Source organism: Canis lupus, chromosome 9 (assembly GCF_003254725.2).
Source record: "Canis lupus dingo isolate Sandy chromosome 9, ASM325472v2, whole genome shotgun sequence".
Taxonomy (NCBI): domain Eukaryota; kingdom Metazoa; phylum Chordata; class Mammalia; order Carnivora; family Canidae; genus Canis; species Canis lupus.
In genome coordinates, this window is record NC_064251.1 from 40,000,938 (window position 1) to 40,072,244 (window position 71,307).

A 71,307-nucleotide genomic window follows, 5' to 3' on the forward strand; every position below is an offset into this window, starting at 1 on the left:
TTTGGCCTGCTCCTGCTGGTCCTCCTCCCACGGGACCTCCTCCCACTGAGGCTGTGATACTGCTTGCTCTCTGGTTGTAGCCGTCCATGGTCTGGCCCAGAAGTCTGTGATCCAGAGCCAATGGGGCCAAGCCACATCCCCAGGCATCTTCATGTGTGTCTGCAATGCTAAGTCCCAGGTGAACAGGCAGGAAGAAGTGGACAGGCACTTAGCAAGTCAAGAAACACCTTCCTGTCCTATGAGCTGAGGCGTAGTCCATGGTTACCCTGGAGAGTGGTCACACACTGGCTGATAGCTTGTCTCTCCCTGGGAGTCTGGGGTTGGGTTGGAGTCTCAGAGCTGCCTGCTTTGGGGCCGTGGGCAAAGGTGCCTGGGGGGTAATAGGCAGTCCTATTAGCATTGCCTCTCCCCAGCCTCCCTCCTCCTCTGCCCCATATTCACTCTGCTTCCATTATTGGCGGGTGAAGTGGAAAATAACCTGGCTCTTAGGGGAATGCACATCTCTGCTCCTTTCTCTGGCTGCTAATGGAACCAGCAGCTGTCCCCAGCCATGTGTGGCTGCCCTGACCCTCTGAGACTAGGGGGTGGAGACCAGCCTGGGGAAAGTACTTTGCTCAGTTCTGTTTCGGGGGGTGGGGGGGGGCACAGAGCTAACATCATGCAGGGACTGCTGAGAAACAGCAATAACAGCAATTGATTTGGAGGTGGAGCCTTGAACAGAATAATCGCAGCCTTCATTTACTGAGCACCTCCTGTGAGTCAGGCAAAATGCAAATTGTTTCAGTTGCATTATCTCATTTAATCCTCTCACTGAGCCTGGGAGATAGTAGGGCTTGCTATCATCTTCCATTGTGGGGACCAAGGCTCAGAGAGGTTAAGTAACTTGCTTATTATAGTCATGCAGCTAGAAAGGGCCAGAGCCGAGATCTGGACCAGACGTCCCTGACCTCAAAGTTCTTTCCTCAGGCTGCAGGAGAGCTCTGAGAAGGGCCCTTATTCCCATCCCCCACCCCTCACCCCCTGCCACTGGGGAGGTGGGGAGGCTTCCTGGGACTACCTGAGACATCAAATCTGGAGCCACAATTGGAATCTTGGTTGAGGGACCTTGTGGGTCCCTCAGGAACACAGGATTGTGTATCACACCTTTTGAATGGTCTTTAAGGTCACCTTTGCCTTTTGTTTATGGTGGTTCTATACAAATCGTGTGTTTGTATCTTACCTTGTCTGGGTTGCCCACCTGTGTTGTGCTGAAGAAATCCACCTCTGGATGGACCCAGGGATCAGCCCATGCAGAATGGGCGAGGTGAGATAAGGCTGGATATGTCCTTGGAGGTGGACAGTGGAAGTTCCAGGGCCAGCCAGAGCATGACAGAGCAAGAGGGTGAGGCACGGGGAGCAGCCTAAGGCTGCGCTGTCCTGCAGGGAGTCCCGGGCCAGCTCCACACCACGGGGGGCATGGCAGGGGCTCAGAGTGGCTGCCTGAGGGGGCTTCATGGGCAGGCATGACGCCCTGCACATAGGAGGTGCTCAATAAATTCTTGGGTGAAGAATGAATGGGCTCCCTTCGGAATACTTCCTATTCTAACTTGGGAACACCCCTTGCATAAAAAGGAAACAAATGAATGTCTTTTGAGCATCTGCGCTAGGTTAGCCTTGCTGACACAGGCGATCTCAGCTCGTCTGGGCTTTCAAAACAGAATGTTCAAGCCTCCCCTTGGGTTCCAGAACAGCCCCACTGCCTGCAGAAGGGCGGGTCCCCATCTTTCGCCAGTTCTGCTTGGGAGCCAGGTGGACTCCGTTCTCCCTCTCCAGCTTTAGCTCCGCTCATTCCAATCTTCCACTTTTGTGACAGTGCCGTGGTGGTGCTGCTCTTGAAGCCACATCCATTCCCTGAAAGGGTCGAGCGACAGCAGCAAGGCACAGACCTGCACCTCCAGGGCGTGCCCTGTGGCCCCTGCGCATGCACTTCGTAGGCTCCATGGATTGCAGGGAGACCGGGGGCTCTGGGGCCCAGGACTTGTGCTCGGGTGATCTTAGACAAGCTGGAGCTGGGTTTCTGATGTCGAAAGGCAACAGGGGGTCGGGGGAGGGCTCGGTGCCTCTCCCGTCTGGCTCTGCATCTCAGGTTCTGCTCTGTGCTTCCTCTCCCCACTACCAGGCAGTTCATCACATGGGATTTGTGACCTCTGGCTCTCCCATGCTCTGGCTCTCTGACATTGGGCAAGTTATTAACCTCTTTGAGCCTCAATTTCCTCATCCATAAATGAATACCCATCCCATGGGCTGTTGTGGGGATTAAATGAGATAATGTATGTAACCAGGGAAAGTGCTCAGAAGAGGCCCAGCTGATGTTTCTTTGTCCTCCTCCCCCTGGTTCCCACAACCATCATCATCATGTGGAGGCAGGACAGGGATCCCTGCTGCCACCTCTCTCAGCTCCCAGACAGAGACAGAGCCATCCCCAGCACAGAGGGGACGAGCTACGAGAGCTTCTGTTCCCTTGGAAAAGCCCTGCTGCGTCCTGCTCTGCTTCACTCTTTCCAAATGTTGGAGTGTTTCTCCCACTTTTTTTTAAAAAAATATTTTATTTATTTATGCATGAGAGACATAGAGAGAGGAGGAGGCAGAGACACAGGCAGAGGGAGAAGCAGGCTCCACACAGGGAGCCCGACGTGGGACTCCATCCCAGGTCTCCAGGATCATGCCCTGGGTAGGAAGGTGGCACTAAACCACTGAGCCACACAGGCTGCCCTCTCCCACTTTTTTTTTTTTAAAGATTTTATTTATTTATTCATGAGAGACACAGAGAGAAAGAGAGGCAGAGACACAGGCAGAGGGAGAAGCAGGTCCCCGTGCAAGGAGCCCGACGTGGGACTCGATCCGGGTCTCCAGGATCATCCCCTGGGATGAAGGCGGCGCTAAACTGCTGAGCCACACGGGCTGCCCTGTTTCTCCCACTTTAAATTCCATTGTCATTTGGTTTGATCTCTGCCAACCCCATCTCCTGGAGCAGGGGCAGAACGACTGTCTGTCTCTGAGTTCTAGGAAGGGGAAGGAGAATGGCCAAGGAGAAAGCAGTATAGATGGGCCTGGAATATCAATCATATCCCGCTCAGGAAATGGTCCTGGGGCAGGGGCTGGTACAGGGAAAGAGGGGCCGAGAGAAGTCAGCCGGCCATGCCACAGCCCTGAGGCCCAGGACCTGGAAGCCTGGGAGATTGCTTTGCTTCCCTGTTCTGAGAGGTGGATGGGTGGACCCAGGCGATCTCTGAGGTCTGTTCCAGCAGTAGCATTCTCAGGTTCTGTGGCCTGCTGGTAGAAATCGCCTGCCTCCTTCAATGGCCTTTTATCCTACCTCACCTCAACCTTGCCACCACCAAGGGACCCAGGCTTATAATTCAGAATTCCCTGCAAACTCTGTTACCAACTGGTATTCACCACTCAGACACCTCAGGGCACCCCTTGGCAGCCTGCAGATGTTTAGGGGGGACAGCTGGGTGCAGGCCTGAAAATCAGGAGTGGCCAAGTTGCACAATGCAAAAAACTTTCAACAGAGTCCTGGGTTCTGGTCCCAGCTCTGATGTGAGTTTCCTGAATGAGCCAGGAGGAGTCACTGCCCCTCTCTGGGCCTCAGTTTCCCCATCTGTGAAATGGGAGAGTCAGGCTTGTTGATTCCTGAATGACTTTCAACTCTATTTATCTAGGTCTCTGAACTTCTCAGATGCCTTAGGCTAGGGCCATGGTGGGGACTTCTAGGTTCCCAACTGCCTCTGGACCCCCTTCCTCTTCCTGGACCTTGAGACCCTTCTTTGCAGAGTAGGGCCATTACCCTTTGTCTTCTCGCCCCACCCCCTCCCATATTATGAATGTCTAGCTGTGGAAGTTGCTGTATTTGCCCCAGGGGAGTGGATGTGGACATGAAGGTGGACACAGGCCTCCCCTCAGAGGCACACATTCTGGTGAAGGACCAGAATGCACATGGACCATGTAACCACAGCACAGTTTGGGAGGAGGGCTATATGCCGGAGGTTAGAGGCCACGGAGGAAGTGAAAGGTCTGGAGGGAGGCCACTGCGAATCTTCACAGAAGAGGCCCCAGAAGTGAGTCTTCAAGGATGAGTAGGAAAACCCCGTTAATGAGGGAGAGAGTGTAAGGACATGGCGTGATGAGGAGCATGTGCAAAGCAGGGAGGCCTTCAGGACCCGAGGCATGTCTAGGGAAGGAGGCTCTATTAGGGTGTAAACTATGTCCCGTGTGGGGAAGTGTGGACGCCAAGCTACGGATGAGCCAGAAGGGAGGGTCTGGCCCTGATAGGGAGGACTTGGGACTTTATTTGTTGGTGACGAGCCATGTGTCTGAATAATCGTGGTGATAATAATGGCTATAGCACACACAGCACTCATTCTATTTCAGAGGCTGTTCTAAGCATGCAGTACTGTTCCATTTTATCCTCCCTCAAGCCCTAGGAGATATATGCTAGTAGCATCCCTATTTCCCAGATAAGGAAACTGAGGCACAGAGCAGTTATTGCTGAGGGTTACATAGCTGAAAGTGACTGGGATTCAATTCCAGTCTAGCTCCAGAGCCTGTACTCCAAGCTACCAAGGGGGTGGGTGTGGGGGTGGGGGTGGGATGCATCCCCAGAGGGTGCCAGCTGCCCAGCGCCCAGCGGTTCCTCATCAGGCTGGGCGCCCCTCCCGGGCCTGACCACTGATCACCGCTCACCCACTTCATTGGGCAGATAGGTGAGGGATGGCAGCCAGGAGCCTGGGTTTGAGGGGAGCATCTGTGCCCAGTTCTGAACATCTGCCTCCATTTTGATCTGATTACTCTCATCTTCTCTCTGCTGGCAGGAGACAGCACCTGCTTTCCACGGTCTTAATTAAGCTGCATTTTTGTTTTTATTTACTTAGCACCCGGATGGGAAGAAGTGTCTCCGGTGCACAAATGAGGAGTGGCAGGTGAAGAGATGGGCTGGTGCTTGCAAAGCTTCACTTTCTGAGCCAAGGAGAGCCTTGGCTACTGGCCTGTACACTGCAAACCCCCTAAAATCTCAAGGAATCCCCACTGACTGCCCTTACCGGGCAGGTCCACATGCCCTGATGCCCTGGGCAAGCCTCTCCTGGATTTTCAGCTGGAGTTCAAATCCTCCCTTCACTCTTTGGTTGTTCTGAGACCTTGGCTGAGATAGTTGCTCTTATGGAGCTTCAGTCTTTTCATTTGTCAAATGTGGTTACTAATGCTTGCCTTTCAGAATGAATGTGATATAGGGATGCCTGGGTGGCTCAGTTGGTTAAGCATCTGCCTTTGGCTCAGGTCGTGACCCCAAGGTCCTGGGATGGAGCCCCTTGTGGAGCTCTGGGTCTGGCTCCATGCTCAGCAGTCACTTCTCCCTCTGCCCTTTCCCCTGATCATGCTCTCTCTCTTTCTCTCTCTCTCTCAAATAAATAAATACAATCTTAAAAAAAGTGAATGTGATATAAATGATATTCCATTAAGCCGCTAGCCTGGGGCCAGCACAAAGTAGGGGCTTAAGCACTTTCTCCATGTTTTCTGTTATGCCCCCCAAGTCCCTATGAGGTCTATACTATTGGCATCCCCATTTTCCAGTTGAGGAAGCTGAGGCATGGAGGGTGACGTTACTTGCCTAAGGTCAGGTGGTAAAGGCTTCCCGTGTACCCATCTCTCCTTCTATCTGGGCCATCCTTCCACACTTGTCCTGCCTTTAGCCAAACTGAACTCCTCACTGCTCCCATTTCCCGCTCTGGTGCCTTTGTGCTTTAGTGCTTCCCCCACTCAGAAACTATTTCCTGATTTGTTAACACAACAGAATTTCTCTCTCTGCTCTGAACTTGTGTCTTCCTTGGATTTTATTTTATTTTTAAGATTTTATTTATTCATGAGAGACACAGAGAGAGAGAGAGAGAGGGGCAGAGACACAGGCAGAGGGAGAAGCAGGTTCCTTGCGGGAAGCTCAATGCGGGACTCAATCCCAGGACCGCAGGATCACGCCCTGAGCCAAAGGCAGACGCTCAACCACTGAGCCACCCAGGTGTCCCTCTTCCTTGGATTCCAAATCCGAGGGTCCTGGCTCAAACCCCAGCTCTGTTCCCCAACTGCATGCAGAGTGGGACCACAGGTGAGTCTGGTTCAGATCCTGCACCCACCTTTGGCTATGAGGCCTCGGGTGGTTGATTGAAGTGCGTCTCTGTTTCCTCTCTGTTATTATGAGTAGGAATACTCGCCAAGTGCCCAGCACCATTAGAAACAGTCCCTGGATTCTGGAGGCAGCCTGCCTGGGCTCAAATCCCAGCTCTGCTGCTGAGGATCCATATGACCTTAGCAGAGTTACTCAACCTTTCCGTGCCTCAGTGTCTTCATCTGTGACATGTTTTGAGGGTGAAATGAGATAATACATGTAGAACATTAAGAAAAATGCCTGGAATTTCGAGCGCAGTAAGCACTGGGTGCTCCAATATCTCAGGATTGCTCGGGGAGTAATTGAGACTGTGAAAGTGCTTTGTAAATTTCCAAGCCCTGGACCAACACAAGGGATCGATTTTTCTCCTTCTGCCTTGGACTTGTGCCATTTGTGCTGGTCTCATCCCTCCCAAGGGACAAGGATCAAGCCCCATGGTATGTGTCCCTCCAGAGGCTTTGTGCTAAGCCCTGTGCTAAGCCCTGTGCTCAGAATCAGGTGCCTGCTTGGGCAGACAGCCCTACCTCAGTTTCCCTGAAAGCCCCAGCTTTGGCCTCCCTGGAGCTGAGGTGAGCAGTTAGCCTTCTGGGTGGACCCCAGCCTACTATCTGGGGCTCCCTGTCAGTACTGCTGAGAATGCCTGCCGTGCACCATCCTCCTGGAGGGCTGGGGAAGGTCCACTGCACAGTCAAGGCCGCCTGGAGAGGGACAGGAGGAAATCTCTCAAGCCTGCCCCCTCTGCTCTGACTTGCCAGGAATCCAGCCCTTTGAGGGGCCCAGAGACCACTGGCTTGGCCCCTCCAGCCAGGGTCTCCCCTCAGGGCCCCCTAGGCAGGGGCAGGTGCTTTGCGGAGGCAGTGGAAGGACAGGTGGGTGCGTGCGGGACAGAGCTCCCCACCCCCAACTTCTGCAGTTGGCTTTACTGTTCCAACAGGTCAGTGAGCTGCGGAGCTAATTCGGAGAATTGCCAAGGCAGCAGCAGCAGCTGTGCACTCAGCCAGCCCAACAGTCCGCCATCGGGGGGCTAACCTGGAGAGCTAGCACCGGTCCACTCCTCGTGGAGGCTGAGGGCAGGGCGGAGCCTGGAGAGCAGCCCCTGTGCCCACCTGCTCCCAGGAGGCAGGCATACTCACACAGCACTTGCTGCTGCTGGGGACACTCACATCTCGAGGTTCAAATCCTAGCTGTCATTCAGCAGCATGGGGACCGGGACAGGTGCCTTCATCTCTCTGAGCCTCTACTTCCTTATCTGGAAAATGGCCACAGTAACAGTGCCTACTCTATAAGGCTCTTAGAAGGATTTTTAACAGATTAGCATGGAAAGCACCAGGCAGTGTGTGGGGCACAGTGAGTACTCCCTATGCCTGTAACTCTGAGAGATTGTAGATAAGATGCCCCTGTCCAAAGTGGCCCAGGTGGGCGATTCACATTCTGTGGGACTTAACATTTCCATCTGGGTATATGACATGGAGATATGTTGTAGGACTATTCTCACTCTGTTTTCACAATTTTTCCCCCACTACTGTGGTGTGCCAGGCTGGGGGCCAGTGCTGACACCAGGTTAAGATAACTTGAACAAGACACAGTCCATCCCTCCTTCCATCCCTCCCTCAAGGAGCTCACCCTTTACGTCTTGTTGGTTGGGAAGTGGAACCACGGGATTAGCTGAGAAGCCAAGGGAGTGGGACATGGAAGGTCAGAGAGAGGGAGAAACTAGCTCTGATGGGGCCCAGGGCATCCTTGAGGGGGTGATATATGCAGAGCACAAGGTAGGGCGAGGACATGCCCAGAATGGGTAGGGTGATCCTGGAATGGAGAGAGTGTGAATCTGCAGTTTTCCTGGGACTAACCCATGGGGGGCCTTGACCCAGGCTGTTACTCCGCCAGGAGCAGGAAAAGACCATCTCATGTGCTCACTTCACACCCGGAGGTAGGGTGCAGGCTCAACGTGTACTGCACTGTGAGGAGACTATGAGCCCGGTTTGCCAAACTGTATGGCTACTGTGGGGCTGCTGGGTGAGGGGGGCTTCCTCATGCTCAGAGAGGATTCTCCATGACATAAAAGGCTGTGCAGAAATGGCCTTTACAGAACAAATTTTCTTGGTATCTTCTTTTCCTTCTCTTCCTCCTCCCCCTCCCCCTCCTCCTCCTTCTAAAGGAAATATGCTTGGTAAGAAACATGTGGCGGACCCCTGCATTGAGCTCCTGGTCATAGTTTCTTTTTTGGTTTACATTTTTTAAAAAGATTGTAGTTAATACACAACATAAAATTTACCATCTTAGCCACTTTGAAATGTATAGTTTAGTAGCTCTAAGTACATTTGCACTGCCGGGAAACCAATCTCCAGAACCATGTCATCTTCTAAAGCTGAAACTCTATATCCATTAAAAAAAAAAAAAAAAAAAACTTTCTGGGGGCACCTGGGTGATTGGTGATTGAGCCTTTGGCTCAGGTCATGATCCCGGGGTCCTGAGATTGAGTTCCACATCAGGCTCCCCTGCCTCTCTCTCTGCCTGTGTCTCTGCCTCTCTCTGTGTGGGTCTCTCATGAATGCATAAGTATCTTTTAAAAAACAAAACAAAACAAAACAAAACAAAAAACCCTTTCTGTGTCTCCCTTGCCCCCACTCCCTGGAAACTACCATTCTACTTTGTCTTTATGAATTTGACTACCCAGGTCCTTCCTATAAGTGGAATCATACAGCATTTGTCCTTGTGGGTCTGGCTTATTTATTTAGCATCATGTCTTCATGTCATCCACGTTGTAGCATGGAGCAGAATGTCCTTCCTTTTAGGGTTGAATAATACTCTACCATCGTATGGACATACCACATTTTGTTTACTCATTCGTCTGTCAGTGGGCATTTGGGTTGCTTCGACCTCTCGGCTGTTGTCAATGCTGCCGCTGTAACATGAGAATGCAAATACCTATGCGAGTTTCTGCTTCGTCATTCTTTCGTGTCCCTACCCAGAAGTGGAATCACTGGATCAGACGGTAATTCTATTTTTAATCTTTTAATGAACCGCCATACTATTTCTGGCCATAGACTCTTAGACACAAGAGGAAGCTCAGAAACCACACACGCCTGCTTATGGACAGGGAAATGGGACCCTTCTTTCTGCTGGTGTCATGTGAATTGGTAGCCTAGTCAAGATTAGAACACGGGGTTCTCGGTGAGTGCCTCTAGTACCTTCAAAGGCAGCTCTGGGAATGCCTCACAGAGGCACAGTAATTCTGTAGACAGGGGCACAAGAGCCCAGAGACGCAGGGGCTCTTGAAGCCACATGGCCAGCTGGGTAGGTGAGTGGGCATTCTCCTGGCCGCATGTGTTCTAGCTCCCCGAGGCTCCGGGAACCTTCCCCATCCTAAGCTTTCAGGTCTGGAGGCAGAGCCCTTTCCTCCGGTCTCCAAAGCCCCAGCAGGATGGAACTGGATGGTGTGGAAAGAGCACGACACGGAGAGCCTAGGCCTTGCTGTGTGATCTCAGGTGAGTCATTCTCTTTCTGAGACCTCAGGGCCTCAATTTACCCTCCTGTATGGTTGAGAAGAGGCAGCAGAACTCCTGGGACCCTTGTGGCTTTGCTCATCCCCTTCTGAGGCAGCCTCAGTTCCTGGGGTGTGTGTTTACCCGCTCCCTCTGGTGGAGGCAGGACCAGGGTTCCCCTAGCTCCGAGGTCTTCTGCTTTACAGGTGGGTAGATGACGGCCCTGGGGACCAGGAGCACTGCAAGAAGAGTGGATGGGAATTCAGGCATCCAGGCCGCCCAGACAGGAGCACCCCACACCTTTCCTCTGTGTCCTTGCCATGACTGGAAAGGCATGGGGCACCCTAGTCCCTGCTGAGCCTGCGCCATTTGCCCCTAGGAGTCAGCGTTGCTGAGGACCCAAGGGGACAGCCACCCCCAAGGCCTTCATCCTTCAGCTCCGGGGAAGGCCCTGGGCCCTGAGGGTCAGCCCGTCACCCTGAGCTCATTAGGGAGGCATAAGGTTCAATATGAGAGTGACACCAAGAGATGGCTGGGTCTCTAATAAACGTCCCCTCCCACCCCAGCTGGCCGGCACTGTGCAAACATTAGGTGGTAGCCAATATCACTTATGTATTACTGAGCACTTAGGCAGCTGTTCTGGGTTTCTGCCCAGAGGGCCCTCCTCCCTTTTCCCATCCAGCCGGCCCCTGTCTCCTTACCCAGGCCACCTCCTCTCTGCTCTCGCCAGTTTTGTCCTGAGCTGCCCCTGCCACCTGAGGGTTGATCACAAAGTGCAAGCCCATCACAGCCACACGGAGGCGTCATTACCCCAACATTCCAGCTCAGGAGACTGCCTCTCAGACAGTGTAAGAGACTCCCTCAAGGGCACGCAGGTGGTAAGTGGTCCAGAGCCAGGGCTGGACCCCAGGCAAGTTTGGGGAATGATCTGAGTCCTGGGGCAGCCTCCCACCTGCTTGGAGCTGTGCTGGGGAGGAAAGGGGGCATTTGGTTCTAGCAAAGTCAGTGACTAAATGAGTGATTATGCTTTAGAAGCCAGCCATGCTCATGGGCGATGGAGCCCGCAGGCCTGGTCTGGGATTCCAGGACGGACTCTCTCTGATGGCTGTGTGGCCCTGGACCAAGCGCCCAGCTTATTTGAGTGGCTGCTGCTCCATCCTTACCTGGGGAGTCAGAATCATGGGAAACATCCTGCTTGGTGAGGCTGTGAGCCCTGTGCTGTGAAGGAGAGGTTCTGTTCCCACTGGTGGTTACTGTTTTACCCTTATGGGTAGAGCACAGTACTCTCAGGAGAAGAGAGAACTGGAACCTTCTGAAGGAAGACCTGACTCCCACCCTGCCAATTCCAGGAAAGCTTAGCCTCTACCACCGCTAACCCCAGCTGGAGGGGACAGTCGGTCAGCCCTTCCCATCTACTGACCTACTGTCATTGAGGTCAGAGCCCCAGGAATCTGAGGGACCTACTGGTCTCGCCGCTAAGGCCCAGAGAGGGAAAGGGGCAGGTGGAAAATCACACAGCAATCAGTGGAGGAATGTGGTCCCTCCCAGTTCCAAGCCTCTTGCCTGTGCTGCTGGCCCGGGGCTCAGCAGAGGATCTGTAGACATCTTCTTCTTCTTCTTCTTCTTCTTTTTTTTTTTTTTTTTTTTTAAGATTTTATTTATTTATTTGAGAGAATGAGAGAGAGCACGAGAGAGAGAGAGCTCGAACGCACCAGCAGTGGGGAGGGGCAGAGGAAGAAGCAGACTCCCCCTTGAGCAGGGAGCCCTACAAGGGCCTCCATTCCAGGACCCTGAGGTCATGACCTGAGTCGAAGGCAGCCGCTTAGCAAGACTGAGCCACCCGGGCGCCCCAGATCTGCAGACATCTGGACGTCCTCCCTGGGTGAACATTTACAGCAGGGGTCACCAGCAGAGTTCCTGCATGCCCTGTGATGTGGGGTGGAAAGACAGCAGGGAGGGATGGAAAAGACTCCAGAAGGCCCAGAGAGCTGGCCTTGCCAACCTGAGGGATGGAAGAAGCCCTGCCATCCACCGTGTGCACAGCAGTGGGCTTGGGGCCGGGCCAGGAATGGGGGATTCAGACTGTGGTGCAGTGATTATCCTGGCCAGCTCCTGGTTCCCATTTTCCAGTTGAGAAAACTGAGGTGCGACAAGGTTCAGTGGTCTCCCCAAGGCTGCATGGCTTTGGTTCTGCAGGGACGCCAGCTTGACCAGCCTCCAGAGGCCCTGCCCTTCTCCCTGGGCCTTACCTTCCCCACCGGCTTTCGGGCTTCCGGGCAGGCCCAGCCTGGGACTCAGGTTCTGCTCGGTCTGGCTCCTGCCCCTCTCCTGGGTGGGGCGGGGCTGTACTTATCTCTCTCGCTTACCCCTTGCCCTCTGGCTCTGGTCCGAGCTCCCTGTACCGGCCCCTGGGGCTGCCCCCTGGTGAGTGATGACGTCAGACTTAGCACATTGTCATGCCATGGCCACCCCCAGGCTGCATCAGCAGCTGCCTGGCTGAATAATTCATCGAACCTTGTTTACTCTTCCTGGCTGTTAGTGGCTCTCAAAACCCCACCACAGCCTCCTCCCAGGTCCAGCTGCCCTGGCCTCCACCTCCCTCTCCAATTTGGCCACCGGAAAGCTGTTCTGGGCCTGGACCGTGTGCATTGGCCATGAATTATTCAGGCCTCATTTGGCTGGAGCCAGGGCGGATATTGGGGCCGGAGGAGAGTCTGGGCCATGCAGTTCGTCCCATTTGGGGCCACGTGGAAGGTGCACGAGGAAGACAGAGAGATCTCTGTTCCCATCTCTATCTGAGCTGAAACCCACGTTCTGTTGGATCCAGAGTCATCTGCCAGTTGTGAGCCCCAGGGAGCCGTGTGCCTCCGTGAGAGGCTCCCAAGCCCGAAGCACAGAGACACACACTTAGCTTACTATCAGGCTTCCGGCCTGAGGGTGGACTGCCAGGCCTATGTTCCAGCGAGGGGATGACACATTCTGTCCGAGGGGCCAGGGACATGGCTCAGGAGTCTGACAACCTGCGTGTAAATGCTGATCCCTCTGCCTCGCAGCTGAATAACCTTGGGCAAGTTCCTTAACCTCTCTGTGCTCATTTGTTCCATCGGTCAGGTGAGGATAAGAGTGCCTGCCACCCACAGATCGTCGTGCAGAGTGGACTAGATCATGCCTCCAACATGGCATGGAGTGTCTCACATGATCTACTTACACACCACACTGTGTTTTCACGGCTTGGTTACTTGTTTGCCTCTCCCATCATCCGAGAGCTTTCTGGAAAGAGATACGGGGTCATATTTTTCTCAGCAAGAGAAAATAGTTCTTTTCTCCAAGAACGAGTCCTGAGGTGGCTCCTAGTAGATGCTTGGTAAATGCTTCCTGAATGAATGAATAAATGAATGAGTGAGAAATTGCTCTCCAGAGAGGCAATGGGCTGATTTATGGAGCAGTGAGTAAGCTCCTTATTGCCAGGAGTGTTCCATTGGGCCACGATTCACCAGGCATTTCATCGAGAGGATTGATGCCCTGGTTAGAAAGGTGCTTCTACAAGCTCCTCCTCCCTCATTAAGCTGCAGTGGTTCCAGGATTTAATGAACACACATGGGTTGTAGGAGTTGGTGGTGGTAGGGGGTGATGAGGACAGTGATGGTGATAAAAGGGATAAATCCTATATGTCAGGTGGGGTGAGGTAGACAGAAGAAACAGCTGACCCACTGGTCCAGCCTATCATATACTGTGTTCCTCACAGGCAAGGAATGATGGCTTCTCTGGATTTTAGGCGCTGAGTAAGTACTCGGTTGAATTTTACTACATGGGTGAGTGTCCCCAGTCCTTAGACCATCAGGCCGACTCAGGACTTACCCTTTCCCAATGCAGCATACAAACTCCTTAGTCTGACCCGATCCAGCTTCTGTGGCACTGTTACTTAGTTCTTTGCCTCGGTTTCCCCAGCCATAAAAGTGGGTCCCCTGAGTCGCTGATCTAAACTGGCTCATCCTGGTCCGCCTGGGCCTGCCTGGCTGGACCCTTAGCCATCGGGCTTCTGGCAGCCACAGGCATGGGGGTAGCACACCCACGAGGTGGAGTACTGATAAACTATTTTGATATTTCTGTTGCTTTCAGAAAGGCAGCTTCCAGGATTCAAGACCAGGTGGTGCTGGTCTTTTTTTGGAGGTGCTAATTAATAATTTAACTTCATATAATGATAATTTTATCTTGTTGCAGTTTGTGGATTTATGATTATCTCATCCATCCGCTGTCTGGTGCTCAGCATGGAGCGTCTCTCCCGCTGTTTACGGGAGCATGCTTCTGGGAGAAGTTCCCCACAGGGAGGGGCGCCGTGGGAGGCATCTGCATGGAAGGTCTCCCAAACCCATTTCTTCGGCCCGGCTCCTGGAGTCTGTGCGGTTGGGCAGCTTTCTGCAGTCTCTCAAGGGCTGCTTTGCCCAGGAACGGAGGATGGAGCCAGTGACCTTTCAGCTCCACTCATCTTGGTTTCTGTGGAAATGGGTACCAAGAGGGAGCCCAGAACCAGCCTATCGCAGCGGGAAGGGCTCTGAGAGAGTGTCACAGCTGGCACCACCCTGCCCTCCTCTGTTAGGGGGACTGAGGCTAGAGACAGGAGGTACTGGCCTGGGGTAATGAAGCAGCCAGTCACAGGGCCTAGAACCCCCGTCTCCCGTGCCCAGAGAAGTCATGCGCCCTTGAGCCTCTCCCTCTTCCGCGAGCTGACCCATCCTTCCTGCCCCTCCCCTGAACAGAGAGACTGGCACTTGGTTGGGGGTGGTCCAGGTGCATTTTGCATGGAGGCAAGGAGTGAGCCCTCAGGCCCCCTCCCCCCATGAGGGTTGGGGACCAGAGCACCCTGACTGCTTTTCTTGTTGGCAGGGGACAGATGGGGATAAATCCCCAAAAGAAGGATTTGCAAGCATGGTTGGGGACCCCCCCCCCCCAACCTGCCCCGGAACATAAACAAAACCCTTTCTTGGCCTCAGGTTCTCCTCAGCAGGTGGCATCCTACTTGTCCAGAAGTGAGTGTGGCTTAGGTTCACCTCACCTGGAAGAGACAGTGGAGCTAGGACCAGGGCTAGGAAGCAGTGAGGCTGGAGCAGGAGGCAGGGGCTGAGCTCTGGAGGACCACTGCTGATGTCATCTGCAGCCTCTGAAGGGTCTGAAGCCAGGAATGACCTGACTGCTTAGGTGAGATGCTTGGCCTCTAGGGGCTTCCGTTCATTCTCTTGTGATATAAGGGAGAGTGCTCTGGTTGGATGGCAGAGGCATGTCTGCCCAGACAGGGCGGGCTCAGCTGGGTTTCCTCTGATGCCAGACAGGGCTATGGAGTGGGATGTAACTGTTGGCCTCTTCCCCTCTGTCCACTTGGGGTCTCAGTTTCTCCTCCACCCAAAGCTGGGCTGGGCCCCAGGCCCCAGGTTGGCCTCAGCCTGCACTAATGAGATGCTAATGCTCAAGACCAGATTGGCTGTGGCATCAAAGTGTGTGGGGACCCTCCTGACAGCTTGAGAAGCCTCCAGCCACTCTGGGCAGCTTGAGCTCTAGGCCGGGATGTTTTTCCAGCAACTGTACCTGTCACTTCTCATTATAGCTGGTGCCCACTGTACCTGCCATGGGGCCGTGGGGCATAACTGGCCCTGTTCTTCCCCAGAGTCCCAGGGAGGCTGAGGCCAGAACTGATGGGATTCCTGGGGCCTCCGGAAGCTTCCTTGGTGCCAGGATCAGGTCTCGGCCATTCCAGATCCCCTTGGCTGTGGCTCAAGTGCGAGATCTCACAAAGATCTCACATGCTCAGAACGACATGAGGACTTTTCTCTGTTTTGACTTCTCTGACCCGGGCCTGTGACAGTTTGCATTCAGACAAATCTCAACAATGACACAAGCCTTCTCCCCTGGATGCTTAGAATTCAAGAACTTTAGAAGGTCAGAACTGAGCAGTCCTTAATGATTAGCAAGTGCAGGGGATTTTATTTTTAGCATTTGTTTTTGGTTTGCCTTAAAAATTGTCCAAATAATGCATCTACAAATCAAAAAAAAATTTTTTAAATATCAAAAGGCTTATAATAAAAAAGCACAGTCTTTCCCCACCCTTCCTACTTCTACTCTTGCTTTTCACAGGGACAGCATATTTTTAGCTCTTTCAGCATTCTGTTTGCTGTGTGCCTTCGTATTTTTAAGTAATGTGAGTACAATGCTGTTTCTTGCTTTATCAGTTGTAGATACCATCTATTGATTTCCCACTATGGTAGGCAAGGATTTCGCTCTGAGACCCACCCCACTTCTGTCCCTTTCTCTTTATATAGATATACTGTACATTTTAGTCAAGTCTAGAACACTATGATGATGATGTAAATGTGGCTCACTTGAGATGCAAGCAATGGATTATGATTTTCTTTCTCATACTTTTGTTCTGTTGTGGCAAAGAAAGTTGGTGCCCTTAGGATGACCTGTCTGCGCCATCCATTTCTCTGTTTCTGTTTCAGTTAGGTAGGGGTCATGGGCTAGAGTTCTCCCTTTGAGCCAAGGCAGTGAAGAGGCTGTCTGCCTCTTCCAGCTCTGGCTTCCCTTGTGAGGAGACCCTGCAGGCTCTGGGTTCCATGGGGTCCTCCAAAGGGAGGACTGGCTGGCTCGTATGGGATCACATGTGAGTGAGAAATAAACTCTTATTGTCTACCATTGACATCTAGTATTAACCACCTGGAAAAATATACCCAGAGGTAACAAGCACCTCATATTTTCAATTATGTTGATTTTTAAATTTTTTTTTTCCAAATGGCGCATCAGATCTGCCATAGCATTATTATCAGCATTTGTTCACAAACATTGCCTTATATCAACTCCTCTTTCAATCCCTCCTGTTTCCCTGGGTTCTTCCCTCCTGGAGCCCTGAATTCCTTGGACCAGTCTGACCTATTACTCTGTAGACTTGCCGCAAAGTTGTTATCCTGCGAATTTCCTCTGCCAGTCTCCTCCGCTGAATCTCCTGTCTTCCTGGATTCTGTAGTTCAGATTCACCTCCCAAATTGGCCAGAGTACATCATCTGGTAGCTTACTAAGTAAAAAAGTGTGCCAAGTGAATTTTTTGAATCCTTCCATATCTAAAAAAAAAATATTTATTTTCAACTTCTTTTTTTTTTTTAATTTTTATTTATTTATGATAGTTACACACACAGAGAGAGAGAGAGGCAGAGACACAGGCAGAGGGAGAAGCAGGCTCCATGCACCGGGAGCCCGATGTGGGATTCGATCCCAGGTATCCAGGATCGCGCCCTGGGCCAAAGGCATGCGCCAAACCGCTGCACCACCCAGGGATCCCTATTTTCAACTTCTATATTAATTGTGTGTCTAGGTATAGAATTCTTTATGGAAAACAATTTCTCCCAAGAATTTAAAAGGTACTGCTTTACTGTTACCTAGTATGCAGTGTTGCTCTTGAGAAGCCTCACAGCCATCCTGACTCATGGTCCTTTCTATGAAACCTGTCCCCTCCTCCCCCAAAGGTCTTAGGATCATCTCTTTGTCTATAGGTTCTGACATTTTACAACAGGATGCCTTGGGGTGGATCTATGTATTGTTCTGGGTACTTGGTAGGGACTTTGATCTGGAGGTTTTTAAGTGCTGGGAAATATACTCGAATTATTTCTTTGATAATTCCTTTCCTTCCTTTTTCTCTGTTAGCTGGGTGCCAGCTCCTGGGTGGCAACCTGTTTGAGTTAACCTTGGCTGCAATAATGTTACATAACAAACCAACCCCAAACTTGATGGCTTAAAACAAAAGAAAACAAAAGTACTTACTCTCACGGATCTATAGTGGAGCATCACGGATTTAGACTGAACTTGGTTGAGTGGCAGTGTTGCCTGGGCTCCCCATACACCTGGAAGTAGGTTACTGGGGGCTGATCTAAGATGGGGTTGGTTGGTGGAGGTTAGCTCTGCTCTACATGTGTCTCACTCTCACTGTGGGGCAGTGGGCTAGTCCAGACATGTCCTTGGCCTGGTGATGGTAAAGAAGCAAGAGCCCAATTCCATAAGAGCTTTCAAGCCTTTGGTCACACCTGTGGCCACTAATGGCCCAAAGCGAATCAGATGACAGCACCCCAAATCAAGAGATCCCTTTAGTGGAGTGAATTGCCAAATCACGTGACAAAAAGTTTGGATATTGGAATGAGCAAAGAATCAGGGCAATCAATGCAATCTGCCACACTTCTTTAAATTGTATATATATTTTTTTCAGTGCATCTATGCATCTATGCCACACTGACCTACTTTCTACATTTGGTGGACACTGTCTTATAGCACATGTTGTGTGTTTTATGTCACATTTTACATTTTCTTTCTTTCTTTTTAAATATTGTATTTATTTATTCACGAGAGATGCAGACAGAGAGGCAGAGACATAGGCAGAGGGAGATGCAGGCTCCCTGCAGGGAGCCGGATGAAGAACTTGATCCCAGGACCCCAGATCACGTGATCACATCCTGAGCTGAAGGCAGATGTCCAACCACTGAACCACCCAGGAGTCCCTTCCTCCCTTTCTTTCTTTCTTTCTTTCTTTCTTTCTTTCTTTCTTTCTTTCTTTCTTTCTTTCTTTCTTTCTTTCATTAAAGATTTGTTTTATTTATTTGAGAGAGAAAGAAAGAGAGCACAAGCAAGGGGAGTAGCAGAGGGAGAGGGAGCAGTAGACTCTCTGCCAAGCGGGGCTCCATCCTAGGACCCTGAGATCATGACTTGAGCCAAAGGCAGATGCTTAACTGATTGAGCCATATGGCACCCCACACACATTTTTTATTTTCTAGAGCTCTTTCCTGTTCTCAAATTTTTCCTTTTTCGTAGTATTCTATTCCTATTTTATGAATGCAATATACATTCTATCTTAATTAGAATATTCTAATTAATATTCTAAATGTAAGGTTTTTACATTCAGAAAACAGTTTATAATTCTTTACATCATTTCTTTTCCCCCCTGGGTCATACACCTGCCTTTGTTCTGCTTGATTTCTATCTTAGTGATAAGAGCTCACAGCATGGTGTTCTAAAACATAGACTTGGGGGTGACCCCTTAGGCCCATAGCTCAAGTCCATGGCTTATTAACTAGATGACTATTCTTGGGCTTGGCTTCTTTTTTCCTTAGAGTCCTTATCTGTAAAATGAGAACAGAAATAGTAGCTTACCTCAAGAATTATTGGGAGCATTAGAAAAGTCACCACATTTGAAGCACCTGGAAACATCCATTCCTAGCACCCGGCAGGAAACCTTAGTTACCAGTTGTCCATGGTAGGATCTCTTCTCAAATACATGTGTGATACTGAGAAGCTGATTGGCAGTTTAGCGTTGAATTTTGTGGAAAGGTGGACTTCAGTGTGGAGTCCTGGGGTGGGGGGGAGGGGCGTAGGTTGGTCTCCTGCTCTTAAAGTTGGACATCATGTTGGCATTTTAAACTATTCTTTTGTATTCATAACACTCTTTTCCCCCAATAAAGTGGGTAGCAGTGAGAAGTTCTATGACTTATGGAGCCTTCTCAATGATTTCTGTTTAGATTTCCATGTAATCCCCCCATTTCCAGTTCCAATGGTCACTCTCACCTCTGTGTGGCTGCTACCTGAGCCCCTGGGGTTTGCTATTATTTTAAGAGGCCTGAGGAAAGAAATATGACACAGCTGTCTTTAACTAGAAGTCAAGGCTACATTTTCACACTGTTTGAGCTGCAGAAACTGTCGTTTGATGAATATTTCCATGGCAGCCCATATGTAAAACAGGGAAAAGTAGAAATGCCCTGTGGGGAGTGGGGTGAGGTCTGGAGACCCCCACTTACTCTTTCCACGCCAGCATCCCTTGGAGACATTGGATCTCCAGCACCCTCTTTGAAAACCCTGAGACACAACCATCCCTGCCCTCCTTTGATGGATGACCCATACCAGGCAAGGAGAGCAAAATGTCTGGAACTTGGCATCTGACCCCCAGTTCAATGCTCTCCCTTCCATACTTTGTTACATCTGAACAGAGAGTATGTGGTTGGTTTTCATTTCACCGCTGCAAAAAAGTTAAGGATATAATTTCAACTTCCTCCCCACAAACTCCTGCAGGGTCTAGCATCTCTGACTCTATCTCGACATTCTGTTTTCATCCCTGCCACCACTGGGGATAATGACAAGGGGCCAGGAACTGCTACCTGCCAAGGACAATAGTTCTACCTTTGATTTGTCCTAAAAGTTTCTCTTCCCATAATGCAGCCTCCATCAGACTCTGTGATCTGAGTTCCCACTTGTCCCCTTCGGGTGTCCCCGTTCCCGTCAGCAGTGTCTCTGCACCCCTAGCCCATGCTTCTGCTCATCTGAAGAGCCTCCCAGGTCATGGATTCTAATGGCCAGACACAGCTGAGAACACCTGTTTCTCTGTCTTGGGCAAAATTCTACCTTCTTTCAAATGTCAACACAAATGCCGCCTTTTTGGAGAAGTCTTGCCCTGAGAAAGTTACTGACTGATATCTTGAGATTTATTTATTCTTCTATAAAATGGGTGCTTGGAGCATGCCTTCCTGAGTTTGGGGGAAGATCAAATATGCTCACATAGGACTAGCACAGTGCTGATCAAGCACACACACACACACACACACACACACACACACACACACACACGGGCTCAGTTTAGCCATTTAGCTCTTATTATTGTGTGTGCATCTATTGTAAAAATGTCCCATGCTGTCTTTTGGTGTGGGTCTACTTTTCCACCAGATGGGTGGGTCTCAGCAATAACTGTGCCTTAGAATCACCTGGGGGGGCGCTTTTTAAAAATTGGGTTCCCTGGACCCCATTTCAGATCAATTGACTCTGAATCTCAGGAGATGGAGCCCAGGCGCCAGCATTTTAAAAGCCTCCCAGGCCTGGATACTATCAGATAACCAGGACTGAGAATGCTGAGTTGGTCCAGGAGCTGCTTGAGAGCAAAGAGCAGTCTCTGCCCATTTTAAAATTTGTGACATTGCGATTTATACTAAGAAATATATATTTGGTCTTTGTCCCATTTCTGACACAGAGATTTCCTAAAACTCTCAGAATTTCCTAAGTGATTAGAGTGAAAAGGTGTCCTTTTTATGTTAATGAGGCAACTTTTGGGAAAGCCTCTAACTCATTTTAAGGAGTGGGCTGGTTACCAGGAGAGCCAACCTTGTGATTAGAAGGTTGGAGCTTTGAGTCCCTCCCTAACTTTCGGAGAGAGGGGAGGAGAGGTGCTGGAGATTGAACACTATTGCCAATGGCCAATGATTTAACCAACCATGCTCATGTATTGGAATTTCCATAAAAACCAAAAACGTGGACTCTGAGAGCTTCCAGGTTGGTGAACATGTGGTGATCCAGGGAGAATGTTATGCTCTGAGAGCATGGAAGTTCTCCCTTTCTGTGGACCTGGTCCTGTGCATCTCTTCCATCTGGCTGTTCCAGGGTTGTATTCTGTCAAAATAAACCAGTAATCCAGCAAGCAAAATGTTTCTCTGAGATCTATGAGCTGCTCCAATGAATTAATCAAACCCAAGGAGGGGGATCCTTGGAACCTCCAATCTGTAGCTGGTCAGTTCAAAGCACAGGTGACACCTGTGGGGCAGGGGTGGGGAAGTGGAGGAGATAGTTTTGTAGGGTTAAGCCCTTCACGGGAGGGGGGGTAGGCGCTGATGCGATCTCCAGGTAAATAGTGTTAGAATTGAGTTGAGTTTAAGATACCTAGCTGGTGTTGGAAAATTGCATGATGGTTTGGGGGCAACCCCCATACATTGGTCCTGGGTGTCGAGTCGTAGTATCATACACAGCGCCTTGCATCCAGGATTCCCTAACTCTTGAATGGATGAATGAATGTTAGATGTGTTAGGAATAGAAGTCAAAGCTGGAATGAGAGGGACTTTGTGGATGAGGGTTTTGCCTTGAGGTGAATTGGGATCAGACCAGACCTGGCTGGCTGATGGGGTTCCAGCAGAGGGCACTGGGATGTCTGCTCATGCCTGAAGGGGAGGCTTTGCTCCCAGGTCTGGGGATCACTCACCTCACAAAGTGCTTTCATTAGACCTCATCCCAATCCCACAAGTAGGTGCTATTCCTTCTTAATCTTCCTATGATCCCATTGGACGGAGGAGGAAACTGTGGCCCAGAGACATGGTGACTTGACCCCACTCCCACACTTTACCACTGTCTCCCAGTCAGAGAGCTGCAGATCAGTCCAGGGACCTGTGTCTCCTGACACCTGGCCCTATGCTTGGAGTGAGGTCAGAGCCACCCCATCTTGTCTTCTGAGAATGAGTCATGCAGCAGGGAGGCTGAGGAGTGGAGAGTCCCCTCTGAGAAGGTGGCTCCAGGACCGGGATTCCTCTTGGGGACAGACATGTGGGAGGGGGCCTGGGGAAGCTTGGGCTGTAGTAGAACTCCTCTGTGTGTGGTGTGTGTGTGTGGTGTGTGTGCCTGCTGCAGCGCTATGCATCATGTGTGCTGCCATATGGGATGCTTGTTTGTCGTTGCCGTAGTGGGTGTGTGCCGTGACTTCAGAGCACCAAGAGCTGCTCAGAGCCAGCTCCTGGCCATTGGGAGACGGACTCCCAAGCTGGGAGTTCAGGGGCTCCAGCGGCTGCTCCTCCCCAGGGAAGGCCACAGACGGGAAAGCCCTCTCGCCAAGCCAAGCCGGAGCTCCAGTGCCCTCGGGGGGGGGACCCCTTTGTCTAGGACACCACACCTTTCTTCTCCCTGGCCCCACTACCCTCACCAGAGTGGCTTCTTTCCAGAGAAGAAGTGGGCAATGTGCAAAGGCGGCTGCCAGTGGCTTTCCTTGCCTTGCCCCCACTCGCTGCCTCGCCCCTGCTGAGCCTCCTCATCTGCCAGGCTGGCTTCTGCGGGAAATTTCCCTGGGCACCTCTACTTCTGACTGCGTGTTAATTGCTTAGTCTCCAGCCTCCCCATCTAGCTCAGAACAGGGGAGAGGGTCACCTTGCCACATAACTTTACCCCTGTTTGAACAGGAGGTGGGAGGAGCCAAACGGGGTAGCAGGCTGGGGTGCTGTGTCTACCACAAAGAGGACAGTGGGTGTGAGGGGTTCCATACCCCAGTCTGGCCCTCTGCCCCCTCTTCCTTCTTCCACTCCTGGATTTACATGCACAGAGGACTCCTCTCAGGACCTGAAGGTCTTTGAAGAGACACTCCCCCCTAGTTGCCCAGACACCTGTAGGGGATGGGTCAAGCCTGTCTCAGGTGGGGGGAGAGGTCTTTTCCAGGGGATGGTGTGGAGTGAAGGGGTGGTAGCCCAGAGGGGAGCCTGCTTGGAGCTAAGGGAATGGTTTACATGGGCCAAGGCCTCTTCCTCGTTTTGCTTCTCATTAGTGACATCGAGGGTGTCTTTTCCCTTGAAAATGACTATCTCAAAAAAAAAAAAAAAAAAAAAAAAAAAAAAGAAAATGACTATCTCTCTCCCCAAACTCATAGATTTGTCCCACTCCGCATAGCCCCTGCTGCTCAGGCCTTGGATTGACAGGGAGAAAATGGCTTCTTCCCGCATCCTTGGCTGTTCTCTTATTGTGTTGAGGGTAAACTAAGGCACAAGGCAGGAAGTCTTTCTTTCCAGGGCAAATGATCTTAATTCCAGTTCTGACCCTGTGACCATCCTGCTGGGTGACCCTGGGCACATCAATCCTCCCCTCTGTGTTTTGGTTTCTTTACCAATAAAAGAGTCAAAGACGTTGCCAACATCCCATGCTCTATGACAGTCCCTACCCTAGTGGAGCCAACAACTATATAAGAAACAGTAAGGGATTTACTGTTTTACTTTACAAATAGCATAAGGATTTAAAATCCCAGATCCTGGGATGCCTGGGTGGCTCAGTGGTTGAGCACCTGCCTTCGACTCAGGGCATGATCCCAGGGTCCTGGGATCGAGTCCTTCATCCGGCTCCCTGCATGGAGCCTGCTTCTCCCTCTGTCTGTCTCTGCCCCTCTCTGTGTGTCTCTCACGAATAAATAAATTTAAAAAATCTTTAAAAAAATCCCAGATCCAAGGTAGAAAGTTACCAGCGAAGGAAAGGAGAGTTAGCATGGTCTATGGCGGCACTGGGTGGTTGCTGCATTCACTTTTGTTGCCTCAAGGTTGGGGCTTCCCATATGAAGTCAAAGGTCAGTGTAAGTGCATGTTGTCTGGTTCCTGCCTCTGCCTTTACCCATAGCCCTCAAAGATTAGAAACCTCTGTAAATGGAGCCATTCCTGGGGGAGAACCAAGGGCTCCCTCTTAAGTCTTAAAAGTACATGAATATTGTCTTAGTAATGTGCTGTACAAATGGGAATGTTTCATTTTGATTATATTTTTACAGACATTTTCCTGGTGACTTTGTGCTATCCTTGTTGTGAGCTCCTAATCCAATCAGTACAAAGACCATAATAAAGAAAGAAAGTGACTGGGCAGGGAGTGGGTTGTGATTGGGTAGGAGAAGATTGAGAATACTGGACTCCTTGATTTAGACAAAATGGATTTGTCTTTCAATCATTTGGAGGATAATCAATCCCTCCATCACCAGATCCAACTTTGTGTACTTTGGCTTGAACTGGGAAAATCAAAGTCATGGAGTATTAAAACTTGAATTAGTACCAAATATAACAATGTCAGAAGAAGGGAGATGAGGGGACAAATTGCACTTGTGCTTGCTATCTGCAGTATGAACCTAAAGTCCTTTGCTTGGCTTTAAAGGCCATCACCTTGTCTTTTCCTCTACCTTCCCCTTCCCTCTGACACCCACCTGCACCCCACACTCTAGTTCTAGGCTGTGTGTCTTACACTTCCAAACACAGTTCATACCTCAGTGCCTTTGCATTTGTTGTGGTCCTCTCCCCGGAATGCCCTCCCAGTCACTTACTTGGAAAATTCCTCCTCCTTGTGATCATGCCTCAGGTGTCTCCTAGTCTGTCAGCACCTGTCTAGGCCTCTCCCTTATTCCCTGTGGGGTTTCTTTTTCGTCACTACTGTCTTTTGTACAAATTTGCCTCATGGTCCTTATCATACAAAATGACAGTTGTCTCTGTGCAGATCTCTCCTACTAGGCTATAGAATCTTTGAGGGAAGTGATGGTGTCTTATTCCTTTCTCTGTACTGAGCATGAGGCCTAGCTACAGCAGGGCCTTAGTATACATTTAGATAATAAATTGAGTGAATGAATGTGTGAATGAATGAATGAATGAATGAATGAATGAATGAATTGGAGAGCATCTGAAGGGGCACCTAGCATAATCTCCTCCTCAAAACTAGAAATCCTTCAATAATAAGACTCAACAAACTGCGCTCTGTGGACTGAAACTTACCAGATGCCTTTTTGTGTGAATAAAGTTTTATTGGAATACAATTCTGTCCATTTGTAGACGTATTCCTCATGGCCATTTTTGCACTACAGCAGCAGAGTTGAGTAGTTGGGATCGTATCTTCCTCAAAGATCTGGAACTTTACAGAAAAGTTTGCCTACCCCCAGTCTATAGCATTGGCTCTTAATCTTTTTTTGGACTAGAGATACCTTTGGGAATCTGATAAAAAGCTTTGAATCCATGCACATATACAGAACATTTTGCATTCGGTTTCATGAGGACTGGTGCCCCCTTGAATCCCAGCCATCAATCCCTTCGGGATTCATGGACACAAGGTTAAAATTCTGTTGCTAGTGAGGCTGGAGCTAAGAAGGTGATGGAAAACATGGTACAAGGTACCTTTTAGGAGTAAAAGTCAAATCCCTCAAAAATCAAAACAAAACAATTGCACTGCCCTAGAGCATCCCTGACATATAGTTGGCCATCTAGTGTATAGTATCTTCAGTCCCATGAAACTCACAACTGTGCATTATATTGTGCTATTGCAAGAACACAGTTTGTGATGAAAGCTCATCTTCACACTCAGCTGAGCTCTTGTAACCAGAACCCACTGGTCCTCCTGGGTCTTGAGATCATGGTCCAATGGGCTAAAGCTCATTTTCTCAGCCGATGAGGAAAGGAAAGAGGAACCAGAAGGCAGAGGAGAGCCTTCCTTCCGTGATCTTCCCAAGGAGAGGCATTGCAAGGAGGGGCAGGGAAGAGGAGCCAGAACTATTACAATTGATCAAATGCAGTCTTGCTTCCTTAAAAACAAGGGGTAGCGGGGAGAATGTGTATGTCTGGGAGTTAATGAAGTCGTGAGCAATAGGAGTTAGGCCTCTGGGAAGCAAATTGAGGGCCAAATGAGCTCATTTTTTAGCAGAATTATTAAATTAGTAGTTGAAAGAAACACATTAGACATTATGAATCTTGCTTTTAGCAGAGCCCCTGATAGAGGGTTGCACAGATGCTTGCTGAATTCATTCCACCCAGGATTGGAAGGGGGCTGGCATCACTGGGCTCCCCAGTGGGAGGGCTTGGATGGGGGTGATGTTTAATGAGCTTCTGGGTGAGGCACTATCTTGGGGGCTTTAGGTCTACTACTCCATTCAATCCCCATAGCACTCAGCAAGGAAGGAGTGACTTTCCTCATTTCAGAAGGAAGAGGAGCTCAGAGGGGTGTGGCTCTCTGCCTCAGCTCATATAGAATCAGCAGCTGAACATGTGGTTGAGTCCTGGTCTACCTTAGTCCAAACCCAGAGCTTTTGTCCCTGGGGGTAAGAGACACCTCCCTGCCAGGAGTTCTTGGGTGCCTTGGGAATGGAGCAAAGAACCATGGAAATAAGTCAGGTGGGAGGGTTCAGACAAGAGCCAGCAGGGAGGGCTGAGAGCCTCAGGTAGTGCTGAGTCATAGGTAGGGGGGAAGACTGGCCCTGGTAGCAGGGCTAATTTCATCCACTGGATTTAGAAAGGTATGGCAAATGGATAGGCATTCAGGGAAGGGCAAGGGCATGGAATCCATGTTGTGGAGAATGGTTGAGTGAACAAACAGGGCTGTGCCATTTGCTTGTGATATTCAGGCCAGTCTTGGAAGACGTTGGAGATTGCTGTGGCCTCTGAGGGTTGAGCTGGGTCAGTGATGTATCATAGGAGTCAAGGAGAACTTGTAAAGAATGAGCTCCCCAACCTTGGAGACATTCCAGGGGCTGGCATAGCATGGGAGGAGGGCATGACTCCGGGTAAGACAAGAGATCGGCTAAAGTCTCTCTAAACGCTACAATTCTCTATCTGCTGAAGTCAAGCATGAGGAAGGATATTCCTTTTTTTCTTTAATTTCATTTATTTATTCATGAGAGATACAGAGAGAGAGAGAGAGGCAGAGACACAGGCAGAGGGAGAAGCAGGCTCCATGCAGGGAGCCCGATGTGGGACTCGATCCCAGGACTCCAGGACCACAACCTGGGCCGAAGCCGGTGCTAAACCGCTGAGCCACCCAGGCTGCCTGAGGAAGGATATTCCAAGATCAAAGTTCCCCAGAGATTCCTGAAAGATTTGAGGAGTGTAGTAGGACAATCTGTATTTGTCTCTGAGATCTGCTAGTGACCAACCCTGTGCTTGCACACAGAAGGGAAGGACTTAGTGACCCCACAGGCTCTCTTTAGTCTGGGGATTGCTCCCAGGCAGTGGGGTGACTGATAGGCCTTCCCAAATCCTTCCAGCATGAGGGGGAGGAGGCCTTTCACTTCCAGGGAACCTTCTCTAACAGAGAGAGCCAGACCCATCAAAAATAAGAGAGAAGAAGGAAGCCAAGGCAGGAAGAGATGAGAGGGTGCAGTAGTCTAACTCACCTGCCCTACATACCCTTCCAGAGGTCCTAGTGTGTACCAGAATCTCAGACAGACAGGAAATGAGCTGTGGGGAGCCTACTGTGCAGTGGGCAAGGCGAGGCACGTCCCCAGTCTCTCTCATGCAAACTGGACACAGCCAAATGCCCCAAAAGAGGACAGAAAAGGAGATGGGTTTGCTCAGAGCCAGTAACCTCCTCTATCTGGGACATCTCTGAAGGTGATAGTGAAGTAGTGATCTTGGTAACACGGAGGAGGATTGGATTGGTCTGGAGGAGAAACACTGCAGGGATGGTGAGAGGATGGGAGGATGGAGGAATGGGAGAGACAGCCAGATAGATGGAAGAACCCAATTTTCCAGGGCTTTGAATGCCAGGTCTGAGTTCTTAATGAATGCTGGAGGCAACGAGGTGCCATTGAAACTTCCATGTAGGAGAGGGTCAGGATCAGAATCATGTGGCTCCTGGGTGAAGGCCGAGACTGGAGGCCAGGAGGTCAGGGAGGCAGTTAGTGCAGAATCCAGAGATATGGGCAGCCTCAGGTTGGTTGCTAAGAGGAGCTAGTGAAGAGCAAATGTTCTCAGCATGTGTGCCTGTGTAAGCACATCTCCAGGTGAATGTTTACTTCTCTGAGTGTACACATTTGGGAGCCAACATGCTTCTGTGTGTCTGTTTACCAGCATGGCTCAGGGTGTGTGATTTTATCTTGCTGTGGGGGAATATGCATACCTGTCCTAGGGATCATGACACTTTGATTCTGCCTATGAATATGTGTGTGTGCACATGTGTGGGTTGGTGCATGGACCCATGCACATGCACACCATGCTCAGGCCCCCACCCACTTTTTTTTTTTTTTAAGTTTTTATTCATCCATTCATGAAAGACACACACACACGCACACACACACGCACACACACACACACACAGAGGCAGAGACACAGGCAGAGGGAGAAGCAGGCTCCATACAGGGAACCCAATGTGGGACTAGATCCCTGGTCTCCAGGATCACACCCAGGGCCGAAGGCAGGCGCCAAACCCCAACCACAGGTGCCCCCCCATCCACCTTAATTCCATCTTTTGCCACCATCGTTCTAGAGACATGGACACTCCACATAGTGTACCATGGGATGGGCTGCGTCCATCACCTTTGGGCTTCTCCATCCCCAGCTGTAGCCATTACCATCACCCACTCCTGCCCTTGCGCTCTTAGGTCACCTGGTAATTGCTTTGACCTGCAGGACTAGTGCAAGTCCTTCCTGTTTCCATAGCAGAGGGCTAGGAGGATGCTGTGCATGAGGCCTCTGTTACTAGTTGCAGGACAGAAGAGGACCCCACTCTATAATGCCAAGGCTGGCCCTACACCATTCCAGACAAGATCCCTCAAATGCTCTGACCTGGGGCAAAGCTTCATTGATCCTGCTGTCCTTGAGACCTGAGCCAAGAGGCGTGCCCCGATCTGCTCTGCAGGTAGCCTGCAGAGGGCGTGAGAGGCTTCACTCAGGCTGCAGAGTCCCAATCACCCCTGTTCTTGACCTATGCGGTAACCTTGGGTTGGACCTCTTTTTAGCCTCAGTTTTCCCGGAGAGAATGGGCCCAGGCTGTCTAACCTGGAGCCCCATCTTGGGTTTGGGGTGAAGGTAACTGGGTTGTTATCTGCTATGCTGAAGTGCGTGGGACTTTTGGGGCTGGTCTTGGTTGGTGAATTCCTTTATCCTAAAAGAGGCATGCTGATTAATGTTTAACGCCTGGCTGTCTTCCTGCAAGAAAAAAGTCCTGATCTGCAAAGCCTGCCAATTTCTCCGGTGTAAAGACTCCTGTGACTGATTTCAGTTCACTAGCATGAAGCTACCAAACATGGAGAGAGAGGTGCGCACAATTGGTTCTTGTGAGCTAGTAGGAGTGGCTCCAGCACATCCCTGCTTATATCCTAAACAACCAACAGCAGCCCAGTCAGAAGAGGAATTTTTTTTTTTTTAAGGATTTTATTTATTTACTCATGAGAGACAGAAAGAGAAAGGCAGAGACATAGGCAGAGGGAGAAGCCGGCTCCCTGCGGGGAGCCCAGTTCAGGACTCAATCTTGGGACCCCGGGATCATGACCTGAGCCAAAGGCAGATGATCAACCACTGACCCACCCAGGCATCCCCAGAGGAGGAATCTAAATCAAAGTCAGACAAGAAGCAAAAGGTCCAGCTTGAGTGCCAAGCACTGGGGCTGAGCGACAGATGAGGCTATAAAGTGAAAAAAGAGCCAGGAAGTTAGGCACTTGGAGGATGAGAAACAGGTTGGGAAGCGTGACGTGTAAGTGGGGCCAGGTCAGGCGGTTCAGGACGGAACTGCGTTATGCTGGGTGATGCATGGACAGCCCAACACGGCCGGAATACATTATCGCCTCCTGCTGTTCCCAGCCTGGGAGGGGGAGGAGGGTGTACGTGATGATGAGGGAGCTGGGCAAATAGACAGGTGTTCCCTGAGCACCAGGGATGACGTCTGAGCAGGCTGAGCCAGAGAAGGGCAAATCCAATTCTGTAATTGTTAGGGCATCAATTCTGGTGACGGTCCCATGAGGGTGATGCCAAGGGCCCGGGGAGGGGGGATGCCCTGGCTGACATCATCTGCTATTTCTGGGCCGATTCACAGCCTCCTCCAGTGGGAACTTCCTTCAGGACATAAATCACCCGCATCTTCTCATGGCTGCCTCATCCTCCTGAGAAAACAGGGAATCCATGCACATAGGCGTCCCCTGGAGATGGCACAGAGCTTGGAGGGAATACTGTGATCCTGAGGTCACATGGATCTAACCTCTGCCCCTTCTTAGCAGAAGGGCTTTCGTCAAGTCGTTTCACTTCCCTGACATTCCAGCGCCTCAAATGAATAATAATACCTGTGAGGGACAGAAGTGCCACTACTGTGAAACGGTCTATGTGAAGGGTCTGGATCATTGCAGCTACTCAGTGAACATCAAATCTCATCTCCTTTGTTTCCCCTTTTTTAGAGAATATACTCCCAGTGGCCAATCTGTAGAAACTTCCAGAAGGCGATTGATGTAGATTCTTTTCTGGTCCCTTGTCTTGCTCTGTGGTGAGTGACTCATGGGTGGTGGGAGGCTGCCTTTGGGAGGGTGGAGAGGGTAGTGGGATGACGAGGACTGAGGCATCCACCTGGGTGGGGAGTCTGGCTCTGCTGGGGTTCGAGGGAAGCATGTTTTCTCCCCACAGTGTTCAGACTTCTCCTTAGTAACTTCTCTGTCAAGCAAGCCTCAGGGGCCAGGAGAGCAACCTGGGACCTCAGTAGCACAAGGCTCATTTCTCAAGCAGAAGTACCTACCTGCTTGTCTTACCTGTCCAGGTGTCTGCTTGACTCCTGCTCAGTGCCTCGTTCTCTGTCCTTCTGGCCTGGTTGTCTGCTCGCTGGTCCTCAGGAAAGATCGTTAGACTTGTTCCTGCCTGCTGCACTCAACGTCTGCAGAAGGCCGCCTGACTTCCTGTCCGTCCATCATCTGCCTGTAGCCTGCCTTCCCATCGCTCTGATTGCAGCTGACTCTCTTGCACCTGGGCTCTACGTTATGAGGTCTGAGTGACAAGAGAGGTGATAAATGAGAGTGAGCAAGTGACAGACGGGAGCACACATATGGGGGATGGAACATGTGCATGCACAGAGGAGTGACAGTTGGGTTGTCCTCTTTGAGACAGGGTCACTGAAGGTCTCCCCAGCCCCAGAGGGGTGCCCAGAACACCATCCATCTCACCTCAAAGCACCGTCTGTCTGCCTCCCTGACCGCAGACAGAGGTGTCCCCTGCGGAGGCTTCAGGAGGAGGGAGGAGGGGAGGGACAGTACCCATGGCAACCAATGGAGAGGCACATTTCAGCTCAAGAAGAGTGCTTGCAACAATGGAGCTGTCCAACAAACAAAATGGGCTGTTAGTGAGGTAGTGATCTCCCTGTTATTGGAGTCATTCAATCATGGACTGGCCACCCTCCTGTCAGGGCTGCTACGGTGGGGATTCCCGAGTAAGGAATGGATTAGGACTGGGGGGTGGAGACAGGCCGACACTTAAGATGCTGACTGGTAGCCCCCATCCCTGTAAAGCACTTTCCACAGTGCCTGGTGCTCAGGAGGCAATCGCGACCAGGACCGCTGCTTGAAGGAGCTCGGGTGAAGTGACCTCGGCCCAGTCCTGCAGCCTTTGAGCTCGAGAAAGATGAAAGGCCAATTAGTGGCAACAGGTTATGAATAAACAGGAGCTGGGAACTCTGGATAATAAAGAGCTTCCCAGAATAGGAATGTCTCCATCTCCCTCACACTGATTTGCATGGCTCCTGTAGGCTTCCCTCCCCTCTCCTAACTCAATTTCAATTTCAATTTCAATGTCAATAACTTCCTTGGCACGACAAGCAGTCAGGGGCTGCCAAAGTGAATTGGAACATTGAGTTTCAGAGTCTCGGACCAGCTCGTCCAGCCAGTGTGGCCGTCCCTTCCTAGGCCTTCCAGGCCCTTCCTGTGTACATGCCTCATCCTCTGTGCCCTTTGGGGAGACTTTTTTTTTTTACCCTCCCCAGCTGTCTGTAAGGTTCTTTGGAAAAAGATGCACTCCCTTGTTTGATCAGGATATTCAAATGGCGGTAGCCCATGGGACGTCATGTGTCCACGCAATGTGCCGGGGACAGAAGGCTTAGCCCCTCTCTCCTGAGACCCCAGCCAAGGGGGGAAGCAGATGAGAAGCAACAGTTCCCATAATGTGGCAGGTGTGTTGATGGAAGGGAGCAGGGGGCTCTGGGACACAGAATAGGGGCCTTGGAGCCAGGGTGGAGCCGAGGAAGGTAAGGGAGTGGGGCAACTTTCTGGAAGAGGCAGAAAGAGAGGGACTTCTGAAGGACCCTTGGATGGCAGGCCACCGGGTTCTTTCCCTCATGGGTCAGCGATGGCTGGAATGTCACCATTATCGCAGCCCCCTGTACATAAACCATAACAACTATTGGCCCCACATGGTGTTGGCAGTGGTCAGCTCCTCCGGAACGGGAGGGTGTGGCCCAGAGGAGCAAGAAGAGAGTAAAAGGGAACCAGGTAGGTAATGCACGAGGGCGGTGGGATCTGAAGTGCTGGAGGGGCTATGGCGGTGCATGGTGGCCGAGGCCCCCGGCGTGTCAGTCGGTGGGCTGCAGCAGTGGTGTGGCGCATCAGGGAGCACGCACTTGGACTTGGTGCCTTTATAGAGGGTGAGGACCCAGAGGCAGTGGAACGAGGTACTGGTTGGCCAGGAGGCAACAGGGGCACCCTCTGGAGTCTTGGGCTCAGAGCTGGACAGAGGGGCTGAGGCAGGAACAGTCCTGGAGTGTGAAGATGACAGGTGGTGGGGCAGGCGATGCTGGCTCTGCCAGCTTGACATCCCTGCCCAGCGCCAACTGGGGGTTAGATGACTGACCATGGGGAGCCACAGACAGGGGCTGGAGCTGGTTTGCCAGGAGGCCACCATGAGTAGGACCTTGACCCCTCTCTTCCTCCTCTCCTCTCCCCAACTGGACTGCGGAGAATTCTGATGAAACACAGCTCCCCGCCACACCACTACCAAGAGTAGGGCCTGCTAAGGCAAAGCGCCTCTGCCGTCGAGACGACGTGGGCGCTGCCCCCAGCTATCTTTCCATAGCCTTCGGCCAGCAGAGAAGAGCCCCCAGGATAGTCAGCCCTGAATAAGACCGACTAATGCTCACAGGCCAAGGGGGTCTGCTTGCGAGTCTGGTGGGTTTCCCATGGGATTGTGCTGACCCAGGAGAAGCAAACTCCTCGCCAGAAGTGCCTCCAAACTCTGGGTTCCTGGGGACCCCTCTACCACTGCGTTGTGAACATTTGCAGAGGCTGCAACCATCCTGCAACCATCCTTGGGGCCCCTCTTGGGCCTTCTCCCTTGTCCATCTTCAGGGATTTGGGAGAGGCAGTCGGGGAGGGGAGCTGGAAAGGCGGTGGGCCACGATGGAATGAGGTCACTGAGGATGCAGTTCCAGTTCTGCTGCTGGGGACCTCTAGGCAAATCCTTCCATTTTCAGGACCTCAATCAACTCCTCAGGAAGGTGAGGGGAAGGGACCAGGTCAGGGGGTTTACAAAGAAGGTTTCTCAAAAGACTCTTGTAAGCTGTGCCCAGGGAAGAAGTTTGGGAAAATGGACTCTCCATCCTCCAACTTAATTAAAGCCTCCAAAAACTGTTCTGTTTTCCAGTTGAATGTAGGTGGTTTCCCAGCCCTTGGCTCCCCTTGTCCTCAGCCCATAAAATTCCCCAGTGCCTTCTCCCAAGAAGACAGTGGGCAGGGAGTGCTTCCGAATGGGGCTGGTAGAGCTCTGGAACTTTGTTTGGTCAGGTGTTTCCTGTACATCCTCGGCAGCCCGGGGCTTCTCAAACCGCCCATTTTCATCCCAAGGAAGGAAGAGCCCCTGCAACAGAGTTTGGAAAATAGTAGACTACATGTTCGTCTGCAAGATTCTCTCCACCTTTGCAAGTCTAGGTGTCTAAAGAACACAGAACTTCTTTTCTCTAATGTAGGGAGGAGGGAGAGAAAGTGGCATTCTGAAGCTCTTCCTTTTCTTTCTTTCTTTCTTTTTTTTTAAAAAATATTTTATTTATTCATGAGAGATACACACACACACGGGGGGCGGGGGGGGGGTAGAGAGAGGCAGAGACGCAGGCAGAGGGAGAAGCAGGCTCCATGCAGGGAGCCTGATGTGGGACCCGATCCCAGGTCTCCAGGATCACACCCTGGGCCAAAGGCAGCGCTAGACCACTGAGCCACTCATGCACTCCTTGAAGCTTTTCCTATGTGTCCCATGCCGTGTCACCTTTTTGATCGCAAAGCTGCACTGTGGTGTAGGTATGAATTCCCCCACTGGCTGATGAGGACAGTGAGGTATGGACCAGCTCAAGGGATCTGTGGAGACTTCCCTCTGGCCCACTTCATGCAGGTGAGGAAGGTGAGGTAGCTCTGCTTCAAGGTGTGACACGGAGGTCAAAGCTCCCTTTCCAGTAGTCTCAGACTATCTGCCTCTACTAATTCCCCTGACCGGGGCACTCCCTGCCCACCCTTCCCTTGAGAAAGACATTGGAGAACATTATGGGGTGAGGACCAGGGGAGCCAAGGGCTGGGGAAACCATCTACATATAACTGGAAAAACTAACCCCTGAGAGTTCGGATTCACATAGGGCTGACCTTGTGCAGAAGTATGGAGCTGGCTGTGTGGGTCTGTTGGTCGAGTGCGAAGGAGCTAGCCAGATTAGGGTTCAAATCCTGCCACAAGGAAACTCTCTTAATTAACCCAACTTAAATGATGTCTAGATAAACTGCCCTTTCTATTCCCTCTGTAAATCCTGCCAGTAGCAGCCTGCACACTGGAAACTACCTGGCAGGTAGACGATTCCTTTCTCATCTGCCCATGTTATGTGTGTTCCCAAACCTGTTTATGTCAGTTGTGCAGATAATTTAACCAAGCATGAATAAGCCAATTAAATATGAGTGCAGAAAAGAGTTACATTTCTGTGGTAATTAATTGACGGTTTGGGGCAGGTTGCTAAAAAGTTGCTGTTGAATTTGGTGTGGGCAGGACTCTAAAAGATCTGAAGAAAAAGAAACCTCATACAAGGAGGTTTGTGTACATTGATTGCCTTGCAAGGAATGAAAACCAGAAATCTCTTAGGGGACATTCATGTGGTCTCCATTACGTGTGATCTCGAGAAGCCAATTCACCTTTCTGAACTTCATTTTTCTTGGCTTTAAAATAAGTATAATAGTTCCTGCCTTGAAGAGTGTTATGAGGAGCAAAGGAGCCACATGAGGTCCCTTTCCTATCTTTTGTTCGCTTCTGGATGATCCCCTGGACTTCTTCCTGTCATGACTGCTTTTCCCCCATCGAGTGTTTCCGGGGACTTCATCTAAGTTTGCAGTTGAGCTAAATGGATTCTGATTAGAGTTTAAGGCATGGACCTTCTCGAAGAGTGACATCGTTAATGAGGGAAAGCCCTTTCGAAGAATGTGTGGGGTGATGCCCAGCGTGGTGACAGTCTGAGCTGGAGACCCTCCATGGTGCTCCGCTGGTCACAGTTCCCGTGAGCCAGGGAAGGGTGTGTTTATTCTTGTTGAGGTGTCACCTGGCCGCCCTTATACTCTCGCTGTGAAGCGCCGGTTTCTCCAACTGATCCACCTGGACCAACTCAGCTTCTTCCTGGAGCAGGAGAGTCAGGAGATAAGGAAGGAAGTTGAGGCTGGACAGGGGAGTTTGAGCACTGCTCAGCTCAGATCTCTTGGGCTCTGCCTCTTGCCCAGGACTTCCAAGGTAGGAGAGGCGTGGCTCCCCCACACCTGCACCCCTGAGGGGCTCCTGCGGGTCTTCCCAGGGATGGAGGTTCTGCCGGTGGCCAGGTTTGGCTGCTCGTTGGCGGCGCAGGAGTCTCCTAGCACCTGTCATTTGACATCTCATGCTTCCAAATCCTGGCTCACAGAATCCACGGAGCCCTCCAAAGGGATCAGCATGTGCATTCATCCCCATTCTGAGGACCTGACCCTGCCTCCACTGGTGCCCCTGCTGGCCACCCAGCGCTCAGCCCACTGACCTCAAGGCTCTGCCAATTGGTTCATCCCCCAACTCAGCCAAATTGGCCTGAGCTGGAGCCCCGAGGCCAAGAGATGGCTGCTCTTCTGCTGCCAGGAAGCCAGTACCATATGTGCCCTTAGATGCCTAGGGCCCAGCAGAGGTGCCCACGGAAGGTCTCTGTGTGTAGGGACAGGGCAGGGGTGCGGTAGAGGGAACAGGGGAGGCGGGAGACTGCGAAATCTCTTTTCTTTTGTATTGGCTTCTGCGTCATGGAAGAGTTAAGCAGACCTGGAGTCATCACTGATGAGTGTGAAATCTTGGCATGTTCTCTTAGCCGTCATGAGCCTGTTTCTCCATCTGTAAAGGGAGTGATGGTTGCATCATCTGTTTGTTGAGAATAATGTCAATAAGGTAATGTCTGTAAGGCATTTTTTCCCCATATGTGGCCTGTTCTTGTCAAAGAAGTAAGGGAAACATTGAAAAAGAGCAAGAGCTCTGCTATAAGCTACTGGTCTGAGAATGGGCAGTGCTGGACCACAGGAGTGACACTTGATTGTCCTTCCTGATAGGGCAGCAAGCTCCCTGTGTGTCTTGGGCCACCAGGTCTAAGATTAGCCTTCTTGGCTCCTGGCTGGCTGATCCTGACAGATTTTTTTGGAGTTAGAGTAGAGAATCCATTTTCCCTTTGATAAGACTGAGGCCTAGAGAGCAAACAACTCATCCAAGGCCACATAGCAGACCAGGAGCAAGGTGGAACAGATTCTCAGAGTCCTGAGTCCTAGGCACAGGGCCAGGTGTCATGTGGAACGTGCGGTGGTGAGCCTAGGATAGCCTGGCAGTGGTGCTGCTGGGCCATCCCGCCCTTTTCTCCCAGGCTGCACCATGAGTGGCTGCCCAGGGCCCTGGCTGCCATGGGCTTGGATAGGACTACCCTCTTCATACTGACACCCGGAGCAGCTCCTTGGGGGTTTCTCAGGGAATTAACCCTTCAAACACCATTACAGAAGGGAAGAGAAGCAGAGAGATTGGGCAGACAGAGGCAAGACCCAGAGCAACCTAGAGACATAGGGATTGATTCGTTCACTCATTTAGTTACCTGGGCCTAATATTCAGCCAGGAGGCAGCAGTATCCTGTTAAAATGCTGATATCCCCCCATCTCAGGGGCTAAGTAGTGACTTCCCAGAGTTCTGTGAGCATCACTGACAGCTGAGGATGGTCCTTCAGGATCTCCTGGATCCCGCCCCTTCCCCTCCTGCCATCATCCAAAAACTAAAAGGTTAATGCTTGGCCCACCAGGACCTCAGGCCCCTGCTCCAGTGCTGGTTGTTCAGTATTTTGATTATCACCCCTCTCATAGTTGCAGGCAAACACTTTGATCGAAATTCTTGGGTGGAATAGGAAGTATTCATCTGTGAAATGCTATCGTTCATTCATTCACTCACTCATTCATTCCGCAAAGGTTTATTGAGCACCCAGCATCTGCCAGGGAAAGGGTATGGATTCGGGACGCTGAACTGGGTAACATAAGGTCTCTGCTCACAGTCTCACAGGAGATGGGAGGCGGGGAGGAGAATGCACCAAGCGACTGAGGGAGGGAACATGGCAAGGGGACCATGCCGTGGGCTGACACCCCTGTTTGGAGAAACATGGAAGGAGACTGCGAGGCCCATGGATGGGACCTCTGAGTCCAGCTTGGAGCTGTCAAGGTTCTTCAGTTCTGTCCAGTTATCCACTAATGACTCACAAAGAAGAGATTAGGAAGGGGATGGAGGACAAGGAAGCTTAATTATCAAGCAGAGAAGTGAGGGAACATTGAGTGGCCCATGATAGGTCTGGGGGAAGGAGGACAGGGGAGGAAGGCAGGAGGCCTGGCCCACTCTCTCCTGAACCATCCAGGACCACTGCTGGGGGCGCTGTGGGTGGGGGGCTGTGCCAGGCTGAGCCTGAAGCCCCAGTGACCAGAGTGGAGTTCAGGGTCTGGGCAGTGGAGGAAGGTCAGGACAGCGGGGACTAAGGTGGGAAAGGGAGAGGAATGGGGGTGTGTGGGGGGTGGTAAGACAGACCTCATGTGCTCAGGTGTCTGCACATCATTCCCCACCAGCAGGTCCAGTGCCACCAGTGCAAGGAGTCAGGTCTGTGGGTTTTGTTGGCTGGAAACCCTGGCTTTGGCCTTTAATTGAGACTGCTCTTGTCCCAGCCTGGGCAGGACACTGGCCCTTCTGTCCCCTCTAGCCCCACCTATTCCCTGGTATCTGGGTCCCCACCGTACTCTGGTCTCCTGGGGGAGAAGGAATTTCACAAGGCCTCATTCAGAACAACTACAAGCCACATCTCCACTCCAGATACCAAGGTGTATGGTCTGTGTTACGTGTTCTTCGTGTTCTTCTCTGGAATAATCCCAGAGGTCTTGGGCCAGGCTGATGAGGCACTCCTTTCCCATGAGGCCCAGCAGGGAAATGGGGCTCAGAGAGGTGACTTGATTTGCTGAAGGCCTCAGAGGTAGTGTAGCAGAATTGGGGCTTGAACCCAGATCTCTCTGCTTCTCCCGAGCCTTCTCTTCAGAGCTTGCTACTGATTTGTCCATCAGGCCTAAGGCTGCAGATGAGGAGATTAACCTGAGCTCTTGGCCAACATGAGTGGCTAGACCTGACTCCTCACCCTGGGTCTTCCTCCTCCAGCCTCACTATATTCACCTTGTGAGGAACCTTCTGGGTCCCAGGACTGGTGTTCTGAGATGCCCGTGATGCACACAGAGTGATGTTCTATAGCCCTTCAGGAACTCTCTCTCCTAATTCCACAGCATCCTCTGTCTCTGTTACATGCCTATTGCCCTCTGGAGGCACAGGTCCCCAGGACAACTGTCATCTCATTATGTCAGCTTTGGGCACTTGAGACCCTGCTTACACAGACTTTCTGTCCCTTGAGCACATAGTCTATCCCACGTTTGCCTGCTCCACCTCCCCACCTTCTACCTTGCTCAGACCGTGGGGGTCCTTACAGCATGGTTCTTGCTGAGACAATCAGGGCAAGTGGGAAGACATGAAGGATGAGAGCGGTGGGATTTGAGGGCGCATGTTTGTTGCATCCTGGGTCGAGTTTCAGTCCCACTAGGAAATTTCTCTCTGAAGAAGACAAGGCTTTACATATTTCTAACTATTGTCCTAGGGAAGGAACGGAAGGTTGCTGTGTGTCTACAGTATACCAAGTGCTTTGTAGACATTCTCTTCTTTATTCTCACAACCATCCCATAAGTGAGTGTTTCAAGTCTGCAAATGAGGGAGCCAAGGTTTGGGAAAGGAAGGTGACTTATGTAAGCTCACCTAGTTGGTATGGGAGCTGGGATTTGAACAGTGAGCTCTTGGACTCCAAAAGCCATGTTTTCCCCTCCATTTGAGAGTGTTTGAGAAGCAACCTGGAAACTCAGGGTTTGGATGAGGTGGCCTTGAGACAAATGTACCATCATAACCATATATGGGACTGCCTGGGAGTCCTGTATATGTGACAAATGGCACATTTGCTGACCATCTTACAGGGTTTTCTGAAATATCTCCATATAGCCATATATGGGACTGCCTGGGAGTCCTGTATATGTGACAAATGGCACATTTGCTGACCATTTTACAGGGTTTTCTGAAATTTCACGTGCTCTCAATTAAGGTCCACACCACCAGTCCTCAGACCCTGTGTACCTGGTCCTCTGGTAAAAACACATCTCTTGTCCTTCTGCATTAACTCTTCTTGGTGTCTGGGTCTTGACTTCTGGCCTGGGTCTGTGAGGCTCAAGCCCCAGCTGGGAGTCTATGACCTCTCGTCTGGCACCATGGGGACCCGGTACACAGAGGTGCTGACAGTTTTCACAGAACCCCAGAGACAGATGCATTACTTGGCTCAATCACAGAACTCCAGAGGTATTAGCATCAGTTAACTCAATCATCTAGCCATACAGGTGATCAAAAATTATAAGCAACAACAACAACAAAATTACAAGCAGAAGAATGACTCAAACTCAACCTGCTCATAATGACAATGCTTATATTAAGAGCAACCCTAGGAAGTGGAGTACTCCAGAGGTGGATCCCAAGAGGCAGCTGCTTCTCCTCCTCTAGTCAACAGGCTCCAGGTATCCAAGATAGAAAGTGGCCAGTACAGCACCTTGGACCTTCCAGAAGGATCTAGAATCTCCCTAGGTTGTCCAGGTTTAGGATATCTTACTAGCTTATGTAGAATCATTTCCATTTGCCTTAAATTCTGCCCCTACTTCCATCCTAGCAGCAAATCTGAGATGCCTTCCCTCAGCAGATGGCAGGTCCTTTGAGCTTAGGATGCTGGCTGAAAGTCTTCTCTTTGTCTTTTCTGCTTCATTGAGCTTGGAATGCCAGGGCAGGAGCACAGGGTTGAAAGGGCTGTTCCTTCTTTTTTCCTTTCTTCTCCTTTCTGAGACCTTGTTTGGGGTTCTGACACCCTGAGTGCTTGGTTGGGGTGGGGTGACAATTGAGGCTCCTGTGTTCTGTTTGCTTGTTTGCCTGAAGACCCTGGGCTGGTGTGGGTGTTATGGGCCATGGGGATGGTGGTGGTGGGAAAGTAGGAGGGAAAGAGGGGATGTGTGATGTCTGTAAAAGCCGGACATGCCTTCTCTACCTGCAGTGGCTCAGCCTGGGGTGTGCCTGTGAGCCATTCTCTTCACAGCAGCCAGAGGGAGCTGTCCCAACTCCCAACCTGATCATGTCACTTTGTTCAAATCCTTCAAAGGCTCCCCGTCTCCCATCAGACTGAACTCAGATGAAGGTCTTCAAGGCCCTTGGTGATTGAATGGAATGAAAAAGGCACGAGCCTGAGAACTCCCCCAATCTCCTCTCTCTGCCCCGCCATCTCCTCCCACCTCCTGTCTTCTCCCCTTGACGGAGTCCTCAGTAATTCTTCAGGACCCCACACACCATCTTCCCTGGGATGCCCTCCAAGCTCTCTGAAGCTCAGGTGGGTGCCTGTCACCCTCTCTAATGGTGACACGTTCATCCACTGAGTGTTGCCTCATGTATCACACTGTAGATGCTGAACTTAAAGAAAGCAGGGATACACCTTACTCAGAACAGTAGCCCTAGTGCCTAGCCTCTTGCTACTCAAAGTGTGGTCCATGGACCGGCAGCACCAGCATCATCCAAGACCTTGTAGAAATGCACAGTCTCAGGCCCCATCCCGGAACTACATTTACACACTGTCCACATTTAAAGAAGATACAGGTGATTTGTGCGCACATTAAAATTTGAAAAGCTGAGCTAGCCAGGTGTTTGGCCCAGAGTAGACGCCCAGTCACTATTTCTTGAATAAATGCAGACATGCATGAAGTCTGCCGTGAGTGACACGACGACTGCAAGCTTCGGCCTGCGACAACCCCGTGGACCCTGGAATGGCTTGGTGTGAGGAGATTCAGGGAGAGGGTGCAGCACCAGCACTCTGATACTGCCTGCCCAGCTCACACACTTTAAAATACATTGTGTTGTTGAGGGGCATCTGCCTTCGGCTCAGGTCATGATCTCAGGGCTCTGCATTGCTCAGTGGGGAGTCTGTTTCTCCCTCTCCCTCTGCTCCTCCCCACTGCTTGTGCTCTCTCTCTCTCTCTCTCTCTCAAATAAATAGATGAAATCTTTAAAAAAAATACATCGTTTTGTTGGAACCTTATGACAGGTGAATCATCATCCCTTGTTCGTAGATGTGGATATGGAGTCGAGAGATTCATTATGGACCACATGTTTGTGTCTCCAACAAATTCATATATTGAAACCCTAATCCCCAGTGTGATGATATGAAGAGGTGGGGCCATTAGGAAGTAGTCACAAAGTTGGAACCCTCACAAATGGATTAAGTGCCTTTACAAGAAGAGACAGGAGAACAAGCCCTTTGAGCTTACGATGCTGGGTGAGGTCTTCTCCTGCTCTGCTCTCTGCCATGTGCAGATACAAGGAGAAGACAGCCATCTGCCCACCAGGAAGCAGGCCCTCACCCAACGCTGGATCTGCCAGTACCCTGCTCTTGGACTTCCCAGCCTCCAGAACCAAGAGGAATCACTATTTGGTATATAAACAATCCACTCTATGGTATTTTGTTGTAGCAGCCCAGACTGACTGGGTATTTGTCCAAGGTCACAAGGCAGATACTTGACACAGATAATTGTCTGGGGTTCCAGCTTCAGCCTGACCACCTCCAGCTGGAGGAGTGAGAAGAGAGAGGGCAGGGTAGGGAAGGGATGTGCTATGTAAGGCCTTGCTGGGCCAGGCCCAGGAATTAGCTCACTTCAGGCTGGAATTGAAACCTGCTTCCATCAGAAGAGGAGGATGGGGAGAGACTTTAGGCAGAGGCCTGAGTGGGTTTGATTTGTGGCTGAAATCCCAGCTTCTACTCTGGGGGCCTTTGTCTCCCTCAGCCCGGCTGGGGCTTGCTCTATTTTCTCCATGGTGCCCTCTCCCCTTCCGTGTGGGAAATGTATCCCTCCCCTGGGCTTTCCTGGAGCCCACACCCCCCAAGGCCACATTTCCTGAGCTCAGCACAGTCTGGACGCCTTCCCATCCCTGCACGCTCAGCCTGGGGCAGAGCCTGAGTTAGGACAATTCTTCCCTCTTCCTTGCATCTCTTGCTTTGCCTACCTAAGAGGGGCTGGAATCCACCCCTGGAACCTGAGGGACAGGACCCCGTCTAACCCCCAGCTGTTACAGATGGGGCGCTGAGGTCCAGAGACTGGAGCACATTTCTCAGGGTCACAGGTTACATGGCAGGTCATGGACGGCGTCAGGCCCAGGAATCCAGACGGCTATTTCTGGTTCCTATTGTGCAGGCAGCCAGCTCAGAGCCTATATAGGAAGTGTGCCCACAGGTAACATTTGCTGTTTTTATTATTAGCTATTATTTATTGAATACTTACCATCTGCCTGACATCGTGCAAAGCACTTAACATACATAATCACATTTTATCCCCATAATAACCTTATGATTTATTTACTATTCCTACCATTATTATCACTATTCTCATTTTTTAGACAGAGAAACAGACGTTAGGAGAGGCAAAGTAACTTGCCCCAAGGTGCACAACAAAGTGGTGAGGATTTAAAAGCAGTGTTGTGCCATCCCAAGCCCTGCCCTGCTAAGTAAATGTCCTCTTGAGTGGATTAACCTCAGACATTCGGGTCCATGTCACTGCATGGCAGGGAGGGCAGAGTCCTGGGTCTTTCTGAGCAGTGGGGTCTTAAGGATCATGGTGGCCACTGTCCTATAGACAGTCTTACAGGAACATGGTGTTTGGTCTACAAGGTACTCTACATCCTTCACATAATTTCAGTGATACAGTAAACCCACAGAGCTGCCAGAATGGATGTTTTCCCCATTTAACAGATTAGGAAAGTGGGTTTAATGTCCCAAGGCACACAATTTATTGGTGCCCAGGTGGTAGTGCCGATGCCATGACAAAAGTGTGCCCTGCCTGGGCTCATGATAAATGCAGGGATCCTCAGAGGCACTAAGCATAAACTCGCCAGGTGTTCTTGCCCTGAAGTCTGCAAGACTTCATACCTAGGGTGAGGCTGGGCCCGGAAAGACACATCCATCCATAACCCCAGGATTCATCTGTAGAAAAGGGAATAGGAGTGTGGGATAAATCCCTCCTCCAACCTATCTTCGATTGCTACTGTTCACCAGCCCTCACTGTCAGCAGATACTGATGGAAGAAGACATCAGTAAAGGCGGGAACTGGTCCAGCCTCTACTACTGACTAGCTATGTGGCCTTGGGTGGGCCCATAATTCCTCTGAATCTTCATTTTCTTGCCTATAAGGTGGAGGAATAATGCCTAACCTGAAGATCCTTTAGAGATTTTGTGAGGGTAGAATGATACGATATAAATGAAAGGCCTTCAGGAAGAACTCTGTATTGATGGAATGACGATCTCAGGCATCAAAACTGAAGCTTGGAAATTGTGGTATGGGGAAGCAACATTTATTGACAACTATGGACATTTCACAGATATTATTGCATACCACCCTCAACACAACTCTTCAGAGAGGTATTATAGGCTTCTGCTACTGATCCTAGCTGACTAGCTTTTTTTTTTTTCTGACTAGCTCTTAATAGACTTACCATCCCACAGATAACAACTACAAATTCTGAGCAAAATATTAAAAAATTATTTTCAGAAGAAGATTGACTCAAAAGCAGACAAATTTCAGAGTTGGGGTGGGGGAGGTTATTAATACTTGTGTTAAGAGAAGAGCATTGGTGAATTTCTCAGTTTTTACAAGGTTAGTCTGAGAGCAAGCTCCTGTCCTCCTGCCCTGGATGGCTAAAATTTGGATAGAAACCTGCAGTCCTATTGGTTTGAACAATGAGGGAATATATTTCAAGGCAACTATAGCAGGTGGAAAATGAAGGAGGAAACTCAGGACCAGAGAGGGGAGCCCCAGATTCTGGTTATAAACTCTGCCTAAAAAATATTGTCAACTTCTGAATCAATGTATGTGTGTGGGATAGAAGCCAAGTTGTGCAGCAAAGCCTAAAAGGGAGTAAACAGAAATTTCAGCTGCAGTCCCTTAATGCAATGACAGCTTTGTGGGGGACAGTTCAATCAAGTGACCTATTAAATTAAATAAAGAAACAAACAATCCCAAGACTCTTCTTAGCAACATGAAGAATCCAAAGTCTCCACAGCTTTAGCATGCACAATATCCAGGATACAGTCCAAAATTGTTGGTGTAAAAAGAAACAAGAAAACAGGACCCATAGGAGATAATCAGTAGAGATGAGTCCTAAAATGACCCAGAGTTTGCAATTGGCAGACAAAGATTTTACAACAGCTCTTATAATTGTGCTCAAGGATGTAAAGAAAGTATGCTCACAGAGTGTAAAGATAGAACCAGTCTCAGTAAATAAATAAATACTTAAAAAGAGAACCAAATACTAACTTCAGACCTGAAAAGTATATCTGAAACAATGAAGGCTTATAATCACCACTTATAAATCAAAGAAATTCAGGTTCCAAGAGATGAGGTAATTTCCCAACGTTACATTAGCAAGTGATAGTGTTGGAATTTGAATCTCAAGTCCATTTGGTTTTAAAGACTATTTTTTCCACCGTCATTAGGTAGGATTTAGAGATTAGTAGAAGTCTATAGGAAAACGAAAGTAGAATGTGAACTATTTTAAAACTTCAGTGAACCAGGAGACCTTTGTGGAAAATTTTGCCATTGTTCCCTGAGAGCAGCGGGTGGGACTACCTATCCATGGTCCTGAAATTTGTCCACTATTCAAAATTCTGGGTCTACTAAACCATTTCTGATTATTTGCGCCAATGAGTGGAAAGGGAAGAAAAGATAAACTATAGCAGCCCATGATTTAGAATTTATTCATTTTGGCTTTTAAAACTAATGTGATCCTATCCAATGATGTCCATGGATTTTGCCCATGTTCTGTATATATATTTTTGTTTTGCCTAAATCTTATCCTCATTTATTTATGCCACCTTCTTGTAACTGAGATACAGTTAAATTCAGTTCCTATTTGGTGAGTTTAGTAACATGCATAATCCTGTGCATGGTATTGTGGAAGGCAGAGAAACATGAGACCTAACATTTGCTCTTCTGGAGGACCCACCTGAAAATGAGCACAGAGAAGAAGCAGGAAAAGGGCCAGCATGTGAACTCAATGTCTACTGTATGCTCTTGGAAGACCCACGTTGGAGCTTCTGAGGAGGGTAGATGTCACTGTAAGGGAGCAATCACTAAAGACTTTCTATAAAAGGTGGGATATCACCTGGTCTATAAAAGCTAAGCTCAAGAGAGGATGGGAAAAGATCATTCTCGAGCATAGTAGGTGCTAAATAGATATTTATTTAATGAGAGAATAAGTGCAAGATTATTTTATCCTTGGCTGTTTTTAAGCATCTGTCTTCTAAAATGATTGTTTAAAATATTAAAAACAGACTATTTTATCACTATTTGTAATAGCTCCAAACTGGAAACTACCCAAATGCCTTTCAACAATAGAGTGGATAAATAAATTATATGGAACACAATTTCATTGTGTTCACACAATGGAATACTACCTAACAATGAGAAGGGGCACTCAATAATGACATGCAACATTATTGATGAGTCTTAGAATAACAATGTTGTATAAAAGAAGGCATACACCAAGGAGGATATATTGTAGGTTTCCATTTATACAAAGTACAAAAAGAGATATAGCTAATCTATGGTGTTTGAAGGCAGCATGGGGGACTTGGGTGGCAGTAAGTGGAAGGAGCACAAAGGGAGGTCCTCATGGTTTAGGAAGGTTCTGTTCCTTGATCTGGATATTGGTTACACAGATGGTTCAGTTTTGAACGTCTTATTAGGCTGCACACTTATGATAAGAGCATTTTTCTGTATGTATGTTGTATTTCAACAAAAAGTTAACAAAAACAGGCTATGTTTCCCAATTTGAGTTCCCAGACCCTAGGATCTCTTGCCCTTTCTCATTGATACCAGATACCATGACCTCCTGAAGACGGTTTTCAAAGAATAGCAGGTGTCAGCTCTCCTAACTCCAGGAGAGAAAAAAACAAAACAGAGAATCTTTGCCTTTACTTTAATTGGGAAACAGAGGCCTGTAGACAGGAAGTAACTTGTCCTTTTGTCACATAGTGAATCAAGATAAGAAGTCTTCTGGGAACCTCCTTCTTGTGGTCTAGATAATAGATACTGGGATCCCTGGGTGGCGCAGCGGTTTGGCGCCTGCCTTTGGCCCAGGGCGCGATCCTGGAGACCCGGGATCGAATCCCACGTCGGGCTCCCGGTGCATGGAGCCTGCTTCTCCCTCTGCCTGTGTCTCTGCCTCTCTCTCTCTCTGTGACTATCATAAATAAAAATAAAAATTAAAAAAAAAAAAAAAAGATAATAGATACTTTCTCAGCCAGACCTACCTGAAGAGACAACGAGTGTCACAGGAAGTCAAGGTAATGGATGGGACTATCTGGAGGTCATTCCCACTGACAATGCCAAAGCCATTCCAATGTCTCCACTGCCAGATCCAAATAAAGCAACATCTGGAAGGTCCTGGGCCTGCCACCTGCTTTTATGAAATTTGAGTAAGCCAGCTCCTCTCTGTGGACCTGGGACCTCAACTGTAAAATTGGAGATTGAACTTGATGACAACAAGGCACAAGAGTCCTTCCAGTCCTAATATTTCAGGATCTAGATCTAATGCAGGGCCATCTGTGTTTGATTAAGCTACCCTCAGGGGGCTGTGCTAGGTTAGGGTTGAAGAAGGAAGTCCTTAGGACATTTTAAAGCAGTCATTTATTCCTTCATTCATTATTTCAGTATTCATTCCAGAACGCTTTATTGGGCATCTGCTTTATGCTAGGTGCTGTGCAGGGGACACAAAGGTGAATGACAAGGTCACTATCTTTGAGGAGCTTGCATTCTGGGACAGGTACAGTAAAGGGTTGTAAAAAGCATGACAAGTGCTGCATGTATAGCTAAGTGTCTACTGCTGTGGGTGTACAAAAGACCTGATTCTTGCTTTACGGATGAGGTTCGGCCAGGGGGACTTGCAAGAGGAGGTGATATCTGAGCTGGACCTGGAAGAAGGAAATGGTCAGATTGGAGAAATGGTGGTAGAGATCACTTCCTTGACAAGGAGAACAGAAAAGAGAAGAGAAGGCCTTTTTGTTTGACTAGAACCTGGGGTAGGGGTGTGGGATTAGGGTTGAGCTCTGAATGCGACAACCACCACTGTAGGGGTGGAGGTGGCACTCCAGGTCCAGAAATAGTGGGAGACTGGATGAGGTGGGAGGGAGCCAGGGATGGGCCCCACTCCTTACATTCTTCTTTTTTGCCTTCCTCCCGCATTTGGATGAGTCTCGGGTTTCTGCCTCATGATAACGTTCCAGCCCCCTGAGGCTCTCTGGTCAATAAGCTCTTTAAGAAGCCAAAGAGAGGCAAGATCAATGCAGTTGCCATCGATCCTGCTTCAGTGGCCGATTAGTACCAGAGACTTGGCTGGCCCAGGAGCCCCTTGCTAATGCACCGTGGAACTCAGATTAAATTGGGAGCACCCAGTGGCCCTGGGGAGAGCTTCTGCCCTCCCCATACATCATGGGGCAGTAGCAGAGGAGGTCCTGAACCCCATCTGCTGGGAACTCTTTGCAGCCAGATGAACATCATACATTCCCTAGGCAGACAGCAGATATCTAATCATGTCATTCCCTTGCTTAAAACCTTCCGATGTACCCCACTGCCTTTGGGGTCTGTGCAAGTCCCTCATAGGGCATGCGTGTCTCTGTGATCTGGCCCTGGCTGCCTCTTCCCGTCTTATGTCATGTACTTTCCCATCACCCTCTGAGCTCAGTCCAGCAGGACTGCCTTCAGTTCTTCCAACTTGCCATCATATTGCAAGGGGTCATCTGTCATTTTTTCCGGAAAGCCTTCCCTGAGTCTCCCCTTATCACCACCACAAAAGTCTAACTTAGGCACCTTTCCAAGGTTCTCCCTGTACTTTCCTGAGCAGAGCAAAGATGAGAATGTACTGTAATTGCTGATTTTCTTGTCTCATCCTGACTGCAGATAAGAATTTCTTAGGAGCTTCAAAAATAAAATACAGATTCAGTTTCAGCTGGTCTGGAATGATGCTTGAGTATTGATGTTTTATCACCCCCTCTGGGAGATGCTATGGCACACCCATGGCTGAGGGTCACTGAGTTAGAGCCTAAGCTCCAAGAAAGCAGGGGTCACACTGATCACTTTAACCCCCTTGGTTGTCCTTGGCAACCAGCCCAGTGACTGGTACACAGTACATGCCCAGTGCATACTCACAGAATTGCCTGTCCTGGAGCACCCCCACTGACTGAGACTGCTTTCTCTTCCCGCAATTCCTTCCTCTCCAAGAGGGAAGGGTTAGATCTTGGAGTTGACCAGAGTCATTTAGGAGGCTTTTTTTGCAACACATCATATCACATTTAATTCTCAATGTGGTTCTTAAGGCTGGAAGATAAACAATTAAAGTCTCATTTTGCACCAGCGACTCTGAAATTCAAAGAAGGTAAGTTACTAGGCCTGGGTGTCACAGTTAAAAATGGACAGATCCAGGATCACACCCCATTTTCTCTCTGAAATTTTTTCAATGAGTCTTGTTACCAGGGGTCTTTAGCCTCCTCAGCAGTCATTAGTTCTGCAGCCACTGTCCTTGGTCCTTACCTGTCAGCTTCCCTTCTCTGGGGCAGTTTTCCCACAGTGGAAGGTAGAGGGAACCTTCCCACCATGGAGGCAGCCCCAGTTCCTCTAGCCTCACGTAGACTAGCAGAGTGGCCAGAGAGAGCTCTGGCCTGGGAATCCGGTGACCTGGGGTCTAGGCCAGTCGCTGTCACCCACAGGTACAGTGAACCTGTCCTCCTAGAGCCATTTTTGCAAATTGGGACCTTAGAACACAGCGACGTAGGCCCCATAAAGCAAGTGGGGATCTTAGCCCTCAAAGCACTGCCAAGGAGAGTACATATGATGAGGCGTGCTGTGCAGCAAGCAGCATGACAGCTCTCTGGGCCCAGATATTTGCCCCATGCCCTCCTGAGCTTTGGCCTCTTAGTTGGCCTTTCCTCCTTCCCCATCTACAAAAGCACTGGCTTGTCTCAGTTCTGCCCACAGTAGCCTCACATACTGGCACGGGATACCTTACTGACATGCTCCATGGTAATTTGTTTAGACGAAAGAACTTATGAAGTGTGAGACAGAGATGGAGCTGTTTGAACAAGGACAGGGCATCAGTGTCTCCCCCATCTCTGCTTCCCTGGGGGCTTTGAGGCAAGGGGGCAGGGCCTGTCTGACTGGAATGGTGGGAAGCCTGCTCTCCTGCTGCTCTGGGAGGTAGAGAAGCTCTTTAGGAGCACTCATCCCTCTGCTTGAAGGCAGCGTGACACCCCAAGGCAGGAGAGCACAATGAGTTTGACAGCCCAGGACCCATAAGGACCCTTCCTTATGGAGATGTCCTGGTTGGGGGCAGGGGTGCAGGGAAGATGAGAGAGGGATGGAGACAGAGGTCAGGAAAGGGCCAGTTCCCCCATCCTAGTCTTAGAGGGCAATGGTAGTGGTAAGGAACCTGACCCACCGAGACTTAGGTTGGGGACAAGACTCCCAGGCAGGAAGACTAAAGTGCAGAGAGAGAATTAAGGAAAGCAGGCCCTTGGGCTCTACTGCCCCTCTCAGCTCCCCAAATCACTTTCAGCATCCTTGGTCCCAGCCTCTCCTGCAGCCATGGCCCCCTGGGTCCCAAGGGAGCAGACAACATTTGGCTTGAAACTTGTAGGATAATTTTTTTAAATTTAAAATGAATATTTTTCTTATGATACCCAGGACACTAAAGGAACCAAGTTGGATCCTGCTTCAAGAAAAGGAAATTTCTAGGGGTACCTGGTGGCTCAGCTGGTTAAGTGTCCAACCCTTGGTTTCAGTTCAAATCATGATCTCAGGGTCATGAGACTGAGCCCTGTGTTGGACTCCATGCTGAGCATGGAGCCTACTTAAGATGCTGTCTCCCCCTCCCTCCGCCCCTCCTCCCTCAAAAAAAGAAGAAGAGGGAAATATAAGCTGGGCTTTAAGACTCTACTGGGAAATCTGGGAAGGCTCAGGTATCCAGGAAGTCAAGGTAGGAGAGTCCAATCTCAGAATTCACGTTTTTATTTAATATTTTTGTCTAATTTTTAAAAGTCCAGATATCCAGAATTTGAATAATTACTGTCTTCGTTATATTCTCCACATTGGTCCATGTTTGGTCGTATTTTTCACTCATTCATTCATGCTAAAAATATAATACTTATTGTAAATCCATCAACCAACATAAAAGCTAACACTTAGATAATGATCACTACTTAATTGGATGACTTCCTCTTGCCCATCCTATGTCTGCCTCCCTCCATCCAAAGTAACCATCTGAATCCTCTATCTGCCACTTATTTGCTTTCTTTGTTATATCCTTATTGTTATTGTATCTAAATGTTTTTCAGTTCTGAATTTTTACTGATCCCCACCCCTTCTTCCATTTGGGGGTGCCTGTAGTCATAGAATACAGGAAATGAGATATGGGTTGCTCCATTATTTTTAGCTGCAATTAAACTCTATTACTGAAATCACCTTGGCCTCCAGTGTTCTCTGAAAGTGGTGATGGGGGAATAGGGTGGGCGAAATTTCCTGTCCAGAGAGGTCACTATTTAAGAAAATGGTATGAAGGATGAGCTTTGCTGGGCAGGCTTTCTGGATACCCACCTCCTTCCAAGCCCTCACTTAATCCATCCTTGGCCAAAGCCTGGAGCCTTGTAAAACTAGTGTACCCTCTGTGACCACCCAGAGTGGATCCCTGGAAGCCCAGGGTGCGTCTGGCTAGCCAAGTTTGTTCTCGGCAATTCCAGCCAATGTCTGCCCTCTGGAGGGCACAGAGCAGGTGTCTACCCGGAAACCCAGGACACTGCCTGAGATGTAATTATTGGGGTGGAGGGCAGCCAGGTGTCATGCCCTGGACTGGCAGCGGCCAACCCCATCCTAGGCCACCTCGATGTCAGTGTGCTAGCCCCGGGCCTTCCAAGATGTTCATAGTGAATTCCCCCCTCGCGGCTCCTCAGGCTGAGAACCAATTTTATCCATGAGTGAGTCTGCATAATCCTCTTCCGGTCCCCATCCACTGCTTGGGAGGCTCCACTGTGGGCGGGGAGGGAGGCTGCCTGGGCTGGGAGGGCCTGAGCCACTCCCAGGCCTCAGGGGGAGCCCATGGAGGGACAGGTCTGGCCTAAGGTGCCAGGACAGCCATCTCCTCCTGGTGGAGATGTCTAAGTACTCCCCTTGGCTGAGCAGTCCATGTCCCTCATTTCCCCCAGGAGGAAACAGAGGCATTCATTCACCAGCCCACGGGAGGTCACTTTGAGGCCACTATCAGGACCCCATCCCCATCAGGTTTTTTTTTTTTTATTTATTTTTTATTTTTTTCCCATCAGGTTTTTAATCTAAGTGGATTTGAGGTGGACAACCCTGATGGAGAGTATCTCCTCTGTGCCCCGTCCTCCTCCTGAAGGCTGAGGGTTGCAGGGAGGGGAGGGAACCCTGTCAGAGCTTGAGATGCAGTGGTGGTCCTGGAAGCCGAAGATCCCCCAAGCGAAAAGGGCTTCTAGAGAAAGCCTCACCCTCAAAGTATTGATGGGGAAACTAAGGCCCACAGAGGGAAGTCATTCAGTTAGGGTTTCCTAAAACTGCTCTGGCAGGATAACATGCACCCATCTTTCTGGCCTCCTGTCCTACGAGCTCCTGTCACCCACTTGAATCCCGGAGCCCTTGTACCTTCCCCTTCTCTGGGGAAGTGTCCATACCAGAAGTCAGTCAACCCAGAGTGGCCCCACAGCCCACTGGCTAAGCACAAGGGCTGGCTTGCATGGTTTGGGTTTCAGGCCTAGCTCTGCCTCTTTCCTATGTGATGACCTCAAGCACATGACACAACCTCTCCAAGCCTGTTTCTTTGTCTGGAAAACAAGGCTGCTTATCATAAAGCAGCTCATTCAGACTCAGGGTGGAGTTTGAATGAGATGCTGCAGCCACCAGTCCGCCAAGTGCCTGGCGCCCAGTAAGCAGTCAAGAAATCCCAGTGGTTGTGATGGTCATTGGGCTGGTGCACTCCTATTCATCCTTCACTGCTCTGCCCGGGCATCCTTTCCCTGTGGAGGCCTCTCCCATGGCCTCCCACACAGACTTTGTGCCTTCATTTCGGGCATCAGTTGCTTCTTCTTGTGGCTGGGGTACACATTTATCACCTGCGGGAATGTGAGCTCCTGAGGCGAAGGGATGTCCCTCATTCTCCCACGTCGTCCACAGGCTGTGGCAGTTCGTGTCTCAGTGGCAGGTGTGGCACGGGGCTGTCCTGATTCTTACTGGTACCCACTCTCGCCAAGCTGGGCTCCTCCTGTCCTTTATGCCCCTTCTTCCAGTCCAGCCTTTGGATCTGCATTTGGTGGCCTTCGCTGCCCTCTCCTGACCACAGAGGGCAGGACAGTGCCTGGGGTGGGAGGGAGGGTGGGCTGGGGCATGAGACTCCACTCGACTGGGCCTTCCCGTATGCCTCTGTGCCTGGGCCCTTGACTGCTCTGAGCCAACGGGGAAACCAGCCCTGCCTGGGCTACAGGGGTCACCCTTGAGCCCATCGCCTCAGAAGGCAGTCCCTGACAGTGGCCCCTGGGCCACTCTGTGCCACACACAGGTCCCAGAGTCACTCACAGGCTCACAGCTATCTCCTGCCTTCCTCAGGGAGCATAACAGATTGAAAGAAGAGATGGTTCCAGCTAGGAGAGTCCTATAATTATCAACTGCGGATTATTTTAATTAAAATGCTTTGCATCCTCAGCTCTTAATTTCTAAAATGATTATAAATGTTATTATTAAAGAAAAATCTTTGAAGTGAGATCCATAAATCTCAGCCTGGGCTGAGATGACAGGGGAGCTGATGCAGCAGAGGAGGCCCCGCCTAGGGCTGAGGCACCAGGGGAAACCAGGTTCGAGAAGAAAGAAGAGAGGTGAGGCAGCCAAAGAAAGAGAACAGAGGAGCCACCCCTCCCCTTCCACCCTCTGGATTGTTAGCATTTGGGACTGAGAAGTTACACCAGATCTGGGTCTGGAATTTGCCTCTGCTGTTTGCTGTGTGACTTTGGGCAGCCCAAGGAACCTCTCTGAGCTGGGTTTCTCATCTAAAAACGTTTTCATCTTTCAAGTTTCCTGCAGAAAGAATAAGCAAACTGCTGTCTGGTAGGGCTATTTTGAGGCAGGTTGGTCATGTAGGTAAAGCACTTTGCAGAGTAGCTATAGTATAGCCATTTTGGTTAACCCTGGCCCCATCCTTAGGAGAGCCCCGGGTATTCTCTGCTACTTCAGAGCTCTCTCTCCTGGTGGCCATTCGCTCAGGAGAGATGGCTGTCCTCTGTCCCCACTCCACAATCCTGAGGAGGGGGTCTCAGGGGCATGATTGCTGGCAGCCGGAGCCAGGCACCCAGGGCAGGCCCTTCAGACCTCAGCGGTCCCCATGACGGAGGGGCAGGGCTGGAGGAGACAGAGAGGCCAGCCCTCCCACTTAACATGCAAGGAAATGGAGGCCCAGAGAGGGAAGCGTCCAGCCCAAGGTCACTCTGCAAATTGCTGGCAGGTCATTTTACCATTTTAGCAGATGGCTAAAGCCTGGCTTTCTTGTTTATTTTAAGCCTGTCTTTGTGGTGGCTGAGCACAGATCACCTGAACCAGGCGGGGGTGATGCCCACAATGATGAACCCTGATGAGGGGGGCCGGGAGGAGGGCTGGAAGGAGGGCCGGGAGGAGGGCCGGGAGAGGGGCCTGCAGCAGTGAGAAGACGCTGAGCCCTGGCCTGGGCCCGGGGGCCCAGGATCAGGGCGCTGGGCCTGTGCTCCGAGCTCTCCTACAGCTGGCTGCCCTGACAGCCTAGGGCGGACCCCTTACTGCCCTGAGTCTTAGCTCTCTCCTGGGGACATATGGGGATGGTAATCACTGCCCAGCTGACCTCCCAGGCTGGTGGTGAGGATCGGATGAGATGATAGATCTGAAAGTGCTTCGTAAGCGGGAAAGCGTGAAGTAAATGTAGGAGATTATTAACATTAATATTAATGAACTCACTCGCAGTTGGCCACTAGCCACTGCCAGGACAGGAGATGAACTTTCCCAAGCCTCCATCAGGTTTGCAGAAGGAATGATTCTCACATTCCTGTAGAGCTAAGTACTTGAAGAAGAAACACTCCTCCCCATGGGATTTTCAGCCAGGGAAGCTGAGGCAAGGTGCAAGAGGGACCCCCGTCCCCTGGTAGGCAGAGAGACAGAGAACACTGGCTTTTTCATCCAGGCTGATCTTTCCAGGGGAGCAGGAGGCACCCAGGCTAAGGACTGGGCCCCCTTTTAAGGGTCAAAATGAAGGCAGAGGGGCTTCCTTTCCTGTTGGGTTCCCTTGTTCCAGCCTCAGAAGACTAACCTAAACCCCTCCTTCTGGGGAAAATTGCCAGGTTGAATTGACAAGGATGGAGTCAGGCTCCTGTACTCTCTCTCTTTCTAGCACCTTCCTCCACTAAGTCCCTCCGCCCAGACATGCACATGTGGTGGGCCTTGCTTCTATGAACATAGCTGTACATGGAGCTGCTATGTGCCCAGGGCTGATTCTCCATTCATCACCACCCCCCTTCTCTCCTTCATTCATGCTCAGTAAAGTTTTGGTAAAACTGTAAGATGTACCGGACACTGTGTCAGGCACTGGGGGGCCCCGAGGTGAATGAGACCCTGTCCCTGTTAAAGCTGAAGGGCTGCTGCAGGAGCAAGTGACAGAAGTGCAAACAGGACCTATGCCACCTGCTGGGGTTTGGAGCTGCCGGAACATTCTGGAGCCTGGGGGTAAGGGGAGAAACCAGGAAAGGTTTCTTGGAGGAAGTTGTTCTGAGCCGAGCCTTGAGGGAGGATGCGTGATGTTCATACCCCCCATCACTTAACCCGAATGGAACATTCCAGTATCTTGTCTCACAGAAGTAGGCAGCATAGATCTTCAGGCTTGGAGGAGCCCCACTTCCAGCTAAATCCCCAACCAGCCACAGCTCCTGCAGATGCAGAGCCCTCCACAGCTACTGCCTCCGGGGGTTTGGGATCAGAGCCCAAAGATGGGGCTTGAACCCCAGCCGTGCCTCAAGCAGACTGTGCTCTCTGGCTTCCATGCCTGAAGGATGGGACCAGACTGGGAGGACTCTGTGAGGTCACCATTATGATGAACACGCTGTAAAGGGAAGAGCATGTTGTCATTATTCATTATTTTATTATTCAGTTACTAGAAGAGTTTTGATGTGCCCAGCCAGCCGGATACCTGTCAAGCACAGCTGGATATCATTTCAGTACGTGTTGATTTATTTTTACCAATCGTCCGGTGTAAGGATGTGAAGATTTACAAGATATCTGTGTGCTGTGTGTGTGTGTGTGTGTGTGTGTGTGTGTGTGTAAGAGAGAGAGGTCTGTGTGCTGGCTTTGGTACAGGGAGTCCTGTGCCCCACGGATCCCCCATGCATACTTGTGAACTGTGATGCACACACTCTCAATCATTTCTGCCCCTCAGCTCTAGACTCTTGACAATGCGCACCTCGCATCCTGTGAGCACCCTGGGGCAGCCCCAGCTCAGACTCGCTTTGTTCCTGAGTTTTGGTCTTACCAGCATCTCAGCGACACCTAACATCCTGGTCCGTGTACGGGTTCAATGCCCACTGAGAAAATTATCCATCAGTGCAAATAACCCTGTTAGAGGTGGACTTTGCTGGAAGCTAGGACAAAGAGTCCGAATTCTGCATAGTGTAAGGGAGACAATATTCTGGCTGGTAGGTTTCTGGAAGAAAGTGTGTTAGTTGGACACCAGAGGGTGATGGGCCTTCCAGGTGATGGGCCTTCCAGGGGACAGCATGAGCAGAAACAAAGAGACAGGCTAGGGTAGCTTGAGTATCGGGAAGGGCAGCATGGCCAAGCGAGGAGGAGGGAGGGAAGGGTGTTAGCTATTGTTGGCTGGGTGCCATCTTTGTACTGGGAGCTGTGCTGGTCATTCCATAGGCCAGGGCGTCAAGAGGAGCAGTTGGAGATGGGCAGTGTGGCTGAGTTTGGTGCAGAGGACGGGGACAGGTGGACCTGGGCTTCTGGGGAGCGGATCTGCAGCTGTGTGTGTGGTGGGCCTAGGGGAGGTTGGAGGCGGTGAGACCTGTGGGGTGGTGCCTGGGTCAGCTCTGGGGTGGGTGGGGGGAGACAAAGGGGAGGTTCTGGCTTGGGGGCCAGAATAGAGAGAGAGAGAGAGAGAGAATGATGGCGTGAGAGCCCAGCTGTGTGGCTTGTCACTAGGAAGGTGCCTCTAGGGAACAAGAGAGGAGGGACAGCCTGGTGCTGGGAGGGCAGGAGGCAGCAGGCATGGTGATTGGACACCTGGGCCCACTCCATTCCTCTGTTTTGCCTGTAGAGAGAGGAGAGTCAGTGAGAAGCACCATTCAAGGAGGCCTGCTGTGTGTTATACATGGGGCCAGCCAGGAGTCCATTTCACAGATGAAATGATGGAGGCCTGGGGATGTGTGTGACAGGCCAGACTCTCGGGTGAGGACTCAGATCTGACAACACAGCCAGCGCTGGTCTCAAGGCTCCTCCCTCTCCCTGGCCTGCAGCTGGCACTGACCACCATCCTTTGCCCTCCCCACCAGTTCCACGCCTGCCCAGTCTGTCTGGCACAGCCGGGACCCACCGAGGCATTGCCGTAAGCCCAGGAGGAAGGCGAGAGCTCCTCTCTGGCTTCCCACCCTCAGAGAACCCCGTGCTTTATTTGCAGCTGATTGCTCTGCAGCTTTTGATTTGCAAGAGGGGCTGCGGGTAGGGCTGTCCCTGGCCGCCAGCAGAATTAGAGGTCTGGCTTCAGGTGAAAAAAGCTCCTTTCTTCTCTCCCTCTTTTTTTTTTTTTTTTTTCCTTTCCCTACCTTCTCTTCTGGCTTTTTTTAAAGCTTATTTTTCAAAAAGATTTTATTGATTTATTTGAGAGAGAGAGACAGAGACAGAGAGAGAGAGCACGAGCAGGGGGGAGACAGAGAAGCAGACCCCGCCTCCACTCTGAGCAGGGAGCCCAACTCAAGGCTCCATCCAAGGACCCAGGGATCATGATCTGAGCCAAAGGCAGGCACTTCACTAACTAAGCCACCCAGTCACCCCTTTAAAGTTTACTTTTAACAAGGGATTTGAAATCAGATGCACAAAATTCTGGGACAGGCGGGGGATACGGGGCTGATGCTGACTGGCTGGAGAGAGGGGTGGGCTACAAGTAGATCAAGATCACTATAATGTCTCTGTGCATCAACTGAGCACCTACTAAGTGCAGACCTCAGGCTGGGTGACTGGCAGGCCTCTGTCCTCACCACCCCTTCATGAGGGAGACTCTTTATTCAGTTTCCAGGTAGGGAAACCAAGGCATAATGAGGTTCACAAGATTGCTCCAGGTCATACAGTCAGTGAGGGTCGAGTCTGGCTGTGCCTCCCACCTGGACTGGAACTCCTCCCAGACCCCATTCCAATGTCAGCCCACAAGCTTAGGGGCTTGGATCTTTCTCTGTCCTTTTCACCCCCAGAGAGATTCCTGAGTGGTGAGAGATATGCCTCACAAGCCTGAAGTAGTCCTTCTGGTGGTCCAGGAGGACCTGTTCGGGTGGCTCCTTTCCTCTTTGCTGGCCCCATCCTGGGTAATTGGAGACTTTAAAATCAGAAGGACATTGGCCCAGCTCTGTGACACCGGTGCATGACTAGGAGATGAAAACCCACGCTGGGGATCCCCAGCACCCGCATTCTGCCCCACTCTGTGATCAAGGAGGTGACTAATAATTTCCTGTCACTTCCGTGGGAGAAGCAGCACAGGATATGAGGGGACAGTGTGGGAAGGTATCAGGACCCCATCTTTGGTATCTAACTGACCCGAGTGACCTTTGGCAGCAGCTTCCCATCACACAAGAAAATCCAGAACTTCTTCTGGAGCCGCCATGGCCCTGCCTGGCCTGGGTCTGCCTCCCTTCCTCCTTCCCTTCCAGCTGTGCCTTGCCCTGCTCAGATCCCAGCCACACTGGCCCTACTCAAGGCCATGGTACACACTGCTCCCTCTTCTTGGGGTACCCCTCCTCCCCTTCTGGATGGTTCCTCTTCATCCCTTGGGCTGCACTCATGGCTGATTCTGGGCTTGCCATTAGGACAGGGACCAGCTCTGTCTTATATACCTTTGCCTCTCAGGTGCTCACCTGCAGCCTGGGGCCAGCTTAGGGCCACTGGAAGTACCTATTGACAAATCATTGGACTTAAACTCCCTATACCCGCTATCTCTTCATTTGCAAGATGGGGGTGGTGACATCTACCTCATAGGGTGGCCATGAGGGCACAACAGCAAGGGGCTCACATGAGGTAAGCACTCAGTGGACACCAGCAGCATTCATATAAGTTCTCATTCTTGGGTTGCACCCACTTGGCTGGAGCATTCACATAACTTAGAAACCTGCAATGAGGACACTGAGACTCCAAGATGTGGTCAAGACTAGCACCTGGGCAGGTGGCTGTCGGTGCCTAGGGCTCCTTCCTGCTCCATCCTTGTCTCCTGCTGACCATGGGCCTTTACGTGGCCTCATCTCACCTCAGCGTTTCTAGAGGGATCAAGACCATGGAGGGAGCCAGTAGGTTGTGGGGGATTCTTTCCACGAGGAACCCAGAACCATCCCCACAGGGCCCTCTCCCTGTAACTGGCCATTCAGGGCCCATCTTCTGCTTTCTCAATAGCCCGTCCCATTGCCCTTCAGCTGACTTCCCTCCCTCACTAAGGACATTTGCATGAGCAGAGCATCTCCAGTGACTGCCTTCTCGCCACCTGCTGCTGTGGCTCTCTCCCCACCTGAAGCCATAAATACATATGCAAAGGCCAGTATATTAATTTGTGTTCGAGCATGGAGCTGGGGACGCCGCCGAGAAGGGGGATTAGGCGGTGGCAGTGGGTGGGAGGCAACAGATGGCTTGATTGCTTTTACCTGTTGCTAATTTGTTAGGCGATAATTCCTCGTGTGTGTATAATTGCGCCCAGACTCGGGGACGGCGGGGCACCGGCCAGTGGATGGTCCTCAGGTGCTTGCATAGGGCAAGGGGTCAGGTGTCCTGCCTGGGAATTAAATGCCAGAGTCTGGAAATGAATGGCTATTCCTAGTTCTCTCTTGATTGGACTCTAGCCTCTGTCCCTGGCTGGGCATCAGGACCCTCTGAGCATATGCAGCAGCAAGGAGGTAGCTGACCTGGGGCCAGCAGGCCTGGCCCTTCCAATAATTGGCTGTGTGACCTTGGGTGGGTCACTGAACATCTTTGGGTCCCATTTGCTTGACTGGAAAATGAGCATAATCACGGGTGCCCTATCCACTTTGCAGGGTTACTGTGAGCGTGAAGAGAGCTAATAGATCTGGGAGCACTTTGACATGTGTAGTGCTCTATAATAGTGAGGCATTATTTGCTAGCAGAGTGGTTAAGAGCTTGGATTCTGGAGTCAGCCAGGCCTGGACCGAATTCTCACTCTGCCACTTGTAACTGGGTCTTGGGTGAGATATCTAAGCTTTCCGTGCTTCGGTTCCTCTGCTATGCAGTGGGGTGATGACACTCCCTACCTCCGGGGCTGCTGGGGGAACAAGGAGTTCACACCAGGCCAGCTCAGCCCAGCTCTCCCAGAACACAGCCCATCCCTACAAGCTGTTTCATTCATCAATTTTTTAAAAAAGATTTTATTTATTTATTCATGAGAGACACACAGAGAGAGGCAGAGACATAGGCAGAGGGAGAAGCAGGCTCCATGTGGGGAGCCACAGGCAGGACTCAATCCCAGGACCTCGGATCACACCCTGAGCCGAAGGCAGATGCTCAACCCCTGAGCCACCCAGGAGTCCCTAATGAACCTTTTCTGTGTTGGTCTCCATTACCTGCTGGCTGTGTGACCTTGGGCAAATCCTTTCACTTTTCTGAGCCTCAGTTTCTTTTTCTGTATAATCAGGGGCAGGATGGAGGGCATATCTGGATTACTCTGACGATTAAATGCCACAATATATCAATATATGTAAAAGGGCTGCTCAGTGTCAGACACATAGCTGGCACTCAGTGATAACTGATCAATTATCACTGGAGGGTAAGTGACAGGGCTTTCATTTGAAATCACAGAGAAAACAAGGCTTCCGAGTTTGTCAGGAAAGCATCCTTTTGAGAAAGTTGCTCAAGGGGTTATTGACTGAGAAGTCATCTTATCTCTCCTTGGCCTTTGAATTTCTCTTGGGGAAATGTGCAATTGGTAGAAGAAGTAGGTTGATGGAGGGAATGGGAGGTGGCAATGGGAATGGGCCAAGTGGTGAGGAGGGCAAGCCAGGGTCCTGGTAGGGGGAGGCAGGAGCTGTGGTGGGGTGGGCTGGGTTCCTGATCCTCCTGTGTGGTGGCAAGTGGGAGATGGAGAAGGTGGGAGGAGGAGAGGAGAGGAGGGAGGGGAAGGGGTGAAGGGAGAGGGTGAAGAGAGTGAGGGGAGAAGGAGGGAGGGACAAATATTTTGCCTTCCATTTCCGTCCCCCTCCTTTCTATGGCAACTGTCCTTGTCCTCTTATAATTCATTCTATATCTAAATAGCGCCCTCCCCAAATAATATGCCCCTCCGCCCTGTGCCTCTGAGACTCACACCAAGAAGCACACATGAAGTGTTTCAGGGGGCCTCTCCTTGAGCATCAGGCCTGCTGGGAGAGCTGTCCTGTCTATTTCTCTCCGGCCTTTCCCCTTTCCTTGGCAGGGGCAATGGGGGAGTGCACGGAACAAAGGCAAACCTGCCTGGGATGTGGAGTCTCAGGTACCAGCTGGTGACTCTGGACCAGTTGCAAACCTTCCTGTTCCTCTTGTTATGCAACACACACCGTCATAATAGATGAGCATGTCTGCCTCCCAGGAGCTCGGGTGTGCAAGGTACGCCGCAGGGGGGCCGGGTCACGTGAGCAGTGCTGAGCGCCCTCCAGCCCGACACAGGTTCTGGCAGTAGTCGTACAGGGCTGCGCTGCGTCACGCGGCAGCTGAGTGTCCCAGGCAGGGATGTGAAGCCAACTCGGGACTACAGAGCTTGCTTACATAAGCCAGCCAGGCCCAGGGATGGGTTTTTGGGATATTATTGAATCTTCCCCATATTTGCCAAGGGTCTACCCTTGATCTTTTAACACATGTCTCTTCTCCAACTCTGCTCTGCCTAGACTCCCTACCCTACAGTCAGGGAACCAGGGAAGGAAAGAAAGAAGGCCCCACTTGGGGCCAGGTGCAGTACTGGATGCTCTGTGCCCCTTCCTTCACCCGACCATCGCCACGGCCCTTTGGGGCTGGTAGTAGTGTGTTTTGTTATAGGTGAAAACCCTGAGGTAAAGTGACGTGTCCACCGGCATGTGGCTAGTGGAGCTGGGGCTGGAACCCACACTGCCTTCCTCCCGACACACTGGCTTCCCCTCTCTCAGCTCATAAGATTTTCACGCCCTGTATGAGCTACAGACTTTCTCATCCCTTGTGACTCAGAAGTCACAGAATTCTATGATATCGAGACTTTTGTGGACTTTAAAGCAACTTCCTCCCTCGTACCATTTACTCCCACTATGTTCTATTGCACATATATTAATAGTAACCTAGATGACAGTGAAAAATAAAGCAGACCAATGCAGAGTGGAGGGCTATGGGTATGGCTCTCTCTGTGTGTGACCCAGAGATGTTGCAGAACCACAGGGAGCTGCCTTAACCTCAGCCACAGCCGTCTACCAAGATGTGGCTGTTCTTGGAAGCCCAGTTACCCCAGTTGTTTAGAATATGGTGTTGGGTTTTTATCAAATCTTGCAGGGAAAATTGGTGGTGGGGAAGTAAGGGGCTTGCTGGCAGCTTGGGAAGACCAAGAATGGTGACGACTCATTAGAAGTCATGTGTTTCAGAAAGACAAAGCAGTTCTCAAAGGAAAGACGACCCCGGGGCAAGAAAGGACATCCCCCCCCACCTGCCTTCCCCCATGCCATCATCTCAGGGCCTCTCTCGCTGCAAGCAGATTAGGGAAGCAAAGTCTGGGAGAGGGCTGAGCACTTTCGGGGCTGTGCACATTCTGTGGGAGTTGATACGTGTTTAATTTAGGCATGCTGGTGCGCCATGCCAAAGTTTCCATCAGCTCCTGGAAAAGTGAGAAAACATGAGTGAATGTTTCAAACAGCTAAATTTATTCGTTTTCAATAGGATTGTCCTTTTTTCTGGGATTATATCTTTCCTTCCTTGGTATTAAAACATCCTTTCATCTAGGAAACAATGGTGATCCTAGACTTGATTTCTTGAGTATCTATACTTGGCGGAATACAAAGCCGGTGATTCTATGTTGAATCCTTTAATTTTCTCTTAAAAATTTTTGCTGAACTACAAAATCCTGAAGTCTGAGGACCACTGGGTTGTACTTTGTCAGTTATCATTTGTATCAACTCTCTTCTCAAACTTGGGATGATTTTTTTTTTTCTGCTTGCACAGACATTCTTTGAAATTCAAATACTTCAACCCTGTGCTTAAATTTAAAACCCTTTCTTTGGCTGGGCGGCGGCGGGGGGGGGGGGGTGCCTACAGGGCAAAAGGTATTATATTCCACATGCACCATAATTTGGAGAAGATATTTCCTTTACAAGATTGTGTCTCTTTGCTTTTCTGTATCTGTTACTGTGACTTGGTTTAAAGAATGTTCATTCCTATAAAAAGACCTCATAGGCTAGATGCGGTGGTGGGAGTTAAGGAGGGGGGTTGGAAGGGTGGGAGGGACAGATGATGAACCTTGTGGTATCCTGAGACTTGCAGATAAAGCAAAAGCTCAAATCATAGGTGAGAGACTACCAAGTTCCTAGATCTAGGAAGGGCCGTGCCAAAACCAAGCTCAAAGGGGCAAGGTGGGGAGAACATGTTAGAGAGATCAGTAATGCTCGATTCTAAGAGAATCTATTAGAGTACGTAGTGGAGAATGAGATGTGCAAGGAGTCTCCAACCGCGATGGTCAATGTCAGGGTTGGAGCTCTGTGCATTACTTGGTGGATGGTGCAAGGTAAGAAACCCAGGTGCAGAGACTGCACATGTCCCTGGTAGAAGGTGTCCCTATGTGCTATTAACATTGCTACAGTAGACAAAGCAGGAGATGGCACACGATTGGCAATTCTTGCATTGTCACAACTACTATTGTGATGCAGGACCTACTTCCTTCTTCCCTTCAAGAGAATTTTGCTGGGGAGCTCCATTTTTCACACTCCACTTCTTTCCCTACACCTACTAATGCTCCCACAGGGAAGAGGAGTTGTAATGTGATATCTCAAGTTCTGGACCCCCGTAGGAACATTAGAAAGTGAGCAAGACCTGCACCCTGGTGCGCATCCCTCCTAATGCTCCGTGCATCCTTGTGGGAGCACATCATGCAAGTCCCTCTTTCTATGTTTCACGTGGGACTGTAAGTGGACAAGGCAAGCCTCAAAGATGCAGGCCTGGCTTTGTCCTCTAGGCCCCAAATTGAGTGGATGAGTTAGCCCTACTTTCAGATTCAGGGGAAGGAAATAAGAAGCCATGTCAGATCTCCAGGCCTCCACCATCTCAGTTATACCAGGAGGTTATGGAGTAGTGACGCTTAGATATAAATATAATAATCCTTTGTTTTCCATTCTGTTCATGTCTCCTTGGCCTTAAATACTAGCATTCTGCTGACGATCCTCAAATCTCTTTCTTGGTTCTGGCTCTATGTACCCGGAAGTCTACTCGGCATCTCCCAAGGCCATCTACTGAGCAAGCCATTTTCCAAGTGGCCTAAATGAGCTCCTGGTCTTCAAGACCTACTGCCCTGTAGCTGGTCTCATCTCAGTGAATGGCAAATCTCTTCCTCAAGTTAGGTCCCTGGGAAGCCTCCTGGCTCATCTGGCTACCCTTTTTGCTTCTATTCTAGCCCCTGCTCCCCACATCATGGGCCATTCTTGGCCAGAGTGGTTCTGTGAACCTGTAGGTCAGATTATGTCACTGATCTGCACCAAACCTTTTAATGCTCCTTAACGACACTCTGTCTCTCTGTCTCTTTCTCTCTCTCTCTCTCTCACACACACACACCTTCCTATGAGTTACAAGCCCCAACAAGATCTGGCTCCCCCTTACCTCTCTGACTTTATCTTCTATTACTTCCTCCCTCATTTTCTTACACACTGGCCTCCTGGCTACTCCTTGAGTGGACCTGTCATGCTCCTACTTCACGGCCTTTGCACACACTGTTGCCTTTTTCTGAAAAGCTCTTCTCCTCCGTACCCACATAGTGGGCTCCCTCATTTCAGTCCAGTCTTTACTCAGTGGGGTCTTTCTGACGGTCTTCTCTGAGATCTCAATCCATAACATTTTATATCTCCCTCTCCTGCTCATTCTTTTCTCTCTCTGGAAGTTCTCTCCATCTAACATTTTATATACTTTACTGTCTTGTATATTGTCTGTCTCCCCAGCAAGAATAGAGGTGACAGGAAGAGTTTTCGCTATTTTGTTCACTGGACCTTGTTAGAGTTCTGGTTATAGTAGCTGCTCTATAAATATCTGTTGGAAAATAATGAGTCAATGAAGCACATGAAGAGGTGCTCAACCTCATTAGTCCTTGAGAAATGCAAATCGAAACCACAATAAGATAGCACTTCATACTGCTAGAATGGTTATTATTAAAAAGGCCTACAATCAGGTGCCTGCAAGCACGGGTAGAAGCAGGACTCTCTTACACTGCTGGTAGAATTGTAAAATGGAGCAGTCCATTTGCACAACAGCATGGAAGTTTCTTTAAAAGCTAAATGTCAATGGCTCAGCAGTTTAGCGCCACCTTTGGCCCAGGGTGTGATTCTGGAGACCCGAGATAGAGTCCCATGTCAGGCTCCCTGCATGGAGCCTGTTTCTCCCTCTGCCTGTGTCTTTGCCTCTGTGTGTGTGTGTGTGTGTGTGTGTGTGTGTGTGTGTCTAATGAATAAATAAATAAAATCTTTGGGCAGCCTGGGTGGTTTAGCGGTTTAGCACCGCCTTCAGGCCAGGGCCCGATCCTGGAGTCCTGGAATCAAGTCCCACATCAGGCTCCCTGCATGGAGCCTGCTTCTCCCTCTGCCTGTGTCTCTGCCTCTCTCTCTCTCTCTGTGTCTCTCATGAATAAATAAATAGAATCTTTTAAAAAAATTTAAAAAATAAAAGCTAAATGTCAATTTATCATGTGACCTTGTGTTTTTACTCCAAGGTATCTTCTACACCAGAGAAATGAAAAACTGTGTCCATGCAAAAGCTTGTATGCAAATGTTCACAGCAGTGGTCTTTGTCGTCCCCCCAATGGAAATTAGTCAAATATCCATCAGCAGGTACATGGCTGAACAAAATGCAGCATATCCAATGCAATGGAATACTAGTCAGTAATCAAAAGGATTGAACTATGGATACGACCGGGATGAACCCCAAACAAATGCAAAATGAAAAAGTTAGACACAGAAGACTGTATGTTGTATGACCCCACTCATATGAAATATCCAGAAAAGGCAAATCTAGAGAGAAAGAACACAGATTCATGGTTGCCTGTGGATGGGATAGGGTGGGTTAAAAGGATATGAAGGATCTTATTGCAGTCATAAAAATGGAGTTGGGTTGTTGGTGATGGTTGCACAACTTGGTAGATTTATGAAAAAATCATTGAATTTAATGATCAAACACTTAAAATGGCTGAATTGTATGTAAATTATACAGGCAAATCTCAGAGGTATGAGGTTCGGTTCCAGGCCACCTGAATAAAGCGAATATCACAATAAAGCAAGTGAAATGGACTTTTTGTTTCCCCGTGCATATGAAGGTTTTATTTACACTCTACTATAGTCTAGTAAACATGTGATAGCATTATACCTAAAAAGGAAACAATGTATATACCTTAATTAAAAAATACTTTATTGCCAAAAAAATGCTGCCAAAAAAATGCTACCATGCTAACCATCATCCAAGCTTTCAGTGAGCTGTAATCCATGACCATAGATCACCATAACAAATATAATAATAATAATAATAAAGTATGAAATACTGGGAGAATTACCAAAATGTGGCACAGAGACACGAAGTGAGGAAACGCTGTCGGAAAAAATGGTGCCACCATGTAGATGTGCTCGATGCACGGTTACCACAAACCTTTAATTTGTAAAAAACGCAATTATCTGCAAAGTGCAAAGTGAAGTGTGATGAATGAGGTGTGTCTGTCCCTCAGTATTGTGAGGTAATGTAATGAATGAATGGACGCTCCTGTGCAGAGCTCCCTTGCTCAGAAATCCTGGGGAGGTTGGGGGCTGGGGACCAGGGCAGGGCGGGGCCTCTCTGGTCCCTCCCATCTGACTGCCGGCGTGGCTCTGACGGCCTCTCTGCTCACACAGTGGGAGCAGAAGAACGGGTAGGAGCTCCATCAACCATTGCTGCTACTGGGGCCCTGTGGGCCTCGGGTTCGTGGCAGCCAGGGAGCCAGGCCTGCCTGTGGAGTCTGAGGGGGGAGGCGGAGAGTGGGGAGCAGAAGCAGGTGGGGAGGGGGGCCCAGCAAGGAGGATCTGAAGTCAGCAAAGCCTTCGGAGAAACAGAAGGGCAGCCAAGGGAAGAAATAAAAGCTGTGGAAAGTCTTGGGGCCGCCAAAGGGAATCAGAAGGGCGTTTTACAAATATATCAGGGTGAAAGGGATCCTTGAGAGCCGCCCGGCCCATTAATAAATGAGAAGGGAAATAAAATTAATGATGATGATTAAAATGGCTGAGCTGCTGAAGTGCTTTGTAAAATTGGTCTTTAACAAGGAAAAGGAAAAAAATCCAAGGGATGGGCAATTAGAAGGCGACAGAAGCCTTGTCAATACAGTAGATGAAAGGTAGGAGAGAGAATACTTAGAAAAATTGGATAATGCCGACCCAGTCTGCATTGCTGCATCCGGATATAAGCCTTGGGGGCTGAAGGGGATTGCTGATGAGATTATTAAACCCTTGGCAGGTATTTTAATTATATATATATATATATATATATATATATATAATTTTTTTTTTTTTTTTGAGAAGGGAGGCAGACTCAATGAAAATTCAAGAGCCTGGGATAAAAGAGGGAGAGCACCTTTACTGGGCATGGCTCCGTGCATCATACTTGATGTGTCATTTAAGTCCCCAGCAGCACTGTGTGCTTCTGCAATTAGCACCCTTTCCCGGCAAAGAAACTGAGACCCAGAGAGTTTCTGTGACTCTGAGATTATACAACTAGCAAATGATGGTGGCAGAACTTAAACCCACATTTTTGTTTTTTTAAAAAAATATTTTATTTATTTATTTTAGAGAGAGATAGACATCATGAGCAGAGGAGGGACAGAGGGAGAGAATCTTCAAGCAGACTCCCCACTGAGCACGGAGCCTGACGCGGGGCTCAATCTCACGACACTAAGATCATGACCTGAGCCACAATCAAAAGTTGGATGCTTAACTGACTGAGCCACCCAGGCTCCTGTTGAACCCAGTTTTTTCGGATTCCAAAGCAGATGCTTTTATCCTCCACCAGCTGCTGATTCTAACTCTCAATATTTGATTCCCCCTGTCTGAGAGAAAGACACCCACCTCTCAGTGACCCACTGCCAGTGATGGTCCTTTGTCCCAAAGCCTTGGGATTCTGATGAAAATGGCAGAGAGGGAGCTCTCTGATTCTAATTTTATGATGTTTAGAGAGGCTTACATTTATATGTTGAAAGGAAAGAAAGGGGGCAGAAGTTGAAGAATGTGAGCCTGGGGGTGTGAGGTGTCAGTCATCAGGGATGTATAGGTTCCCGGAGTCCAAAGTCCTTATCATACATATGGGAAACTGAGGCCTGGTGGAGGAGAGGGTGACTCTCCCCCAGGTGACAGCAGGAGCAGGGGCCATAACCAGGACTGTTGGCTTGAGGTCCAAGGCTTTATTTTCTGTACGTCTTGGCCTAAGCTTATTTGCCCTTGTCCCTGACTTCTGTCCTGTGATATCCAAACACTGGCCTTGACTTTGACTCTCAGCTTAGACTCTGTCTTCTACCTCTGCTTTTGTGCCCTAACCTATGGTTCTTATCAATAGCTTCTTTAACCTTCACACCTTATTTCTGTTGTTGTTTTGTTGTCCTGATACCTTGGGCCAGGTGGTTGGGATGACGGTAGGAGGAGCCTGTGGAACTGGTCTCTCTCTTGTCCCACCAATCTCCTGTCATTCTGGGGTCCTGTGCATGGTGTGATAGGAACCCACCTGTGAGAGATTAAAATACTGGCCATGGCTTCATCCATTGTAGAGTTTACTTCCCTGTTTCTTGACTTTGGGCTTCACCATATGACAGTCAATGAGATGTTAGCGATGTGGTAAAGCAAGGACTTGAAATGTGCTTGTGCACTTGGGTGTCTCCTCTTGCACTTCTGCCACTGCCATGAGATGAACATTGCCCCAGTTAGCTCACTAGTCCAGGGTGGATGAGAGACAGTTGGGAGCAGAGCCACCCCTACCAACTCCCAGTCTTTTAGGGGAGAATCCAAGCTGTCCCAGGCAGCAAATTGCCTGAATGAACCTAGACTAGCCAAATTTCAGCTGACCTGAATATCCTTGAAAATAAATGCTTAGTATGGTATGCCACTGAGATTTCTATGCTTGTTTGTTATGCAGCAATAGCTAACTGATACACAGTTGTCTACACAATGTGTTTCAACAGATCTAGAGTTCCTATCTAAAATCTCTTTTTACCTCAATTTATTAGAAGTAAAAGCAAATTATTAAGTACCCACTGTGTGATCATTTCCAAGTCAGGCATAATGTGTTTAGAAGTTTCGGTTACTGTTTTCAAGGAGCCTAGCCTAGGGGAAACAGGGAGGTAAACAGATGGTTACAAAATATGACCTCTCAGTCGAGTCCTGGAGGAGAATGAGGAAGGAAAGCACTCCGGGCACAAAGTACCGCATGCCCCAAGGCACGAGGCTGTGAAGCAAGCTGGCACATGTGTAGAACCCAAGCCCCTCTTTGTGCTGGCATGTTAATCCCAGCATGGGGAGGCAGGCAGAGCCTGGGTCCAGGTCTGACATTTTACAAGTCCCTGACCAAATGTTTTTATAAAACAAGGCATCGACAATGGCAATTTATTACCAGATGATGAAGTCCAGGGATACTCCATTAAATTAAAAAGTGGCACAAGATGTGATAAAACTCAAAGAAATTCAAAGGGAATAAAAGACTCCGGGTACTGTTGCAGATGGAATAAACAAACAGCATAATCCAGGGATGCCAACGGCACAGAGGTAATTACACACGGACACCTGCTCCCGAAAGTCAGCCTGGGCTCAGGGAGGCCCGACCCACAGCACCCCTAGCACTGCCCTCACCTCATCGTATCCAGATCCTTTCTGAGCTGCAGATCCTTCCCTTTGGCTTCTCAAGTGTCATTTCCCCTAAGACGTTTCTGGGAGCAGTGCTTTCTGCAGGGGGAGGCGGCTGGGGACCGTAGGGAGGGGAAGGTGGGCAGCCTCCCTGTCCATATGGCATGGAGCAGGCCTCCCCCTCAAGGCCTGCCCCTCCTTCTAGCACTCCCCCTCTAGGAGTGAGGGAAGCTGAGCCCAAGTGTGTGTGATTTCAGAGTTAATCTGTCTACACTAATTAAATATTGACGGCTGTTAAATATTCATAGGGTGTTTTAGCTGGCAGGTTTGATGTCTCTAGGCCCTGCTGGCCCCAGCTCTGCTGGTGGGCTCTTTTGGCTGGTCACTCTGTGCTCCTGACTGCCTCTTCCTCACCCAGAGGTTTCCAGCCACAGCAGTGGGTGGCCTGAGAGGAACCCCTCTGCCCTGGGTCTCAAAGAACCTCTCCCCCAGGCCTGGGACTACTGATTAGCCTGCTTGTGTGGAATCTGAGGGGGGCTGCAGCTTTGGGTTTGGGGCTTGGTGGGAGATAAGCCACCAGTGTAGATAGGTGACAAGTCAGTACAAGGGGGTCTGCATGGAAGATGTCCTGCCAAGGGCAGGGCTTGGGTGAAGGCCCAGATTCCAGTGACAGGGCTGGGGACTGCAAGGCAGAGTGGTGCAGGGAGAGGTTAGGGAAGGGCGGGGTGGGGAGGAGAGAGGTCAGCTGTCTACAGGGATGAGGCTGCATGGCCCAGGAGCCCAGGCAAGGAACTGTTCTCCTGGTCTCTCAGCCTCTCTATCCCTTCATTCCTCCGCCTCTGCTCTGAGCCCCATGTGAGGCTCTTCCCCCCTCTCCCACCGCCCCGAACTTGCTCCAGCTTGCCTGCTTGTGGGATAGGGGGCCTGGAGAAGGGAGAGCCAGGAAGGCTAAGGTCAGAGAGTGGGCCTCAGGGAGGCTGGCAAGCCACAGGAAGTAACCCAGAGTGGGGCCAGCATCTTCTTAGCCCTTGGATCTCTGATTTCTTGAACAGCAGCTTGTCTGGAGGGAAAGGAGGCCAGGTTCCAAGCCCCACACACCAGTGGGCCAGCATGAAGCTCCCTGTGGCCAAGAGAAGGTCTCCAGGGTTCTCCCAGCCCCCCATCCTCCCTCCAGGCTCCAGGGCCTGGTGCTGGCTTCAGGCACCAACATGTACCTTCCCACCTCAATGCAGGCTGCAGGCCGGAGGTGTCTGTGAGGCCGCTTCCTTCCTGTGTGTGCAGTTCTGGTTGCATGGGGACCGTGCGGTCCAGGGAGCTATTACCCGAGTGAAGGCATGTGTCAGCTCTCCTTCAGCAGTGAGCTCATTCATG

General features: G+C 50.1%; 1 long non-coding RNA gene across 1 annotated transcript; it reads left to right on the plus strand.

Annotated features, from left to right (window-relative positions):
* Positions 1–9,247: 9,247 nt before the first annotated feature.
* Positions 9,248–34,900, plus strand: LOC118355748 (uncharacterized). The gene is made up of 3 exons (XR_004818808.2): positions 9,248–9,687; positions 30,386–30,471; positions 30,739–34,900. It is a non-coding gene; the product is annotated as an uncharacterized LOC118355748 (long non-coding RNA).
* The last annotated feature ends 36,407 nt before the right edge of the window (positions 34,901–71,307 follow it).